Genomic DNA, 62023 nt, shown 5'->3' with positions numbered 1-62023 from the left:
GGAGTCACTTGATCTATCAAGTAGTAGATGTTCTACACCTATTCTTGATCTTGGAGGGGAATGCTGTCTGTACACTTGAAATCTGATGCATGAACTCTGAGAAGCAGATGTGTGAGTCACCATTTTCTCACAGAATGATGTAAAGGAAGAATCTTTCCTCACCCAATAACACAAAAGGAGGAGATTGTGCTATGTGAAGGTTCAAACCGGTCTTATGCCTGAGAACACCTGAACCCATGTTTCACATGTGAATGCCTGAGTATATTTTGAGCTGGGGCTCCACCAATCTTTCTTTTGGAACTTGCATTTTATCTACAAGTTAAATAATTGGATGAGAAGGAATATGAGGAAATGTCTCTAATTTCTTACTAGGTTAAAGTTATGGGCAACAGTTCCTGATGCTAAGAAACATGAATCAGCATCACAAACAGTAGAGTGAATGTACACTAGAGATGGACTTCAAGGTGCCTACCTGTTTTACAGTTTACTACAGTTCTAGGGTATGTATCAAGTTTCACAGTTAATGTTAGTTTTGAAACCTTAAGTGGCTTAATCTGAAGGTTTGTCATGAGGAAAATTTCCTCAAAGACGGAGCTTTGCTAGTAGTTTGGGCCTTCTTACAAAGCTTATTTTCAGCTGTGTTAAGAACTGTCTTTTAACATCACAGATGGGAATTTCACACAATATCCAAACACTTAGTCATGAGAAGTGTGTTCATGGTGTCACTACAGAGCTTTGTAGCCTGCATACTGAAAGGAAAAGATGATGGCACAGTTCTTCCTTTTTCTTTTTTTTTTTCCCCTCCTGCGAATTTATTGAGCTTTTAATCAAAGTTTATAAAAGGTAACTACCATAATTTTGGAAAGGTGAAAGCAATGCTTTCAGGGTTTTCTGTTATTAAACATTCAAAACTATTTAATGCAAGAGAATTTTACCTTCAAGAGCTATCTATCCCTTCTTTTCAATTTATTTGAAGTCCTCACTCTGCCTGTGGACTTGTTTCTGTCTTGTGGCCTTCCCTTTCTTCCCTCCTTCTGGGGGAAAGAAAGAAAACAGATGTGTGGCCTGTGACTATATTTCTCGGTACTAAACAACCAGGCACTGGGGAGGCTCATTTGGATAAACATGCACACACATGGTGTGGTCCAGAGTTTTGTTGTACAGTACTGAAGTCAGAACAACTCATTAAGTAGACTTATGTGCCAGAACTCTGCATGTTTTAAAAGGCAGTAATACCCTAGCCTCAAGCCAAACATTTCTGCCCTTTGAGTTTTGCTTGTTATAGAGTCTGGTGCTTCAAACCAATATTGCAGAAGTGGCTTAATCCAGTGATGCGCTGCATGTTTTTATCTCTTGTTGATGCTAGATTACATGTAGCAGATATGCAATTCATGGTAAAGCTTGACCTTTCCTCCCAGGCAATATTCCAGAAGTCAATCTGAGTCTGTGTTTGAGCTCTTGATTGTGTGCAGTTGACACATCGGTCATGACATTCAAAGTTGGATTTGAACATAGCCTGGACTTGACTCAAAGGCTGTTTTAAGCAGAACTGGAAAGAGAACCAAGGCTCTATCTTGATTGATTGTAAATGAAATTAAGGCAAATTTGCCAAATTTGTGGTTTGTGTCTCAATAATTGCTAGATTTTCACTAGGATCTTGACCCATAATCAGAACTAAAGATTTTTATGATCTGTGCTGTACCGTCATCTCACGAATAGTTGTGTAAGGTACCTGCGAAGACTGCATCACACTTCCTTTATCTACTGTCTCATATAGAAGGTATTGGTGTATTTTTCTTATGATTGCTGTTTTAGCTGATGTGGAAGTTGTCTGATGAAATATGTGCTTTTAAAGCCAGCTGAATGAATGTTTTGTTTCAGTTAATTCAAGAAGTGCACAGCTAGTAGATGTGTTTTACCCAGAACATCATGCTTATGTCTGTGATTACTGAACTTTTGACTTTACTTACTGTTTGATGTATTCATGCATGCTGGTTCTCTCAAATACATATCGATTCACAGCAATATGTATCTTAACTTTTTGAATTATGGATCTTTTGAATATTAGTTCAGTTGGATAACGGTAACCTTTATTAGAAAGTTCATAGGTAAGTCACGTACCAGTGACATCAATACTTCTCCTGCTGAAAATCATGGATCTTTTTCACTTCCCTCTCCCTCCTCCTCTCCTTCTCTCTCCTCTTCTCCTTTAGAAGTAAAAAACCTTAACCTCTGGAGATAAGATCGTAGTAGGAGAAAAACCTCACAACATATCAGAAGGACTGAGGCTCTGAGGCTCTCTTCTTGTTCAGGATGATGTTCTCAACACAACTTGGGTGGGAGATCATCCACAGTTGTGGGGATGGCTCATTTAGCCATGTGTAAAAGGTTACATGTGTAAAAGCTTATAAGTTTACATAGTTTGGGAAAGCTAATCAAGGCTAAACAATGAGACAGTGGTGTAAACATGGTAGCAAGTGAAATAGCTTGGTATTCAGTTCACTGGCAATGATGATGCTTATACAGCCTGAGTTGCTGTGTAGAGGGTATATGACTTAATAGTATGGTAAAAACTTAAACTTCATCGTCATGAGGTTCCACCCAAAGTCAAATTTCAACCTTAGTGCAGCTGGAAATCTCACTGGGTTGCATTCTGAAAGTAAACAGATCCCCAAGAGTCATGCTGAAATTTATTTTCAGGTCACATACTAAAGCTTAGTAAACCAATATTTGTGTGTTTTTCTAGGAAAAAATAAAATATTTTTACATCCTTGTGACCAGAGCAAAATAGCTGTATCAAGGAGGTCTAATACTGTTACATGATTAATGGTAATGTTTCTCAGCCTACAGTTTACAGCCTGACATGTTTCATTAAATGATATTACTTCACTCTTTACCTTGAAAGCAAACATTAGGCATAGGTTACCTAACATTTTTTTCAGAGGCACTTACACACAGTGCCTTGATAGTTTCTTGAGGTTTGCCTAAGGAATGCTCACCTTTTGGTGTTAATTCATCTCACTTAAATCATTACAAGATTAGAAAAGATAGTTTGCTTGGTTGCTGTAATTAAACTTGTCCAATGATTCAACTCAAAATCTGTAAAACTATAATGGAAGGAGTCAGAAGAAGAACTTTGTCTGCTGTTTGATAGCATATGATAAACCACCAAAATGTTTTGTGTAGATTTTCTGCGTTTTTGCCTTCAGTGCTTGTTCTCTGCTGATTCCTCTCAGATTTTACCATTTTGAAACTTTGACCAGTACAAACACTTTCTTCCTATTTGGGGAATACGATATTATTTATTTATTTATTTTTCAGTGCAATACATTTTTGTCTCACGATAAGATTCTGATTCAGGATTGACATTAACAACCTCTGCTCAATTAACAGCCTCTGCTCAATTAGGCTGGTCGCTGTGCAAGTTTTCTTTCTTGAAGTCTTTCTTTATTTCAGTCTCAGATTCTAATAGGGTAGTGGCTGTCCAGAAATACCATTGAAATTGTGTGAAGAAGAGGGAAACTTAGTTCTATATCTCATTTTCTCTATTTGGGCTGTACTGGTGTGTGAAATTGTGAAAGGGTGAGGGGATGTCTACCAGGAAACCTGAATCCAAACACCAAATCTCTTATTTTGACTTCAGCTTGTATTATTCAGTACATTGCAGGTACTTCACTCTCCTGGATCATGTCTAGCCTTCTTTTTCATTCCCCTTCACTTTTATGAAATAACTCAGTTAAACATTTATTTTCTTCGCCATTGTCATTATAGATCAAAAGAAAATACACAGAGCAATTGCCTGTTTGATCAAACATCTTCTTTTGTTTATGATGTACTGTATTAGAGAATGTCAGCCCAAATACAACATGACTAACCCTCTGCCTTGAGAGGAGGTCTGTATGACCTGTTCCCTACCTGCTTTGCTGAAGTAGCAGGTGCTAGACTCTGGCAAGCAAGCTAGCTGAACCAGTGCTGCTTTAAATTGCACAATAGTTGCTCTGCCTAAAGGAGTAATATTTAACAGAAGTTTAATACATTTTGCCTCACTTGCATTTTTCCTGTACTTTTTCTGCTAAGCCCAGTGAAGTAAGGTGATAAGTCTGGTGTTACTTTTGCATAGCTTGAGATGAGGGAAAAATCAAAATTGACACGTATTAAGGAGATTAAACCATGTAGTCACATAACTCTATATAATCACAGCTCTCCTGTTGTCCACAGGTTCTTGACAGTGTTCTTGGCTTTGTGGAGGGAAGTTGGAAAAGAGAGAATGAATAAACTTTTAGCCATTTATCTCTTTACTTTTTGCATACGTGCAGTAAAAGATGCTTTCAACACTCATTTCTTTTCTAAATGCTGTTCTTTCTTTCTTTAGATTTAAAACAAATTACATGTTTTTCAGTGAGGTTATGCATCTGATAGGCATATATATACAAGTTTATGAAGAATGCAAGATAAGGAATAGTTTCCGCAGTTTTATGAAATAACAGTGTGAATATGCTTTAAAAAGTTTGACTAAGATCTGTCATTTTCATATGTACAGGTTTTTGTTTAAAGATTTAGATGTTTTGTTATAATGCTGAATAGTAATTAATAAAGATGACTAATCTGAATGTGCTTATTACATTTACTTAATATTTAGCTCTTAATCTGATGTGCCATATGTAAAATGAAATTTGTCATAGAGTGATACTTAAATCATACATGCCCCTTTTCAGAGGGAATTTGTAGGAAAAAATGCTTTATTTTAAATTAAAATATATGTTCAATATCACTGCTGGTGGAAACTGTCTGTCCTGGACTTCCTGTGTTCAAGATATGACCATCAAAAAATAATAAAATTTGCGTTTCACAGTTGAAGAAATAGAGGCTGTATTTTAGAATAGGTCACTTGAATGTTCTCTCTGTATTATTTCCATCATTCTACAGAAACCACATTTAGAGAAGATAGTCTAGTGGTGATAATTTTACTTCCACTCTGTTTTCATGTACCATAACTTCATTACATAAATGGGTCATTTTTTTATACTCTTCTGTTGGGTTGCATAACTGTAATTTGTATGTGTTTACTTCTTTGGCCTCATGGTGATTATCTTCTTTGTAAAGTCTCACCAGCCTATTATTTTGCTGAGGTAATACAGGCAGCCTTTCATCCAGACTTATGCTACCTACCATTTGAAAATACTGATAAGATTGGTAGATGATAGCTGTGGAAAGATGGGCAACTCCTTGTGTTTGCTCTGGCATGGATCCATATTGCTTAGGTTTACTCCTCATTTATCTGCAGCCCTTCATATCACTCTTGCTCAACCTTCTTGCACACCTTTCCTCATTTGCACACTGCTCTGTGTAGTCAGATGGGTCCTCAGCTCATGAAAGCAGTTGCAGCTCTATTCTATTGTGTTTTGACTTACTGGGGTCCTGATGGCAAATTGTACTAGAAACCCAATGATCTCAAAGGTCCAAAATCAAATGCTGTTCTTAAATCAGGCCTCTCAGTTAGAAGAAATTATTTTAAAAGACTACTTAAAGTAATGACAGTGACTTATATAGGGATACTAATGTTATATTTTACCTTTTTAGCTATGGGTGTATGAGTAATGGGTTTGTGAATAACTGAAAAGAGTGACAGCACTCTGAGTCTTGGTTACACCTTATATTTCTCCCACACAGTTTTCAGGAATCACTTCTTTTACTTTCATGATTCTGGAACTGTACTTTGTGCTGTTAACCTTTAAACATTATTGCACATTTTCCAGGGCAGAAAATAGTTGGACTGATAGCAAATCTTTCAGATGTTCTGGCTGACGGTACCAGGTTAAAGGGTTGTAAGTAGAAGTCAGTGCTGAGTGTGGCTCAGCCTGAAGTATGCAATTCAGGTAATCATTGCACAAACAATGCAAAAGTCCATTCGTTATCTAATCAGAGACTTATTTATATCTTTCTTTTTACCAGGTGAGATTTTGTGTTCCCAAAGTCCCCTTTGCAAATATTAGTCTTTTATTTCAGGGTCTGAGGATATATTCACAATGACTAACTTTAGACAAAGAATACTCTCCCTTACAAATTAAAGGAAAGATATTGGCTCTTCTAGAGGATGATTCAAAGTACCTCAGTTATCCTCTTTCTATGGCTCGCCTTGTGGTTGGCAGAGCCAATATCTGTGTCCACTCAAATGATTCAATTTGCTCTTCAGGTCTCAAAAGTGCCTTAAGTTTGATGTTGACACACACAAAGGTCTATAGCTCATTTGAGTCCCTGAGTTCAGATCCTGTATTTTTGTTCCCTTATACCACATGGCTAGTGCCCAAGATCAAATGACTGGCATTCAACCTTGTGTCACACAAATTTAAAAAGTAGCCAGGATGTATTTCTGAGCAAGAGAATTGCTGAATCATGACAAGTTCACGTGGCCGTGGAAACCAAACTTGCATAAACAACTATCCAACTCTACCCTGTTCCCTGCTTTTTTTGTCCCACCTTTCTCATGTTATTTTATATGACCCAAATTCTCAGTTTCATTTCCAGAGCTTTTCTGACTCTTTGTCTGCTCCATCTTCTGACTGCTTTACATCTGTTGACAACTATTTTCTCCTAATCTGCCTATTCAAAGCAGTATTAAAAAAAAAAAAAGTCACTGTTCTGCAATCCTCCTTTCCGCAGTGAGCCAATATGGTTTCGAAGAACAGTAGCTGTTTATCATTCATTCTCATCACACTGACATGTAAGCCTCACAGAGAGACGAGGAAGTTTACTACCCTCCCAAACTTTCTAGGATGCTTGGAAATATGATGTGACTTCCTATACCTATATAGCATGTATGAGCTCCAGAAATGCAATATAAAAGAGTCCCATGCAACATGAAATAGGAAGCAATAAAAACCATTTTACTACGTTTAGTCAAAAAGTACTCAGACCTAGTTGTCTGAGTTGGCTAGGAAAATCATAGGTCTATGGTTAGAGATTTTTCTTCCTCCTCTGTAGAGACAGCACAGACTGGCCAGACTTAGTACATACATCTCGATGCCAAATTATTACCACCACTAGGAAACAGCTGTATTGTTCATAAAGACAACATATTTTTCCACTCCCTAAAGAGGGAGCCTAGAGAGACCGCCATTACTGCATAACAGTACGTAACAGTCTTTTAATCATTAATTAAGTACTTTAAAAATGGTTTGTTTTTAAAAATACTGAAAGCTCACAGATTTTGCAAGTCATTGTGAATTGGCTTATTGAACTCTCTAAAGATGGGTCAAGCAGCCTAATTTTAATCTCTCTTCTGTGAAAATTATTCCCATTTCTATATGGAAATAACAAAAGAAAGTGATAGTGCATGGGTACTGGAAAGGTTGAGAACAGAAACTCCACTTTATTTGAGAAATTTAATTTCTGCATTTAATTTGTGTTTGTTCAAGAATTAAACATTATTAAATATCAACAGTGAAACACTTCCCACAGAACTGTTTATTGAAGTGATTGCAATTAAAGGCTAAACAACAAAATATGTTCTGTTGGCAATCATAAGATTGCTAAACATCCAAAATGCCAAGGTAGCTTTAGAATTGTCATTTCTCATCAGTGGTGGTGTTATGACTGCAGAGATAGTGTGATATAAATCACCATGGACTAGAACCCATTTGTGACAGGCCTTGCAGTCTTCTCATATGCCAATACAGATAATTGTCTAAGCATCAGCTGCCTATAAATTATCTTTTCAGAACTGGTGTCATGTACTACCAGAGAGATGAGCCAATGCATGCATCCAAGATCCAAATGTAGTAATGTTTAAATATACTGCTAAGGATTATGCATGGAATGTAAATACAAATATTTCTTCCCTATATTTGTGAGTGAATTCTACTAGTTCCAGAACAGAAGCAGGCTGGAATTAGCAGATATTCTACCCCATTTTGTGCTGTTTCATAGACAGTGGCTTTTAGTTGTGTAATATAAAGGTCAAATTGGTATCAAAAAGAAGCTTTTTAGTAATAATTTTTACTAAGAGTCTCAAGTTATGTAGCTAGCATGAGGCCAACATTTACAGCATTATGTTATTCTTACAGTGAAAATCCAGTGGGTTAAGGGTATGGATCAAGAAAAGTCCGGTTCTAAAACTGGTCTGGAGATAGCTACCTTCTAGGTTCCCTCTGCATATCAGAAGGGCCCATGTTTCATATGCCTGAAAAATATGCAGACCTAAGAAATAGATACCTTAAAATTTGCATTCAAGCTGGTATACATACATACATACTACAGTAATGTGCTTAATCTGATACACTCTTACAGAGAAGAATAATCCTATCCCTCCTAGTCTAGATAATATAACATCTAAAATGTTGGTAGATGCCTTTAAAGGTATTACCTATGACAACAAACCCCTGCTGTGCTACAGTCAGCAACTTAATATCTGGTTCAGGCAAGAATTGGAAACATCTGATTAATATCATCTGTGAGAGCAAGGACCTTTTGAAATAACCTTCTGAATGTGCATTCACCACTGATACCTATAATTTAAAGTAAAATCAAATTTTATCAGTTAAGATGAGGTCTTAAAGACCTATTCTGTGTGTGTGTTCTGAGGACTATTGTGGCTGGAACAACTTTCCCATGTTCTTCTCCACTGGTTTCATCAACCCCTCAGGCCAAAGAGATCTTGTTTATAGTAACGTGAGATTAAAACATGAAAAATTGCATTTGCAAAAGCTGAGGATGCTGTGTATGGTTGTTTTTATTATGGAGTTTCTATCCTTTGTGTTCTCAACCTTCCTTGTACGTGTTGCAAAGGCAGTAGTGTGGTTTTTTATTAATATGCATTCCTGCAATATCCAAGGGCAGTTGAATCAGGCAAAATAAACTCACCCAATTATAATTTGTTTCCTCCAGCTTCTGTAAAATCATTGTGTCATGACATCCCAAGAATACCGCAGGTAACGCTGGTTCTATTTCAATGCGCTTCCAGACTATAATACACAGTTTAACTGTGAGCTTTTGATTGCTTTTTGCCATGCTTAGAGTGCAACCTTCTGTTCTTCCCAGCAGTTTAACTTCTTTCTTTGTGCTTTCCCTTGCAAAAATCTTACTTGGTAAGAACATTATATGCTAAATATCCCAACTATATGGACTGCAGTTGACTCCTAAATTTTAAAACATCAGGAGTTCTTGAAAATTGATGTATATAAAATTACTCCTCTTGTGAAATGTGTAAAAATTTCTGAATTAATTTGGTATATTATCAGTGATGATAAAAAGCATTTTCAGCTACATTTTGATTGAATATAGACCCTGGAGGGTTCTTTTTGCCAGCACCATCTCATTTTGTCTGTGAGTTTATCTAAACCCTTCCCATTTATAGAAGCTTTCAAATTGTGTGCTATGGGTGAAACAGTTTAACTGCTGGAAAACATCCAACTAGTGTTACAAGCTTTCTCCCGGTTGTTTAAGGATTGAGCTCTTATGATTTACAGCTGTTCAGAGGAACTTTGCTGGAGTAAAAGCAAAAAATGCTAAGTAACTTGTGAGACCTTATTTATAAGAAAAAGCTATTTTCAGAAATGACATGTGAAAAGGTTTCCCTACCTGTAAAATTTAACATAGATTACTTTAATCTCTTCTCCTTTTATTACATTTTAGTCACAGCGTATAAAGATCTTGCAAACTGAAAGAAGAATTAATTCTAAGCTCTATAGTAGGAGCATGTGTGAAAACTTTATGATCCTTCAAGGTTCTGGGTTTTTGGTAGAGACCCAAGCTGTGCCTAAGCACGTCTACTTTAGCTCAAGTGTAGCCTCTGCTGGAGTATTCCAGTATTGCAGATCATCAGCTTTTTTTTTTTTTGAATATTTTTGAATATTTTTTGAATATTTTTGAATAGCTGTTTAGATTATGAAAAGAGGAATTGTGCTTTTGTGGAAAAAATGATCTCACTAGAATATGAGTATAAACTGAGAATAGAATGATCAGCACAATGCAAAATAACTCCAAATATGGTTATTCTACCTATTTTCAGTTTTGTGGAAAGAAGGATTCTTCATTTCTGATGTCATGCTGGTTATCACACCACGTCTTGCTCACAGATGTAGCCTAGGAGCTGTACTTTATGGGTTGCAGAATGTAATAGAGGTAAAGCACTTTCTGATTTTTTTTTTACAGATGTGGATGGAAATAGCCTCTTCACATATCCGGAAATGTGTTGAAGTGCATGGAGACCTCCGAGGAAATCTGTAGAAGCTGCATGTTTGAAGGCATGAAGTGGATGCTGTTTTGTACTGGTAAGCCTCTCACCACTCTTCTTTTGCGTTGCTGCTTTCCCGGGGATGAGAGAACAAATGGGAATGTTGGACTTCATGCTTATAAGCATCTTCTGAAAAAGAGCCCACATGGGTGAAGAGCATGGAAGCTGTGATTACTACTGAGCTTTCAAGAGCAGCCACAGGTTGTGTGTACAGTGCAGGTGGCAAGGGGAGCTGAGTGCGTTTAGTCCTGGAAATATTCAATGGCAGCAATATGGAGCTCAGTGTAAGCAAACTTATCCTGTTGAGAAATAGTATGGGCAGGTTTTCATTTTCTCCTTCTTCCCTCATTGCAAGTGCTTGTGCAAAAGTCCATTCAATTTGCTGAAGACCAAGGTATGAAAACCAAGACTTAAAGAAAACCAAGAATTGAAACTGCCTGTGGTTTCATTATCTGATCAGCTGGACTGGCATGATGCTGGCCACCCCTCTCCTTTACTGGATCTGGCATATAGCATAGAGGGCTTGGGATGGAAGAATAGCCAAGAAGGTATCTGGAGCTGAGAAATGAAATTCCTGTCTATTCTAGTGCTTTACCACTTCAGATGAAAACTTCTGTCCTATTCACCAGACCTGTATTCAAGCTCTTTGGGATAAAAAGTGCTGTAGAGGCTGCCTAAGGGTGCCCCTAGAGGGGGCATTTTCCCACTTTCACAGGATTTTACTGGATAAAAACCCTATCTTGTTCTGAGACTTTTCCCTTTAGTGATTATGTTTTGTTTAGATAAGAAGAAATTAGTACTTAGAGAACTGACAGTGTGAGATTGTCACTCTAACTTCAGTATTCAGTCCAAATTAAATCTTGCTTAAAAAGACTTGATTTTAAGTTTAATATTCTAGAAGGTGACATGCATATTCACAAAGGCTATAATTAGGTTATAGCCTCGCTTACTAAAATTAAATCAAAAGAAAGGAAATAATGTTCCTGATAGGGTTTTACTTTGTATTTAATGAGGACTAGTGTAGTGTGGAATAAGTATTAAGAAATGTCTTTTAAAATAATCCTTCCTAATTCTTCTCCTGTAACTTAGTTTAGAGATGAATTCACTTTATTTTATGATGCAATTAGAATGTGCACATTTTGCACCTTGTGTCTGCAAGAGATCGGGCTAACCTTTCAAAGTGTACTGTTCAAGATTGGAGTGCTCAAAATTGCTGTCTTTGAGTAAATCTTCAAAGACATTACTGAATAGAGTAGAAGCCTAAACAATTTTTTTTTTTTAAGCTTTAAGCAGTAATATACAATGCCTGTACTTAAATTTGTAACAGAAAGTAGCACACTAATAACCTGGGGCAGGGCTTTATTTTGTTAAGGTTTGCCAGAGCGGGACGGCAAGCAAGTTATGAGAGCTGAGATTCTTCCCTGTCAGCACTGGCCAGTGCCGTGGCTCATTGCACAGCCACCCCATTTGGATTTGCATTGATTCTGGGGATTTAGCTAAATGTTTAATATTTAGACATCATTTAGGAACCTTGCTAAGCTGTTGCATACCATAGTCCTTGGCCTCCAAATTTCCACTGGGCTAAAAACACGTGGATCAGTCATTCCTAAATGACAAAATCACACTCCTCTAGACATAACATAAAGGCATAAATAGTCAGCTTGAAATCCTTGCTCCAATTAGTAAAGTGTATGTCTGTTTTTATTTGAAGTGCTGAAACAGACTAAGGCACTTTTCTGGCATCTGGGTTCAACTTTTGCATTAAAACTTGCAATATGAGGGCTGAACCCAGACCCTACTGGAGAGTATCATAATTCTGTGTTGTTGCACAGTATAGCCAGGATTTTTCTTTAAAAGTTGTGATTCGGCTTAGATGCTTCTTTGTGAGAGAAATCCCAAACAATGAGAATGCTTTGGTGCAGAATTACATGCTTTGTGAAAGAATCATAATCCTGTCCAGTGCTTGTGCCTCACCTATAGATCTCGGTGCTTTCTAGCAGCTTAGAATGGTAGTTTGTAGGCATCAGTATGTAAAAGGCATGATATTTCTTGTTTGAAAGCCTTAATATAATGTAATGAAGCTAAATTTAATTCTTCCTGAATAAAATATTTTTTGCAATCTGCTTTGAGATGAGAAAAATGGTCACTTGAACTGGCGCTTTTAATGTTAAGAAGTAAACAGTTTTCACAGTCGCAGACATTTAGAATTTTTATTCTGTTTTGTGTGGACTTCAGTGCATTGGAATGCAGCATATGAGCAATGAAGCTGTAAAATTTTCTGCAGTACTTTAGTCTTAGAAATAAAAGCAGTGTCTGCCTTGGGAGGATTGTATTAAATTGCTTTCCTGTTTGTACACTACATTCAAGAGCATAGGGGAATAGCTGAGCAACCTCTGTGCCTGGTTGAAATCATGTGCAGATCTGGTTGGAATAAATTATCCTAGCTCCATTAGAGTCACAACACTATAACAATTTACACTAGTTGACCCTTTTTAAAACTCTTTCAGATTTTTATCAGATACTTCTGAACTGCTCAAACAAACCACTCCCTTCCAAACTGTTCTATGGTGCCTGCTCAGTTAACAATATCTGAAATAACTTTGTGCTGGCTTAACCATGTTTGTTCACTAACTGAAGAAAGAAGCACTTATACAGTACTTTTTGTACTACTACCTTTTGTGCTACCAGCATTCAATGATGCAGTTGCTATAACCACGGAGAGACCCTGCCCTTAGTGATCCTGAGCACCTTGTCTGTCTAGATGACCACTCAGGGAGAAGATTAAGATGAAGGATCGAATTTTTTCCTGGGGAAAACTGTTTTGAATAGAATTATCTTTTATGGGAATGTCTTCTGTACTTTCACTTTTACAATAAAAACAAGAGCCAGTTATATTAAGTTTTTGAATAAGCAGCTTCTAAGATAGGTTTTGAATCACTTGCATCCTTCTTATATGTTTTACAGAACTGATAACCCAGAGATATGTGTTAACTGCAAGAGTTGTGCCCTAGTGTACTGCATAAACAGACTATTACAAACAATGCTTCATAATCTATATAAATTATTAACTATGATCTATCAGTGCAGCTTTTCTTTTTGAATCGAGTACTTGCAGAAGAAAAGCACAAAAGGAAGGTTTGTAGAAGCATTTCTGTCTTTGGCTCATAGACATTTGTTTGTAAAAGTGCAAAGTTGCTCTGGGTTCCTCTAATATGTTAGGAAAATATGAATGAACAAAAGCCACATCTTGCATATTATATATTTCATTCACATTGTGTTTACAGATTGCAATTGGCTGGAAACTATACAAATCCAAAAATAGATATCTTATTCACATTTTGAAAACACATTTACAGTAAATCTGCATATCTGTACTTTAGGGTTTCTTGGTTTGCAGATTTCTTTTTGACTTGGCACAGGTTCAGTTGAAATGAGGGTCACCTGGGTGGATTTTGTCAGCAATGATGACTGAACATTGTCAGACTAGGAAATACAAGGTGATTGCTGCTAGTTTTCAAGATTTTGGAGGCTGGACTATTTGTAGCCCAAACTGAATATTTGTACTGTATCTAAAATTTGTGCAATTTAGGTAGCAAAATACTGTATAATTTGAACGTGTTCATCTCACAGCCACATGGCTTGTTATGTGGGATTTAGTGTCCTTGTTTTGGCTGTGATGGTTTTTTTTTCTTTCAGCAAAGTCATTATCCATTAATAGGCAGCAAAGTCATTATCCATTAATAGGAAATAGGCAGCTGCAATAAACTTTAGAACATTATTTACAGTCTGCCCTTTATTCCATATTCCTATCTCTAAAGGGTTTATCCCACAGCCGGAATGTCTGTAGCTGTTAGGCAGATAAAAACAAACAAATGTTTGAAAAACAGGAGTAAGAGGAGTCTTTCCAAACAGACATGCCTAAACTTTGGAAGAAACCTGGAGGATAATCATCTCTAATCTCACTTTTGCAATTTTTGTTGGGTAGAGATATAACCGGGACATGGATTTCTAGGTTCTAAAGTCAATAGCAGCTATCCTTGTCCTGGCCATTGCTCACTGATCCTGTGTAGTATGGTACCAACCTAAAATGGGATTGCAGTAGCAGTACTTAGTTTGATAATCTCAATTTTTAAAACAAGCACTTGCTAGAAAATACAATTGCTATTGCAAACTGCCACAGTTTTTTGAGTTGAAAGATATAGACTTTTAGGGTTGGGAAAAAAAGGAGCTCAACACTGAACTGAGATTACGTGGAAGAATGTGCTGCAGAGCTGTCCATTGGAAGCAAGACCAGAGCCCCACTGAGACTCTCTGAATGCCACTTGAGGTAGACCTAAAATGGTTGATGGATTTATGATTGTTGCTTAAATTCATTATGTTTGAGAAGCAATCTTTTTAAAACTACAGAACATCTATGGTGCTTTCTAAAACAGCACTTGAATACTCATACATCACCTTTCATTCTAACCAATTTACTTACTGTAAGATTGATGTATGGAGCAGTGAGGGCACTTACCACACATTAATTTTAATGGTGTATGTACAACTGTATATCGTAGGCTGCTTTGAAGAATTCAACCAACATTTGTATATAAAAACCTCTCCACCTTTTGCTCTACAAAAACCTCTCCACAAATATTCATTTGCATTTTAAAATTAATCTGCTTCAGCAGATGCTTGTACCCTTTCCAGAACTGCTGCTTCTGAATGCAAAAGTGACTTGAATTCATCTTCATGAAGGTTAGTAGAAGGCAAATTCAAACTTCCATGAATGAGAATTTGTAGAAAATGAACTTGGATTTCACAAAAGTGAATGTTTGCCCTCAAAATTCTCTATAATAAAATTTATATTCGTTCTGCCAGATGACAAATTGATATCATGAGATCAATCACAACCCAACAATATAGCACAAAGAACAGTGATGAATAATTGCAGTTAACTCTTTTTAGGTGCCAGAGACAAATATACCTAGTATTGTGTGTATTAATATCGTTGCGTAGATGGAGTTAGTAGCTAAATGAGGTAACTGCCTGATAAATAATTCAGAACAGAGTTTTACTTCTGTAGAACTAGGTTGACTGGGTATATTAAATCCAGGCCAGTACAGAGGACCAAACTGTTCATTTTGGGCAGCACAGTGGGTTCTAGCATATCTGAGAAATGTAATGGTCTGGAATAGAAAAATGGATCAGAAAAGTGGTTTTCTAATCAAAGGAAAAATACACTTTTTTGTATTCTTCAAAAATACAAAAACCTAATTGGGAAAAAAGTCTCCACATAATCTTTTTTTGAATGACAGTGAAATGAGAAGCTCTTTCATACTGGTCATTGATCGTACTGGCAGAGAGAGGTTTTAGATATGACTGTTAGTCTTAATTTCTTGAGCAGCAGCAAAGATATTCCTAAGGGCTTACTCAGAGATAGGACTTGGCAGAAAGCACAAAGGAGGAGACAACTCCAAAATTCAAGTGCTGTTTTTTTGTTGCTCTAGCCTGTCTCTTGGAGCAGACTGCCGTGGTGTAGTCTAGACTGGCAGAGAGGCGTGAGGGAGAAGAAACTCTCTCCTAAGTGTCCATTGCAGCTGGACTACGCAGTCTGCGGCATGTTTTGTGCTGAGGCTGAAGCATGGGGCAGTTCATATCTTGTTCTCCTGCCATCCATGGGCATTCTTTCCAAACTTGTACACCAGCCTTCTGTCCACTCTTTCCAAAATTCCAGTTTTATAATAGTATCTGCATTTAAAAAGAAAAAAAGAAAGAAGAAGAATGTAGTAGTAGAACTCATGTTACAGGAATTCTTTATGTGGACTTCATGGTAGGAAAACAACACATGAGTCAATGTGTTATTTCCAGTCAGAGAGCTCCTTTTTTTCTGTTAAATTACTATTGTAGCTTTAAAAAGCTTTAAACTTTTGCCGGGGCCTTTGGAGTATGTCTTTCACTGTTTCAAAAAGACACAGGGATGTTCTCTTTGGCTGGTGTTTTTTTTCCTCAGGTTACCCCAAATCAGAAGGAACTGCTAGTGTTACTGCTAGAGGGGAGAAAAAAAAAAAAAAAAAGGAGTCATTTTGCAAGAATAGTAGTACAAATTGTCTGCTGAGGTACGCTGGGATAGCTTTGTTGCTTTCACTAGAGTTACAGCTCCGTACCACTTGGCATTGAGCTCGAAGATCCTGTATGGGAACAAAGGAGACCAGGGTTTTTCTCATGACCTGTAGAAATAACCCGGAAGAAAATACCCAAGAACTCCCAACCTGAGTTTTCAGGATAACTAAGAAATGGATGCTGAGGTACAAATCACTTGAAATGAGGGACATTTCCACCTGGTAACTCACCGGAGAGCTCTGCTCAATTTTTCATATGTCATTCTGTCATTTTTCTTCCTTTGTCCCCACATCTTTGCCAGAGCTTCTGATTTAACAACCCGAAAAATGCCTTGTCCCCTGTCCTCCCATTCGAGAATGCCACTGTTTTCTTCAGGAGAAAGGAGAAGGTCTCTTACAAATTCCCACAAATGAGAACTCTGCAGGTCTTGAACAGGAAGAAGACAGCTATTAAACAGACTTTTTCTTATTCATGCCAAAGTCCTATGGCAGAATTATAGTACATTTTGTCACCAGCTAGTCAGCCTCATTAACTGATTGCATTATCTTAATTTGACTTTCAAAATTTTAGTACATTGCTGCTATTTAAGTGGACTCAAATTGCCTGCTCCAGAAAAAAATAAATCAGGACCATGCAAACACAGCTGATGCTAGAATCTGCTTTTTGCTCCAGAAACTACTGAATTTTACAGTCTTGCAAAGTTTAGGTTATTTCATTCACAGGGTCAGTTTCACTGATCACCAAAAACTTCCACAGGCTATCTAACTTGAAGTTTTTGTAGTAATTTTCAAGTTCCTTTAAAATGTTTTGAATGAAAGATCGTAACAAACATTGGATTGACTGAAAATGAGACAATAGTATGAGGAATTTGCAGTGCCTATTTCCCAGCATTGCTAGACACTTCTCTCTATTGCTTCAGCTCAGTTCAGAGACCTGCCTGAGCATCAGATGTGCCATGAATGAGGTGCTGGGGATTCAGTGAATGTTGAATCACAACACCGACCTCGAGCATTTAAAAATCATGACCACTGATGTCCTGAGATAAATTTAAGAATAACGAAAATTGTAACAACATCTGAGGTTTCTTACTTGTTTTCTGTTGTTAGGTTATTTTCAGCTTATGTTTTCTGGAACTAAGGTGGCTAGAAGCACTTTTAAAAAGGTAATGTGGCTTTAAGGAAAACTGCAGGTACCTTAAGTCTCATGATAAAATCATAAGAGCGGACAGCACTTAAGAGCCAAACCTCAGTGAAATTTCCTTTATTTGTGGTGTCATTAAAGTTTCTTTTGATAATCCCATGGAGCTGGAAATTTAGAGCTACATGGCCTGTGTAATCTTCTTAACTCCAATTCTGAGTTTCTGATATGTACTTACTTGTTCTACCATGACTGTGACATTCCTGGCCGTTGATGCCACCTGCCTTCATGCATGCCTTATCACTGGCTGGCATTGAACTGCAGAATAACGTGAGAAGTGAAGGAGGTACTCCTGAGTCTGGTGGCAACTTGGTCAAAAGGTCACCTATTCAAATGCCATGCAACATTAAGTCAAAGTGGGTATGTGAGCCACTAACTTTATCTCTTTAATAAAGCTCTAGCACAAAGGTAAACCCAAGTAAATAATTAACACGCGATTGTATGGCTTGCAGCACAATAAAACACATGACATTTTTGTCAGTGTTCTGTTAAAAATATTTGGATTCTGTGGGCTTATGGAATTTGGAGCGTGGTGTGCATGGATGAGGTATACCCCTGTGTGATGTGCAGTCTGAAGATTTCTTGGCTTAGTGCTGCACAGTGGTTCAAAGAGGCCAAAGCACTGCCTCAGTAGATGATGGTGAGATTTGACAATGTCCTTGCAGAAATGATCAGTGCTTGTATCAACAGTTCAAAAGCGTTTTTCTCAATACTGTGGTGGTGCAAAGAGCAATTAGAAGAGGACATTGAATGACCACAACTGGAAGGATTATCAGAGTCTGCTAACAACACTAATATGAGGTCTACCCCCTACAAGAAATGTTATCTGCTTAGTACACACTTAGTGAGAAAGGTGCAATCCTGTGAGAGGATTAAGCAGTGAAGACCCGCATATTTACTTCACTGGATAAATAGCAGTGAGCTAAAAATAGCAAAGTGGCAGAACTTTTGTGAAGCTGGGCGACAGTTTTACATTGTTATATGCCATTGTGTTTGTGTTTTTAAGAGCTGACCTCCAGGAATTTGTTTTGATGCACATCAAACCATAATAAGCACTAAAAGGTGAAAGCAAGCTATTTAAGTACGTGCAAGGATATCTGATAATGAAGGGATCATGTTTTTAGTTGTGAAGGTTTCATAGCATATACAGAGTCTGCTGCTGGCCCAAAAGAGCATCAGCTAGAGTTTCAGAGAGAGGCAGTGCCACATCTCCAACCAGCAGTAAGATACTACCCTGGAATATGCTTTTTTTAACTGCTTCTTTGGGTGGAATTCTGTCATGTCAATGAATTTGTTCAGTATTCTTTTACCAGCTAAAGGATTTGACCAAGGGCATATCCCACATTGCCTAAATCCTGTTGTGGAACACTAGAAAATCTAGCCAGAAACACTAGTTCTGCAGAACTGGTTGAGAGTTATTAGATTATTAGAGCTGGTGATAGTCAGAACTGACTGATTACAGAATATTCTGACGGCACTTAGAGGTAGTCAGACACCTAATTTCTTCCTAGCTTATCCACACCCCTCCTTAGCAGATAACAGCCAGCTCAGCTGCCTTTTTGTTTAGGATGGTATAGGGTCTGTAGCTGTAATTGTGTGCTAGCCCACTAGCTGTACCACCTCCTTCAAAAATTCAAAGTATTCTCATGGGAATGAAGCCATGTTTCTACCCTCTGGGAATCTCTGCACTAAAGAACAAGCTTTGCTCTGCTCAGTGCTTTGCTCCTCAGTGAAACTGCAAGGCTCTAGGGATCCTCCTTCCCTTCAAAATACCAATTCAGAAATGTTGGGATCTCTGCTAATCTTTATGTTTCTTTATGTATCTTTATGCTAATCCCTGCATACTGCAGGGATTTTAGTAAATGCATTAAAGTGGGAGTAAATGGCCTGGATTTTTTTCATTTGTAGAAATCTCTTGAACTGCTGAATATTGCTAATCTTTGAATACGCTGTGTGTCTCTTGTTGAATGGAGTTTATTGTGTACAAACAAGTTTACTTACAGTTCTTGATAGATGGCTTTGTTTCTCCTGCACCAGTAAAAAAGGAGATGCCTATAGGGGAAAAACATAACCCAGTGTTCAGTTCTTTTCTTTGCAAGCTGCGAAATGACTTCTCAACTGAAATTTAAAGCAAAATTCTGCCCTGTTCTGTAACTGTTTGTGAATATAGCTCAAAACAAAAGTTATAGAAAATGCAGAATATAGAACCATGAAACCAGTCTTCAATTTATCTGCTGCTGAAATGATTTGTCCCTTCCACTGCTCGAACGACGTCTGTTTATTTTTATAATTTTTTTCTCAGCCCTTACATCGTTTGAGTCTGTATGTCTCCTGCTCACATCTCCCAAGCTCACTTGTTTCTTGGGTACCAAATTTCCTTTCCCTCTGGTCCTTTTGCATTTTGTTTTTGCTGTTGTCTCTATTGCATTTTCTCCACTTCCTTATACTTAGATTAGTCCTTCCTCATTCAACCCCTTATCTCCTTTAAAAATACTCTTGCAGTCTTCCCTGCCTCCTTCCCCCAAATAAAGATCATCTCTGTTGCTGGAAATCAGATGTTCACAGGGCTGAAACTTGTCTGCATCAGTAGGACAGTGTCACCTTTGTAAAGGGGTCATTACATTCACAGCATGCAATTAAATGCATTGCACAAGCAAATCTACATTCAAGGAACTTAATTCATGTTGCGGAGTCCAGTGCACAAAACTGGAAAAATGATGGAATTAAACCTGCCTGTGCAGCCATAATTTGGCCCTTTGCTTAAGTATGTTACAGTAAAGTCTTGCATTAATGGACCACATATTGCCCTTCTCACAGGACCACTGCCTTGTGCAATGCATAGGGTGGACTGGTATGGTCTATCATATTTCATTTACTACCAACTGCCCAATCTCTGCACTGAAAACAAAATGTTAATTTTCTTAATGGGCTTTCCTCCTGGCTCTGTGTTCTTTAATTCCTTTAATAATATCCTTATCTCCTGCATTTAATAATCTTCTGAATGGCTTGTCTGACATGATGCATGAATACTGGGTGGAAGATAGAGATGGCTGTCAGTCCTAAAGGACAGTGGTTGCCAATGTAAAATGTGGGGTCGTTTTGTTCTTCTGGCAGTCTCTAGTCTTGCTCACCTCTCCCAGTTTTGCCTGCCCTAGAGACAACAGTCTCATTCACTGCACAACCCTAATTCACTTTGATAAGAATCGTCTAGGATTTCCTTCTGCACTGCCCTGTCTCCAGTTTTCTCCCCCCATATCTGTTGTGCCCCATGTCACCCTCTGCTGCTGCTTTCTTGGCAAGTAGTGAATATAGGAAAAGGCTATTTGTAGCAGAAATTTCACTTCTGTTTCATTTAGACAAAACCATCAACAGCTTAGAGGTTTTTTGAACCTAAATTCATTTAAAATAGTAATAATAAATCTTCCAAAACAAGGTTGAAAATAGTAAAGTTGTTTGCATTCAAGAGTATCATTGTACTGCACTGATAATAACCCCATTGCACAAACTTCTTGCTCATTTTCTGAGATGCAGAGCAAACTTCAGGTTTTTCGAGTTAAAAAATAACTATGTATTATGTCTTTCTATATACAGTCTGGATATAAACCTCCCCTGGATTTTGCAAGTTGACAGGTTTGAGTAGAAAGGCCAAAGAAAGAGCAGTCTTGGAGTCTGCCTGTCTTTGTGTGGCTCACAGAGCTGAGCCTGGCCTGCCTGTGGCTGGGAGGCCCAAAGCCGCGTTGACCTTGTCTTTGCCTGCTGCATCCCCGCGTGCTCCTCAATGCAGTATCTAGGTGCTCTCAGTATTTTGCCTTCCTTCAGTGCTCGCAGCTGTAAATCCCACATTTTCTGCTAGCATGAAATTCACACGAAAATGCAATACTTTTTGTTTTGCATTTGATTTCTGGAACACTAACCGTGCATCCTGATATTCTGTAAGATGAAATACAAGTATTCGCCACAAGTGCCTGCAGCATCTAGGAACTCCTCTTGCGTCATGTTGCACAGCTGTAAGCCGTTGATATTAAAGTGGGAAAAGGAAATGCAGTTGGCATCTAGTTTGTACTGGTCACAGCAAAACTGTAGCCATTCACAGACATTGTGCTTACTCCAGTATTCTGGGTGAATGGATGTCCAGAAAGGATCAGAATCTGCAATATATTTGACAAGAAGAGGAACAGTGCCATGCAAAATTCATTGTACACTTTGTCTGAATAAGCATGTTTCAAGCAAAACTAATCCCTCTTCCTTATTCTGATTGCCAGCCTCCTTCCTTATTCCTTTAGAAGACATCAAGCCCTGCTTCTTGCCTTTTGCTATCTAGTATAGTCACAGCCTTTTGTATTTCAAATATTGCTAGTAATTACTGTCAGACATTGTATCAAGAAAAACTGCTTGCACATACAAGAAAAGACAACACATACCTCAAACTGGTAATTCAAGAAAAAGAAAAAAGGGCAGAGTACAGAGTTTGTGAGAACTTAGAACACTGTGATAAAAATGAGTCATGGGTTCCTAAACTGAAATAACCCCGAGAGTTATGTGTTAAAGTACTATACAGGGGTCATTCAGTGACACCTAACAACACTGTAGCACATGGGTGAATGCTATTCATTTATTTATTTATTTTTATTATAATTTCAGTGGATTCTTTCACTCCTCTCATCTAAAGTAATATTGTTAATGTTGTAATGGGGGATATTTTTTATTAGGTTAGAAACTGAAAAATATATTACTCCTAACACTTATCATTCAGGAAACATTTCTGATAGATAAGAGGAAAAGTAAAAAAGTTTCTGAGTAAAACTGTCAGGAAATTATAACCTAAAGCAGTTTCACCACTAAACACCAAATTTTTTAACAGGCTTCTCTCCTCAGCAATGCAGTTACTAGGAAAATGTGTAGAAATGTGTATATAATTGTAATACACATTTTAAAAAGTTTTCTAGAAAAATATATTTTAACTATTTCTGATGTAAAATCTATGCCTGGAATGATAAACCTATATGCTGCAGGTAATAAGCATAGTCTGTGATTCAGAGATTTTTTTCTTTAGAATCAAAAGACAAACCTGTACTATTGAAGCTGGTTGGGCATATAGTGACGGGCACTCTCTGTAAAAATCTGCTTTTTTCTCTCTGTAAACTAGACTATTACATACATGCAAAGGTCTAATCTCACAGTCATCTCCTGTCAGATGTCTTTGTGTGTGCAGCTTACGTTTTTGGGGCATTTGGAAGAATTACAGCCAATACCAAGACAATTGCCCTTTCTGTATCCATTCAGATCAAGCTTAGAGAAAACAGAATGCAATTCTGCCTCTTGTACTCATTAGTTTCATAATTCATTACACAGTTTGCTTCTTTTACTTTAAGTTCTTAAGGAAGGCTAGTAATTTCTCACAGATGAGATTCTTAAGCAGCTACAGAAATCCTAGCCTTGAACGATTATTGTTTTAATAGCTTTAAAGATTCTAGATTGATTTTGAATATTTTGCTTGTATTATTCATTATATTCCTGGAGTGGCCCCAGTTACAGAACAGTAAATAGCAATGGAAAGGCAATCAAATATCATGTGAATGCAGCTAGCATCAAGAAATCAGAAATAGTTTAGTTTATTTTTACATCTCACAGCATAATATTTGACTTATATTTCACAATTTCTTAGTCCAGTCATCCATTACTTACTATTTCATTTTCAAATGAATCTTGGACATTTGATTTTAGGCGCTGTTGATATGAAATTGTAATTCAAAATAGGTTATGATAGCACTGCAAGCAAAGCGAATTGTACCTGTCATTTGTCCAGACAGCCAGTTCAGAGTGCAAAATGATGCAAATAGGCTGGATGAGTTTCCACAGTAAAATTATTTCAAAGGGTTTCAAACTGTGGCAGAATAACTGAAATATGAATCTTGCATCCACAAGGGCTTCTCAAAATAATTAATACTTCTAACTGTAAGTTCTAGAAGTTTACAGGGGAATTTGTGGTTGCTTTCATGAATCATTCCCATGCTATAAATATCTTCATCTGTATGCACATACAGAATTAATGTGATACTGAATGCTGTGTTTTAAACCCTGAGATGCTACTGCGACATCCTAGAAAAGCAAAGAGGTGGGCAGAAGATCTGTGTCTGTCTTTTGGGCCCCATAGCTTGAAGATATTTGAATCTGAGATTTTACTCAGCTCCTTATTTAAAAGGGAAATTGGATGAGCTTGACTTTGGATAGGCTTCTGTGAGCCCTGCGAACTGCACACACCTGGCTGTGTCAGTCTGCAGGCTTCCTTGCGGGAGAACAGGAGTGCTGGAAGCACCAGGCTCAGGGCTTCTGCCAGGAAAAAAAAAGCTCTAAAATTAGGCATGAGCTCTACAGGAATACCAGCTTTAGAGGCTGCTCAAGAAAAACAGAAGGCTGAATCAATCTCTTTCTGGACCAAGCATACTTATTTTTTCAGCCTTTGCCAGCAGCCTCCAACCCCCTTAGGAAAACTGGAACATCACCTACATCCTCAGCTGGACAGATTTACGGGCAGAGGGGCCTCCCTACAGGGGCAGGCGTGAATCCAGCCCTGTGTCTCCCGTGCTGCTGCATTGAGCGAGCCCAGACCCTTTGCTGCATTTGTGTGCACTATGCCACTGAGTGACAAGGTCACAGCTTTATTTTTCTCTCTGGAAGAGTGTTTCATTGCTGTTTTTTCTATCTTAAGGCAACATGAGAGACAAGCAGAGCTATTTATTCTGTCGTTCCACAGGTACAGTCAATAACTTTGAAATACTTTGGCCATTGGTCCTGAAACTCTGACTTGACTGTGATAAATATCAGCTGGCTGGCAATATAAATGCCACAGCAAGTTTCTTTCATGGAACTGCTCTCGTCTGGACTAGTTTTCCTGTTTGCTTTGGCTTTGGAAAAGAACTTCTTCTTTTTTTTTTTTGAGTATTCCAGGGCTCCATGAAGTGCTGATGTATATATAATAAGTGTTTAAAAGGTGCAGACACCAAGGCCTGACATACACATAGGCTTTTGCCTTTCATTTCTTATACCAGAGCTTAGCTTTCAGGAGAGCTTCCCCATCTCCTAGGTGATGAATGTGACCAAAGTATTATGCCACTTTGAATACTGTGGTGGAAGAAAAGATCATCCATAAGACAGAGGCTCTGGGAAAGATTTGCAGTTTTTGTTTTAGAGAAAAAGGGCTGGGTAGAATTTTGTACCACTGTACAAAAATATAAGCGGAAAAACTACCCAGTAACGTAAGGTGGGGGCAGATAAATCCCTCAGTGGCAGGAACATGCCAGAAGTGTGCCTGAAACTACAGCTTGAGGGCAGACAAGGAGGTGACCTGGAAGGAGGATGGTGGGCAGCTGAGGGTGGAGAGGAGAGCACACAATTCAAACCATTTCCTTGCCATTTCCACTATTTTAAGGTGATTTCCACCTCCCTTTCAGTCGTATTGACTATCCCATCACACCTCTTCTTGAGCCTGAGTATTTTAACCCTTATGTGCTGGCCAGTATCCAGCCCTCAGGGAATGCCATTTGTTGACTTCATTTTCCAGGCTGTGAAGATTGTTTCAATTCACAGGCTTGATTTATGTCCCTTAGCTAAGGCTGCGCTGCTAAAATGAGACTGCTGACTTGCAGTGGATGCTGCAGTGGTGTCAAGCAAAGCTGTGTAAGTCAGTAAGTGTCAAGCAGGTTCAGGAACACAGGCCAAGTAAAAGGTAGCTGTCCAGATTTTCCTAGGATGCACTGATTTCTGCATGGCATATGCAGGCAAGCTGATGTAGTATATGTGCTGACAGACACTGCTATCAGCCAGAACAAAACTGGGTGGACACATCACAGTCTGCTTATATATAGCCCAGTTCTAGTATAGGGCAGACAGATCACTCCTACATATTTTGGCCCATGTTTTTGTCAGTTGGAAAGGATATATTTCATTTAAGCCTAATGTTTTAATTTTTGGAGCCAGGATTTCCATGTATTTTCTTTATTTTCTTAGTGTGTCTCTCTTTTTCATCCAGTGCTGGAGAATGAAGATGAGAAATGAAAATGACACAATATTTCTAGTGTAACCTTTTTTTTTTTAACTTCTTCCAGTCTGTATGAAAAAATAAAGATGCGCCAAAAATATAAATCCTGATATATTCTGATTGCCAGAAAATAAAACAGTAAAATGGCCGTAAGTCATCTTCCATTTTGGAAATGGAAAATTATGGAAATTATTCCCATTTTACATGGAAACCATAAAGGCAGACTAACCCTGTTGTTCTTCTCATAGGAACTTGAGAATGACTGTATTGTCCCAGACCAAAGATCCTTCTAAGCCAGTGTCCTGCCTCTGACTGGGTTTAAAGGAACAATTTCTCAATTTTAGAGAAAATGCTTTAGAAACTTACCTCAGGCTTTTACATAAAAATACTAGGGCCCTTCCTAGCACAGTTCTGGCAGGCAGGCAGGCAGGCAGGCAGGCAAGCAGAAGCCAAGTCCTGCAATAGCCTGTGTATCAGTGGCCTTTTTCTGTCTCTTTCTAGACAGTCTTGTTATGAAAAAGCCATGAAAAAGGATTTTCATCTGAAGAAGTAGTATGTTTATACTTGAGTTTATACTTCATTTCTAGCAAGTACAAGACAGGCTTTCGAAAAACACAGGAATCACTATCTTTAAGCTTATTATAGTGACCAGAAGAAAGTGTAGGTTGAATGTTATTTTACTGATCTACATTCTTCCCTGGCTTCAGAGTAAATTACTTACTTTTTTGTTCTAGGACTATTTAGGCAATGCTGGTGGCACTATAGTAGTAATTTTATTTATGTGTCCTAGACAAGTTAAGTGTATTCCTGGGCTGCTGTGGAAGGAAATGATAAGAATACTCATAGATTCTATGAGGTTGGTTTAAATTTGATTCAGGAGAGAAATTATTGTAACCCTGAAGGACTCCTGAAAAACCAAAGAACTTCAAAGCTGAGCACTCATAGAAAACGTGGAGGAGGAAACTTAGCTACTACCATGGTCGGAAAGGGCTATATACTTCCTCAGCTCAACTTTGCTTAGCAGGAGTGAACTCTGACATGATTGCTGCACAAAACTGTGAGTCTGAGAGCTCATGAAGCTTTGCACTTAGTTACAAGTGGAATCTGAGTTGAGATAATTGCCAGGGTATACATGCTGCACTGCTGTTCTGCTGGGTGAATTCAGAGCTGCACAACTGTTGAGTCACAGACCATGTACTGTTAACAACAGACTAAGAATGCTAGAAATTGTCAAAATGCCTGGGATGGACTGCTTTGCCTTTGGCAAATGCTGATCTGCTGATATCAGAATTCCCCCTGAGATTATTTCAGTTTCACTGAAATTTTATTTGAAAGGGTGAAAGAAGGTTGAGTAACAAAGAAACCTATAATAAAAGTCAAGGCATAATTGGAAGAATTATTCTGAATGATCCAAAATTAACTTTAAATTGAACCATATTTGATATTTTAAAATGCATTTTTAAAATTTGAAAGAGAATACTTTCTATGATTTCTGTAATTTTGAATGAAATTTAGAATTCCAGTTTAAGATGGAATGAAAACTGATACTAAAACAATAGAATTTTTTGAAATGAAAATTCAGTTCCTGCAGGGCTTTAAATACAGCCATTTAGCTGAAGCAAACAGCTTTATATTCTGCCTCCTATGTCACAGAAAACATCGAATGAACAAACTTAGCAAGACAGAAACAAAACACTAAGTCCTTGATGGTCACGGATTAGCACCAGCAGAAGCCATGTGGAGTTCTGTTCCTTATTACTCAAACTGTGTGTTGGCAGGAGAGGTGTTTTCCATAAGACCAAAAGTGTTCTCATTTGAAGGAACAAAAATAGCTTTGTAGCAGAAAAATGTTGCATGAAAACGTAAATTTTGCCCAGTTCTCACCGCAAGTCTGGCTTGGTAGTATCAGTGGATTATGCTACATTTCTTTTTAGAGCCTGCTGAATGATTCAGTCTGAGTGCAGAGAAAAAGAGTATCTGGACTGTTTAGGAATTCAAGCCAACAGTTTTGAAGGGAAAAGATTTCTAATGAGAAATGCTTACTGAAATTCCTGAACAGGGACCTGGCCTGGCAATAGGCCCTGTGAAGTGTAGGGTTTCCACATGTTCAGTTAGAGAATTACACACTTAAAGTTGGTATATTCTCAACTGAGGAACTGCTGATGTGTTATTACTGATGCACTTCTACAGCCATGGAGTTCTCTGGCGGCTTTCAGAATCCTAATTCTCTCCAGCTAAGTGTATATTTATCTGGTCATTGATATTCATTACAGAGGAGGCATTTAAGGAATTGTAAACCTACTGAATTAAATTACTTTTCCATTGTTTAGCTACAGTTCCATAAGGTGACAGTGATTTAAGTGACAAATGATGGGGTAAGCAAAAGGAGTTGAGAGCCTGAGGCCCTAGCTGTCCTGCCCCTCTTACTGAACCACACTGTCACCTGGGAGTTCCTGCTTGAATTACGTGTATCACTTTGCCAAATGAAGGGAAAACATGACCTAAATACAAACAGCTAAAGCCATTAGTTGATACTACTCTACCTGTGCACCTTTATCTTGCATGTCTGGTTATATGCTTTAAAATGTCAGTAAGACTAGAATAAAAGATGACTGTATTAGTGAGTTCAGCTGCAGGCTCCAAATCTATAGGCTCTTTGCTACATGATTAGTCTATAACTAAATTAAATTCAAATCAGCCTTGAGTTTTTGATATTGCACATTCTTTTCAATCTATCTACATACCTGTCTGATGATCAAAGCTGGAATAATCATCTTCAGTGGTCCCAAATAACTCTGTCCAAGACATCAGGGGATCACAGACCATTGTGTTTGATAGAAATGTGCTGTGGGTTGCTGAATCCAGCATCACCTTAAAATATTAACACATTATTTGAAGATGAGAGGATAATATTGAGAACCTAAGTTATAGATCTGTGATGTACTATTGCCTATAGTCACTTAAACTTCAACTGAAGTTAATGATGATCCTGAAAACTGCAGTGAAGGGACTAACAAATTCAGCAAGAATGCATCTGATCAAGATCCATGTGTAGATTTGAAGTAAAAATGGTTGGAATGACATGTTCCTAGGGATTGAAAATGCAATTTATACCTATAAAAAATAAGTGAGAATTTTGTATTGCATTCTTCAGCAACTCCGAACTGATAGAATTGCCACTGTTTTGACTTTCTAAATTGTTTGTGAATAGACATGACATTGGGCATAAACTCATTCATGAACTGCTTAGAAACATGTGGTTGGGGTTAACATTTTGGTTTAATGAGATCACTGGTAAAATTTTTTGATCAAGTCCCCAAACAAACATATGAGAAAACATCATCCTCACCATATGGGTGCTCACCATATCCATAAGACACTGGCTACAGGTGTCAGCCAGTCCAGAGTGCAGGGAGTTTAACAAAGTCTGAGTGAAAAATGCATTTGCAAAAGAGATTGGAAACTGAGAATTCATGAGAAAAATTGGGAAACCATTTCAGAGGGTCTAAACTTCAGGGAAGAAGGTTCTTGGACCAAAAGTGAGATGACTGAAGAAGAAAGTAGTTGAGAACAGATCATACTACAGTGAAGGAGAAGAGAGGTAGAGGAAAACATGATATTTGAGATAAACTAAAGTAGCTACAGAAAAAGAGAATTATCAGTTCATAGCTCTCTATGCATATATCACATACTTGCACACACACTTGCACACACATGCACTTCTCAGGTCGTTTTAGCTAAGACTGACAATGCCTTACCCTCAACCTCCCATATGCAGTTTAGTAGAAATGACAATGGTTTAGCAGACTCGAAGGAAAGAATTAAGTGGAATTTAAACCCAGAGTTCTTTGGGTTCTAGTTCACATCTTCTTTCCTGTTTGGGAGAGACAGGAATCATTTCTTGGACTAACTTCTGCAAATGCATAAATACAAACTCAATGGACCTGACTTTGGCTCTTGCCTTTCAGACTTCAGACAAAACTGCTCAAGCCAGTTTTGGCTCGTCTTCAGACCTAAGCTGCTTCTGCTTTTCATAACTAATTCCAGCTTGGGCAATTTCAGCAGAAAGAAACTTGAGCTAGTTAATAGGATAATATGGTCTTAAGATCTGTAAGATGTATATTTAGTCCAATATTAAGTATTTTAAGGTCAAAAATTGCCCAAATACCTGCATATACTAAAAAAATGTGAAGGATTCAAAAGTTTTCATGGATAAATTACAGATTTGAAAGAAAACTCTGATCTTGGTCTAGATGAGGCAATGATGACGTGGGGGATGTGGAAACATTTGGGATGTTCCTGAAATCCTGTGACATACTGGAAGTCACATGCAGGGCAAGGTAGTATTTCAAAAGCATCGAATTTCCCCTTAATCATATCATTATGAATGCAACATATGAGAATATAAACCATTAATCATTTAGCCAAGGTATTTGAAGAGTCTATTCTTTCTGCATTGCTCCCAAAGGATTTAGTGTGAAATACTTTATGCATGTATATAGGTATAATTGTGTTTTTGGGTGAACACCATACCTTTTGTGAGTGATTCAGAAGTTCACAAAATTCATATGAAGTGATCCATACTAATCTACCATATGCTGTCTCACCCTCTAAGAGGATTACCAGAATTTAATATTAGAATTTGTGTTGATCTCAATAGGATTTTTTTATTCCTTCAGCTTAGTGGGCCACACAGAAAAAGGTAGCCAATGTCATATGTATTCACAAACAATTTAGAAAGTCAAAAAACAGTGGCATTTTTATCCATTTTGAGCTGCTGAAGAATGTAATACAAATGTAAATAAGAATAAAATGCTTATTTATTTTTTTCTCTAATTGCTTTGATGCATAATTCCAATACTTGAATGAGATGCTGCTGGCTTATTATATACAAAAGTTCTGAAATTCACAGTGTCAGGTAGAAATAAGTCAAACGTTCTCTACCATAATGCAAGTATATTGTCCCAAGTCTCTCAGAGAAGGAAATTGAGACCTATTCATGCTTATCACCTATGCAAAAGAAACTAATTGTTTCCAACAAAGGAAAAACATCTGGATGCAGTTTTGGCCCTCTTGAAATCCATGGGAATTTTTTCATAAACTTCGACAGAAGAATTTCACTGCTTATTAATCACCAAGGGGTGGCAGGACAGAGACACGCAGAAGACCTGAGTAGAAACTCACAGAAGAACAGTGAAGTCAGGGGGAAACAGGAGTCTCTGAAAACCCACTTCTGTAATGACAGGACACTGCCTCTGTGGAGCAGATGATCGCAGTTTAGCACCTCTGAAAAAGGCAGAGGCCTGCAGCATGTGTGCAGTGGCAATGATCTTCCCAACCATACCCTCTGCAGCCAGCATACCCCCTGCTCCTGCAGCACTGCAATGAGCAGCCCGTTGTGCGTGCATGCTGGTACCAGCTCAGCAGACAGAAATAACCTCCAAAAGCCAATTGCGATTTGAAGAAATGAGTACAACTGCTTCCAAGATAATGGCAGTGCACTGTTTTAAGACTGATTGCTAAAAAAACCTGTTCTGAGTATCTTTCACCCTTAAAAATGAAGAAATCTGGGACCTCTCTCTATCTGCCTCCCCATATATAAAATTTCACACAGAGAAATATCTGGAAAGAGATCCCAGTCCTACTCAGGTCAGTGAGAATTTTCCCATCAGAAGAGACAGAGGAGACAGAATTTCACTGTTTATTTCTACTGTCTGGCAGCAGACAATAATTCGTATCTGACAGTTTCACAAGTTTTAAGAGCTAATTTTTGCTAGAAATTCAAACAAAAAACAGAGAGGAAGAAGAGTGCAACACATTCTCTTTACAGTACAAATCATTTCTCAGTTGACTTTTTTTAGGATAGTGAAAAAATCATTTGGAAATAGTTACTGCTTAGATAAAAGAATATGCTACCTTGAAAGATTATAATTATGTCTCCATCTGGGTAAGATTTAGCTAGAAAATCACAAAGCTGGTAGTATTTGCATCATTGCTAGTGTAATGGTAATGACAGATTGCTGGATTTAGTGCCTTGTTTGTGAATTTTCATGATGATTTTTCCAAGGCTGAAAATAGATTTGCTCAAGGTAAAATGACACCTGGGAAGATATATGAAAGATGTGTGAACTCTGTTACAAGCAATGTGGGGTCAGAAACAGAGCCAAACCCATCAGATTTGGGGAAGGTTCAGAACTAGGCACATATTTGATTTTGTAGTTTACTATGAGCAAAACTTATTTTTCTAAGCTGGGAAACTAATTTTGTGTAGTGGAAAGGCAGCCTCAGCCCCTGCTGTACCCTGTCAGGCATGGAGTAAGGCTGCCAGCCTTGCTTCCCATTAAAGGGCTCAGCCACACACTGTGGCAGGCAAGAAAAGCCATTTGGGAAGTAAAAATCCTTCTTTATCTGTATACAGTTTATATTGTTGCTCCCACACAGAGCTATGTATGTTCCAGAAAAATCATGTTAATTCTTAATATCATTAGCAGAAGTAGTCTCTTTTCAAATATTCTATGCAAACAGGATTTTGGTTTGGGTGACCTCAAATAATTTTTCACTATTAGCTAGTGCTGCTTATGTACACACATAGATATCTGCTTAAATACACTTTGGGAAGAAAGAAAGGGGAAGAGGCAGGCAGTTGTTTAAACAACAGGAGAGCTTTACAGTATTGGTTTTACTCGAGCTGCTGCCGTGCTGGAAGAAGCAATTAATTAGCTGTCACATTACAAACATTCTCTTTTAATTTAATGAGACAGGCTCATTTATTAAAACGTATTTGTTGAAGTTCGTGCACATCTCCTTGACTAATTCATTAAACCAATGTCAATTGTTTATCATCAAGAAAATTGGTGATGCACAAATGAGAATGGCAGACAGTATATCAGTTGGGTGCCTGATAAATCTTCACAGCAAAATCACTTTGGCAGCTTACAGCTCTTTTAAAAATAGTGACTTCAATAAAGAAATGGAGCTTACGTGCAGGTAGGCGCTTACTCCTGTTGCAGCAGTTAAGTCCAGAAGTATGTCGTGGGAGCAAGGGGAAGCAGGAGGCTTTAACAGCAGCACAGCCCAGCGCTTTGGAAATAAAGCCACCTGCAGGACTGTGATATAGGGAACACCTTACAGACAGGTTCGTTTGGTTTTTCAAGTTCTTATACACACCCCTTTTGATGACAGTGATAATATATAGTATAACGTAGCCCAGGGAATGGGGGAGAAACATTCTCAAGTGCAGAAAGTTTACCTTTATCCCATATTATTTTTTTCTCCTCTGCTAAAAAGTGTTGATTTACGTAAGCATGACTGTTGGGCCACGTTAAACAAACGTGGTATCTTTAAGCACTTGAACTATGGAGACTCTTTTTCTTTCATGACCTTGGCATGTAAGAAGGGCTATCGTGTTTCGTTCAGGGCTCTCAAGCCCAGGAAAGTGGCATTCTCACCATTTACATCTGGCAAAGACCAGGATGCAGAAAGGTGACTTGCTTAGAGTCACCCAGCAAACCACAGACGGTGTTAGAGAAAGGACAGTGCTCATCGGGTGTCAGGCTACATCTCTGTCCAGCAGAACGTGGTGCCTCTGAGATCCACAAAAATACCTGCTGGGTTCTAGCCCAGATGTTGCTGCCTTTAGGACTTGAATGACTGTAAAGTGATTTCAGTTTTCATGAGGAGGATGCTTGGTATTATTAGAAGCAACAGATCAGAGACACTGACAGTGGAGAGACTGAACTGGAGAAAGCAAGGACAGTTGTTCTTAATATAAATCAGGAAGAACTTTGACCAACCTGTATCAAAACATTTTTGTGCCGCAGAGCTCCACTTTAATTAGTACCCTCTTGACGATGTCTGCACAAATAGCAAGAGTTAAAGATTTAGGCACATAAGGTACTTCAATTCTCCTGGGAGATACTATTTCTAATACTGAAAATACCATAGCTTTTATAAGTTTTAGATGTGCTTTGTATTAAGATTTTCCTGTCTTCAGAAGTCCCCCAATTGGAATTGTCATTCAGAGAGGGGGGGGGGAAAGCCATTAAATGAAACAAATACAGGGACAAAAGCTTGCAGGGTCCCTTTGGTTTAGTCTTTTCCTTTTCTTTTAATGCTTTTCCTCTCCCTGCTCCAAGTGAAGGCATTTCTTCGGCCCATTACCATGGTGTCAGAATGTCTCATGAGCTTCGTTGTGCTTCTCTTCAGTGTGTGTCTTACTGTGAGGTCAAGGAATGCTGTTGCATGGTGTGAATACATGGAGAAGTGACTCAGAGGGATTATCACATTTTATCTCCCAGCCCAGTGCAGGCTATGCGAAGACACACTGCTAACGAGGCAGTGGGCGACCTGGGTGCAGTGTCCTGGCTAGCCATTTCAGAGCAGCGCCTTGCACTGGGAGACTTGCCTTCGCTTACACAAGATGTCTGACAGACGGGGCTGAGGCTTGGTCTGAGGGCTCCCATGTGGCAGAGCCTTAGCCCTAGCTCACCCCTCCCTCCTCCCGGTCAGCTTCTCTTTCCCAGCTTTCCCTTCTCTATTCTTTCCCCCTTTCTGCTTTCTTTGTTATTTTCTCTTCCCACCTTTTTTCTACGGACTATCTTCTCTCTCTTTCCCCCTTACTTCTTTTTCATTTCCTTCTCTGCTTATCTTCCGTCTGTCTCTTTCTCTCCCCTCTCTCTTCTGAACTCAAAACGGCAGCATGCAAGAGTGCACTTCTTCCAACAGGGAGAACACGTACAAGCTGTGACAGCGCTATTGCAAGGAAACCTTTTGGGAAAGCCAGTCAACCATGTGTGTCAGGCCAAACGCTTATAGCAAAGAGCCAAACAAGCAGCCTACAAATAGGTTTGTGCAATAGCTAGTCACTTTGTCCAGAGCAACAGTCTGGTTTCCTGTAACGTGAATTTTGCGTTGATAAGGCAGAATAGAGACTTAGAGAGAGAGCTCATCCTGACAGGAAGTTCTCAGTACCCTTGTAAAAGTCAATAACTCTGTAAACAAGGAATGAAAGTTACTGTAGCAAATAACAGAATGGATCTGAAAGGCTGTGTAAACACAGTGTGATTGGTACAGCCCTAAGAAATGAGTCACAGAAGAGGTTGTTTTATTTCCCTCCCCTTTCTCTCCTACTGAACTAAATATTTAAAAAATTCTCAATTCTCAAAGATACAGAAAGAGACTCTCTTTTGACAGAGCGTTTTAGACCCGTTCCTGCGGCTCAGAATTCACAAGGCAGCGGCGGTGCACGCCGTGTACCTTGTCTTTGCACTGAGCTGCCTGAGCCTTGGTGCTCCGTGCGTGAACAAGGACTTTGGAGGTTTAGGTAAGACTCACTGCTCTCTTGAGAGAAACAGGAAGAAGCTGTTATTGGATTAGCCCATGACACTGTCTTCCTTTCACAGTTTTTAATGTGTGCCACTCACAGAGCTTTGCAGACTGATCAGAGAAGTGTTGCTGATGAGCACAAATGGACACTGAAGATTTCCACTGCGAGATGTTTCTGATTCAAATGCAGCTCATATTTTGACTAGTTAAAATGAACTTTGTTCACAGTCTATTAAACTGTGTTCATCTGATATTCCCTCAGTTTATGGACCATTATTATTTTTTATCTCTGGCAATCATCTGAGTGACTCCAAAGAGACTTTGACTTACATTAAATGGGCTGGAAAGTGTGATGGTGAAACAAGGGTGATAATATATACTGCGAATAGGTCCAGTTTTTTTCTTTCAGCCATGGCAGCAGAAAACCTGATTAACTCCATTTCCTCCACTCTGAACTGACCAAAATTGAGCAACTCAGGGTCAGCCGCCCTGGAGGATGTGATGCATGCACTGTTATCACATCTTCATCTCTGCACATGTAGATCCTTCAAACAAGAATCATGCCACTTTTCCCAGAATATGTGGAAGTTTCTGGGAAGTCTATTTGGAATATATTTAATGGAAAAGGACATCCTAGTCAAATGCCGGACTGTATTAATTAAACCTTTTTCTTTTTCACAGAAATCCGCCCCTAATCCTGACATGCCTATGAAGAATTGTATGAAAAAGAGAAATCTGGAAGTTTAATGACATGCATGAAATACATTAAATAAATATTCCATTGCTGCATTTTTGAGTTTGCATCCACCCTCGTGGGCCTCCATCAGGAATTTCAGCCTGCAGTTTGTAGTAAGGGTAAATAACAATTCTCCAAAAATCAAGGTGTTTAAGTAGACTGAGATATTACTGTGATGTGATTCTGTTTTGAATTTCTTGGGCACCTGGGCTGGCACAGATCTAGTATTCAGACACTTGAGAAGACTCTCTGTGAATTTGATCCACGGCAGCTGGTGCAGAGGAAAATTCAGAGCGACAGTCAGGGCCTCCCCGAGACTCTTCTGCAGTGAGTGGGAGCTGGTGCTGGGATGGCACGAACCCTGTGGCCACCGATGAAGCTGTCCTGTACAAAATAGAGCAACTTACACAGGTTCTCCTCAGGAGCTAGTTCTCAGTTCTCAGGAGCCAGACCCTGAGACCAATGGAGAAACCAGAATTTAAAAGCTGTTTCTCACGTTCCTGCATTTCTAAACCCACTCCAAGCCTCAATATCTTCCTGCAGTGATCTGCTGGTTAGTGATCCTGACAGTAATTCAGCATGTCTACCTTCTGCAGCACTGCAGACAAAATGTGATCAGAGCATATGCAGACATGCTCAAGCGGACTCTCTCACTTCTGATAGCAAGCATGGTGCTCAGCATTGACCAACAACATAAATAGTTATCCAGGCTTCTTGGTGGGCTTTCTGGCATGTGCTGAGCTCCTAAAAGTTTTCAGATTTCCTGAAAAGCTACGGATTTGCATATTCTTTTCTGTTTAATCCCAAATAGAGACAGTACTACTGACTAAACACAGATGAGCCCTTTAGTGATAATACAATTAATAACATGTTTAAACAAGGCTGCAGCATACCACAGGTTCCCAGCATCTCTTCTGACATGTCATTGCCTTGTATCCTAGAGATCCTCTCTACCAAACAGGGTGGGGTCGGAGAATGACAAGCATAAACGATCTCCCTGGCATTATCTGAGATGATGATCATATATTAAAGATTCCCGTGCTGCACATTTTTGCTCTGAAAGATTTTCATGAGAAGCCATTGCAAAATGTTTTCAACATTAGAATCAAAACAGATGGCAGAAAAAAATATTGAGAAAAACAAAGCCTGACTAAAGCCTTAATGAAGATGAGGCAGTGCTTGGATCTGGCAATAACTGCTTGCATTTATAGCTGGAGCCAGATCAGAACTGAAACATCAGTTCTCAAGCCAGTCCAGCTACTTGGCTTAGACTTACCTACAGTAAGGGCTGCTTTGTTGGATTCACTTTGGTGCAAAAAAAGCTTTGTGCGCTTTTTAACTCAATCAATGGGGTTTGTCATGCTAAGGGCGAACCTTTTGCTTTCTCTCTTGCCTGTTGGCCTCTCTTGCTTGGGAGAATGGAGGCAGGCCAGGGACTTCCCATGGGTCTTTCAGGCTGCAATCCAGGATGGTCAGACGGTTCTACTTTTAGCCCCTATTCTTATTCTAACTACATTAACCACCTCCCACTTTTAGATGCTTTGAGTGAGCAGCTGCTCCAACGAACAATGAAATGTAGCCATATCCCTGCAAAGTCATGTCAGAGAGAGTGAGAGCCATTTTTTTCAGGTCCACAGAAATGAGGGACAAAATGCTTACACAGTCTTTTTTTTTTTCTGAAGGGAAGAAAAATCAAGGGTGTGTCTTTGACCTTCAAAATATGACAGGAATTCCCCTACAGACTTCAGGTCAGAGGGATTGGGAAACAATTGTGTAGATCAATCTGAAACAGTTTAGGGGTTAGGACACAGTAGCAGAGATCAATTAGGTGCTATAAAAATGACTGCCCTTTTAAAATACCATTCCTCTGATAATTAGCAAGGCCCATATAAAACCTCTGTGAGGCAAAATGAAAGTGCCTGTTTCTCTCAGAAGTCTAGATGGTCGACTTAACATGCAGAAGTCTACACAGTAGACTAAACTGGGATCTTAGCTCATCTGAAAGTAATACCACCTGAGGACCTCAAATTTATTCTGACTTGGGAGCTATCACCTGTATGCATTTGGTGCTCTTTCTCAATTGGTCCCCCTTGACAAATTTTTCACCTCCCAGTCTGAAAACTGTGGGAATAAAAGGAAAGTTGTTTTGAGGACATGCACAGTCCTCAGCTGCTAGGTTTCTCCATTTAGCAAATTTGTCTGTGTCCTTGGACAACACATTTAAACATTTTTAAGGTGGAGCCAATTTTATCTTCCTACCCCTAGGAGCCTAGAAGGGCTTAATTCATGAAAATGATGCCTTAGATAAATCTGAATAAAGTTATAACTATCCTAATGCCTTGTAGAATCTGTAGCTTGTAAGCTTCAGGTCTCCCCTTTATTTAAGGTTAGTGCCTAATTGTAGGACTCTAAAACAATCTTCCCTCACCCTCTGGCTGAGAGAATTGTTACAGCTTAATGAATTAGTCCATGCAGAGTGAAATCCCCTCAATTAGACTGATTAAAAGAACAGGGCTGTAGGATGCTACAGCATGGCTGTCTCTCAAGCAATAACAGATGTGGGGTACTTAGGCAGAGGAAGCATTTGAATGTCAAATCCTGCATCCTGGATGAGCGCTCTAGTCCCAGCACTACAGGACTGAAGGGGAGTTTGTCCTCTGGCAGGCTTGGCTGCCACCCAATTTGGTAGACAAGTTCTGAAGGCATCGATGGGTTTGGGTGCCTCCGGCACTGTGGGTGAGGAAGGGTGACTCTGTGGGTCCTGGTGAGGCTAAGGAGTGTGCTTGGAACCTTTAGGTTGTCGGAAAATAAAACCAGCAAAAATGAAGATTTTGGACATCTTTTGAGAAAAATTTGTGAGTCTGAGTTCTCTTATTTTTGGCATAGGCTGCTGGTATGGCAGCATGACTACTATGTGTTTTTATGGCAGTCACTCTGTGAAATTTCTGGGTGCAAAGTGCTATATGATGACAATTTTTTTTTTTTTAAGTCTTTACAGGCAAGTACAGGCTGTACATGATCTACCTTGGTACCAAGCACGGCCCAGTGCAGATCGGCGTCTCTTATCCCGAATCTAGCAAGCCAGAGCAGAGCAGAAGGAAGGTCAGTAACTATATCCTGGGAAGGGGAAACCCTGCAGAAAGCACCCAGCCAATTCTGAGAGTTGGGGAAAAAAATCCCTCTCTTGACTCTCCCAAGTCATAGCTTTGGAGTCAGTCACAGCTGATGCCAGGAGGTTCAAATATCCTTACTGCTGTCTTTCTTTGCAGTGTGGTGGTTACTCATGCAGCTGTGGTTGCTGAAGTCCGGCTGCCCCATTTGCCTCAGTGATACCCTCCTATAACAGCAAATCCCACAGCCAGCGCTGCTGCAAAGAAATGTTTTCTTTTAGGGATGACCGTTGGTCATCCTTATTCCGAATATACCTCTTAAAACACTCAATGTCCTACAAACATAGCATCAAGGAAGCCGAACCTTTCTCTCCCCTATATGTTTTCAGTCTTGTTTTGCATGACTCTTCACTGAAGAAACAGGGCCTGCTCGCAGGGCTCACACCCTAACGTGCTATTATTGCCCCCAAGCGCAGCAGTCCAGCCAGTGGGGAGGGCACCAGCCTTTCTGTCAAACCGAGCAAATGCATGACGGGATGCGTAGCCAGCCACCAACTCCCCTGTGCAGCTTGGGGGGGGCTAAGAGAGGGCTGGGGACACAGCTGCTTGTTGTTCACTGGTGTGGTTTGAGCTCTGCCTCCTCCTCACACCACTGTGCTGTTTGAGGAAGTCAGCTTTCTGTCTCGTGCCTGCAGTGAAGCAAAAAGCCAAGCTTTTGGTGAAACAGGTGAAACATGAGATCTGGCCCTTAGCTAGCACTCTAAAAATGTTTGCTTACATTAACAGTCTTAACTAGCATCTATTCAAAATGTCCCTAATCCAAAGGGGTTGATGACATTTGCTCAGGCATTTGCACCAGAGTCGGATCACTCACCGTCTGTGACTGCTTCGTCTCTTAGCTCACGAGCGTTCAGACCCATGTTGCAACCTGCAAGAGCTAAATCAGGCGGCATGGATGTGACTGACTGCACACAGTCCTCATAAACATCCTCCCTGCTCTCCCCCAAACCGTGAGAAGCAGCTGGAAAAGCTGTAACAAAACTCCCAGCTGCACCATCACTCACTCAGCCTTGGATTTAAACAGAAGGTCAATACAGTTCTCAAGTGAGAAACTTTAGATTAATATATAAACAAATGGGTGAGAAATGGTGCCAAACTTGGAGGGATTAAGGGATTCAGTGAAAGATGAAACTTCAAAAAGTGTTTGAGCCTGTTTCTTAATCCTTGAAACTCAGAGGCACAGAAAAGTAACCTCTTTATTGCAACACACCTGTGCATGCCTTTGCCACTGCCTGCAAAGGCAGTACACATATATTTTAGTTACTGGAAAGGTGGGCATCTCTCGACCACAGAGCTGTACACAATTCCAGCTAGCTAAATATCCTTCTTTCCTCTGTGTTGGTGTGTAAGAAGCACAAATTGTCCTGTCTCTGTTATGTTTTTCTCTGGATACTAATCTAACTCTTGAGAAGCTTGTGACCTGAGGCACAAGAATCAGAGAAAGGAAATACACGTGACATGCTTAGTTGGAAAACCTGATTAAGAGAATGATTATATCATGCAAGACCCTGTGCTGTCTTGCAGTCATAGATATGAATGGAACTAATCAAGTAACCAGAGGAATATCTACAAAATTATTGTCACCTTCAGTGGTGCAAAATAGAAAAGCAAATTGTTCCTGACTGAAAATTTTCCAGAGCATATGGGCAGGAAAAGAGTAATGGAATTCAGTACCCTGAGTTCCTTTGGGCCACAGAAAGAACAGCTCAGAGTACAGCCAGGGACCAAAGAAAGTGCCTAGGAACAAGACCATCCGTGCTTGACTTTTTGCCTTGCCCCATATTTTGTTAGAGAAATTAAGCCATTTAACCTTTTTGCTTCTGTTTAGTCGCCTGAAAATAGGAGTAGCGGTATGTCCCACTATACAGAAGTGCAGTGTGGGTCCATCAGTATTTGGAAGGATCACTTACATCTGTTTTAGTGTTTTAGTATGTTGAATTTCTCCTTTAAATGACCTTGCAAGCTGTCAGCCCAGTGGCCAAATGAAACCAACCCTTAACTAGGTGGCTCCCAGAAAGAAATTAAAACTTCTGTGTCTGCTTTTTCTCAGGCACTTTGGGCAGAAAAGAAAACTTAATGCTGCCAGTACTGTTGGCTCAAACAATGCTTTTGGCAGTTCAGGAATTAAGCATGAAGGATTAGCAAATAAATGGCACATTGTTGTGCATGAAGAACAATCTTTAACCCTTCACACATCCCCAAAAAATAAATGCATAAGTGCATGACCTGGACAATGAGGTGACACTGGTGGGTGGGGGGGTGGAGGAGGTCACGTGAGTTTTCCTTTCTTCACTACAGGTCCATATTTACTTTCGAATTTAGGATCCCAGGGATATTCGTGGAAAAAATGTAAATGTTAGGGCAGATGAGTGACGGAGGAAGGACTGCAGGAGTGGGCATGTTGCAAAGTTTTGTGTGTGTGACAGGAAATGGATCAGAGGAAGTGTTAACATGTGCTGCATTTGCATGCTCTGATTTAAAATAGGGAGGTGGGAAAGTGGCTTTATGGCCAGACCACTGCAACAGGGAAACCTTCTTGAAAAATTATCACTGTGGTGCTGCGCAGGATTTTTCAAAAGCAGCAATGGAGCCAGTTCTTGCCTTAACTCAGGAGTTAGGCAGTGCGTTTTGACTTCAAGCAAATATGTTTTTTAAAAAATGACCTTTCTATTTCATTAAGATCTTTCTGTTGTTCTTTGAGAAAACCATTAGATTATTTTTTTCATAAGGTGTCCTGTACTCACTGGAGTGCTCGTTCATTTGTTCTTTATCCTACAGCAACACAACAGGAACATATTTTATCAAATTTTCCTCCTAAAACTGTTTCAAAGAAGTTTTTATTGTTTAATATTTGATCAACATCTTTTTTTTTCTTTCTGTAGTTTCTTCCCTGCCAAAATACCTTACAGCTTTAAAGCGATGTATTTAAGGCATTACTTTCCTTAGACATATTTAGGTGCTCTGTGAAATATAGCAAATGTTTTCTAGCACACGTAACTCTACACAGGATTAGGATGAGAAGTGAAGGTTGATGATCACAGTGTTTTAGTACAGAGGAGGATCTCGGCAAATTCATTTAGCCCAGTATTTCTCATCCGGTGGAGCATTCCTCACTAAAAAGGCATTTGAGCATTGAGATGGAGCCTGAGGACATTGTTTCTGGTCAAGGGGGAGAGGAGGAGAGGCAAGGGAGTAGGGTCTGTGGAGAAGAACAGCTGTAGAAGCATAAGAGCTTAGAAATGAGGAGACAGAGGAAGAAGTGATAGGAGACATAGCAAGACTCGCCTAAAAATACTGGGAATCACTGATCCAATCCATTCTGCTCTGAGGCAGAATCAACTTCTGTTTAATGCCTGACAATTTTTTGTCCAAGCTGTTCTTAAAAACTACCAGTGGAGAAGGTCCCTCAGCTTCCTTATGTAGTGCATAACCATACTATTTCAGACAGCATGGATTTAGACTGGAAAGTGGCCAGAATACCAGTGTGACCTCAAGGTGGGCAAGAGAGGGTCAGATACCAGTGAAGAGAGACACTCAAGGTTCATGAGGGGTTAAATGGGATAGATTTAGTAAAGGACTTACACTACAGACTGCATGGGGAGCCCCGGGAACCGTTAGGAGGGGTCGCCAATGGGAGGCTGCTGGAGGCACACGTCGGATGCACAGGCTGGACATACAGACAGGACTCAACTCATTGCATCCTAAGGGCCCCTTAAATCTACGAGAACTATTTCCTTCTCTCAGCTGGGCTAACCTTGAGTAGCTACTGCCCAGGAAGCAGCTAGATGTTGACAAAAAGGAATACACATGCCTGGCCCTGATGGGAGTTTGGTTAGTGTGTAGTTTCACATACTGGGCCTGCTACCATGTACTCTGCCAGTCACTGACTCCTGGCCGGGTCTTCCGCAAGTGTTCTCACTACAACCAGGAACACCATCACTCTTGTAAAAAGTGTCACTCAAACTTTGACTATTACAAATAATACACATTTTTCATTCACATAAAAAATGAGAGCAGCACAACATCCTCTGCTGTCAGGTCCTGGCACTGGGACAGGGCTGTTCCACTGGCTGGGTCAATGCCTGCCAACAGCAATCACACTTTTGGCGGTCTCATATCCAATTAGTCATCAAATTTGACCTGGCCTCACTTAAGAGATCTGAACGGATCACAGTGCAAGACTGTGTGACTACAGCTCTGCAAAAATATAATGGAAGACAAATTAAAAGCTAGGATAGGATAGATTGTCCTTGATAAGAGGAAAGTTAAATACCATCATCTTAATCACTCTCAAGGATTAAGCTACAGCAATTTAAGACTACATTTCTCCTGCATGAGAGCACTGAGTTGGAGGTTTAACATGCTTTAGCATATGCACACTAACTTCACACACTTAACTGATTCACCTCAACTTTTCTGGATAGATAAATGGCAGTCAAAGATCAGCCAGGAAGCCAGGGAGCTGAACTGGGAGCTAACAAATCATATGTGAGCTTCTGTAACCATTGCTTTGTTATTCTTCTTAGGTGGACCTCAGCTGGGAATATGACATGGTATACACCTCCTATTACCACTCTTACTGTTTTTCCTTTATGCCTGTTCAAAGAGGTCTCCCAGGCCAACTTTTAGTGCAGAAGCTTAGAAGGCATGTCATTACTTCACATCGAAGTCCCATTTACAACACTGAAATACTGTTGGGTCTTAACATGCTCAGGTTGTACCAAGGCCAAGTCAGATAGCAATCAGTTGTCACGCGTTGAGAACACTTGCTTGTAATCTGTCTCTGTACATTTCTGTGAGGGAGGAGCTGCAGGTGAGGTTCTTTGGGAGGACAGGCGCAGGGAGGAACAGGGAACTACTCTTCTTCAAGTGTGCTAAATACTTAGTCTGTGTTCACCTTTCCTGCTGGGTTTACAATGTCCTTTTCAAAGCTTCAATTTTTCTTTTGGGACATCTCAGAGACTGCATTAGAACAACATTAACCTTTCCATAGGTTAAACACAGCTTGTGGGATGACGATACAGTAGTTATCAGGCAGTGCTTTTGCAACAACTGAGAATGTAAGCTTTACAGCCACAAGGACCACTCATCCATAGTAGGTCCATCCGTAATAGTTCATATTATTTTTTGTGCTATTTCTTTTTTCATGTAAACCTGTGAACTTTATCTTTTGGGGTGAATCTCCAGCACATTATGGATTTTTAGTAGGCCATTTGGTTTTCAGACAGGAACAGTCTATTTATTTGTATACATGCTTCTTTTCTGGAAGAACTCTTCTGTGCTTGAGCTGACTGTAGTCCTTGTTCACCTAGGCACCTGATGAGGTAAATTTTAGAGTGTGATTTCCTTTACGATAAATCAAATCCCTTAAGATACATGCATGATAAAGTACAGAGGGTAGGTAGCATATAAATGATTCATCTATCATTGCAATACTGTTCCTGAAGTGAATACAATAGCCATCCATATGCTACAATTTTTAGAGGAGAATATGTTGAAAAGCCTCAGCAGAAATCAAGTTTGGAGAATGCAGTTTGTTCATGTGGCTTAAATAAATCCAGTTTAGGGTCACCTATAGGACAAGGATGAAAGATGGAGGAGACTTACCAATGACAAAACTTTCTGCTCATTCAGGCTGTTGCTATGTGTTATAGAGCTCTAGCAGCTGCTGGATGTTTTTCAAAGTTTGAATATGCTTCATTAAATCTCTATCTGCAAAGTATATATTGGCTTGTAAGTATACATCAGTATCAATCAGTTACAACTGGCATCAATCCGCTGCATGCAATAGCCTTGCATAAGATACATAGGTTGGTTTTGCAGCTACCACTCTTATTAGCTCTCTGGGGAAAAAAACAAAGCAGAACAAAACAGAAGAATAACAGCATGATCAAGGAAGGAATTATATGTCTCAGACAGGCAGAGGATAAAGCATGCAACTAGAAAGTAGTCAGCACTCCTCTAGACCATAAGATGGTTACATATAAATCTCACAGTTTTTGCAGTTTTAAACTGAAACCTAGTTGATCTCTAACTTCTGAAGCCTTTTCATCTGACTGTAGGGTGAAAAAAGTTGGTTGCTTGTTTAAATTCTATTTCCATGAAAACAACCAACTGGATTACAAGAAAAAAAGAGAAAGACTCTGGAAGAACAAGTGAATGTCTGGAATCCACAGTGATGTGTCAAAGAGCGAGATGAGTACATAAATGTACCTCTCAGTCGTTTTAACATTGAGTAACAGTTGCTGCTTCTCTTGTGGAATAGATGCCAGAGCATCTTTCACCAGCTGAGCTCACCTCCTGCATGCAGGAAGCAGCAGCCTTGCAAAGACAGTCTCTGAGCCCCTCAGATGCCTGAACTGTTTTCTTTGTCACTGCCCTGGTCCCTGGGCAAATGGTATGGGCTGCTTTGTGTCCATAATGTTGATGAGGTATGGATTTTACAGTGAAATATCTTCTCTCTTACACTCGGGTTTTCTTGCCAAGGGAGCTAATTGGTCCACTTGCAGCTGGTGCTTAGATAGGATAGATTCATCCAGAGTCAGTTGAATTCTTATTGCTGTTAGTGGTGGGTCCAGGCCTGAGATCAGTAGTCCTCCTGGAAATGCATGTGGAATAAGCAGTTACTGCTTATTGGACATAGCGGAGGCTATGCAGCAGTTTTAGGGGCCTTGTATGCTGCCTTCCCAAGCAGGCAGGAGCTGTTAGTGTGGAATGTAGCTCATGGGCTAAATCACCTCTTTATAGCTCCCTGTTGAGAGGCAAGATTCAAGTCCCTAGGCAGAGGTTAGAAGATGTTTTTTTAGATACTAGTCATTGCTTTTTCTGATAAGAACTCACATGCAAGGCTGGTGAGGAATCTGCCAGTGCAGCATTTTTTCCACCGGAAAATTCCCTCTTGTCAAAAATTGAAATATTTTGTGGGAATATATTGACTTTGACAAAATATTACTGGAAATGGCATTCTTAGTCAAATCAGACAGTGAGGAACTCTACTTGACTTGTGTGGGCAAAACTCAAAGCTACTTGACAATAGCAGGATGGATACACAGTTTCTCACAGCAAAGGAAGTCCTGACCTGGACTGACACCTGATTTAAGAGACTACTCAATCCATTGGACTATGATTTGTATGTTCAACCACTTAAAAACAGGCAGAGGTCTTGAATTTATAATGAAGGTATATACAAGTATAAAAGAAGCATTCCTAGAATGAATCAGAGGGCAGATTTTAGAAGAATGCAGATGTCTGTTTTCAGAACTGTGAACACTCACAGACATACTCATGCACACAGCAAAACTGATGCTTGTTTCCTTGTGCAATTGCTAGTATTGTGTAAGTGGTTCCCAGCATGGTAAACAGCGAAGGCGAGACAGTGAGATAGATAGCTTGGCCAAACAGGTATTTATTTATCTCATGGTTGTTGATGTACTTTTGCTGATTGTACTTACAAATAGATGTGATCTTTTATATCCAGTGTTGGATATCCTTAATATTTAACAGCAAATCCAATAGTGAGTAGCAGCAGTAGTCATTCTATCAAAGACAAGCATCATAAACTCTGTATTTGACTATATATCTTATACGTGACATTCCATTATTCCTGAAAGAGCATTAATCCTCTCCCTGCAACTGCTATGCAAGGGCTATATGATCCATTGCTATTATCTGTTTTCTCCCTGATAGCTTGCACTTATTTCTTTAGTAAGGTGAAGAAAAATAAAATAACTTGGAAGAAACTGCTTTACACAAACCTGACAGTCATCTCCCACTAAAGTACCTAACATTGTACTTAACTTCTTAGATGCTCCATTAGTGCAAGACAACTGAATGCTATTAAAATCAGTGTGAGGAAAAAAACCTGTGACCCCATTTGAGGAAACAAATCAAAGATTCAGCACAGTCTGCCTCTAATATAATTCCCAAAGCTGCTGATTTTGAAGTCTCTTTGTGTTCAGGTGTCCCCTGGACCTTCCCTACTGTAGAAGCATGAAATGCTATTTGCTGACCCAGTACCAAACCAGTATATTGCTAGATGTTTTCTCATTTCTGAATGGTAGAATCACTGAGATTGACCTTGGACCTGAATTGCAGCTCATCAGCTGGTGTACTTAATTCTGCTGAATGTTGCACTTAATTCTTCCTAATTCTGAAGAGTTAATTGTATACCAAGTAAGCTCAGATGCTTGGCATTTTTCTGTTGTTCTGTTGTTGTTGGTGCAGAAATACTGTACAAATGCTAGACTGAGATCCATTTGTTGCAAAACAATCAGATGAGCTAACACACATTTGACTTCTTATCTTTTCAGCCTGGTTTCCTAAGAAAGTCTGTGCATGTGTAAGTGCATGTGTGTCTGTCCTGTCTGCCTCCTTATATCTTTTGAACCTATTGGACAATTTTAACTAAATTTGACAGAAGAGTGTCAAGTGAATGCTCAATCAGCAAGCAACTGAAATTCAGTGCTTTATCAAATGAAGACAGGGGACTCCTCCTCTGACTGGGAAGAGGGAGAATACCAAAAACCATATGAAGATAGATTCTCAAGGTTATGTTTCTGAGAGGAAACACTGCATGTGTACAAGCTGATATAGAATTGCAACAATCTGGCCAGTTGTTGCCAGTTGCATGAGTCCAGATCATTTGGGTTTTGGGAATTAAAATAAAACCCTGGCTTTTTTTAAGGCATACCCAGGTCTGATTATGCCTGGGTATTTAAATCAAAATCATCCTTAAACTCCAAGTTTTCCCAGAGCCATGGACCATTTTCATTTGTGAGATACAGATTAAGCATGCCACGGTAGCCAGAACTGTTCTTCTGTGAAGAGTATGCAGATATCAGGTGTCCACCGAGTGTGCAGTGGGAGTGAGAGACTTCAGTGACTCCGTTCATTCTCTGTAAGACAGTGACTGGAAAAAAGGAGAATCATTGCTTTAAATTTTGGCTTGTCTTCCACCAGATGGTGCTCTTTCCTCTATCCTGAAGTCGTTGTTTAATTCCAGTCCATTAACACCTAGCCATATCTATTGTTCCTCTGTGTCTCTTTATTTATTTCTTCCCACACCGCAGTCAGTGGGGATGCATTGCACTCGGTGACTGCTCTTGGCTAGCCTTGCTTTCCCAGGTCCGACCTGCAATTGTGCATAACTGGCCTACAGGATGTTTGGAAGTTCTTCAAAACCTTATGCTTCATTGTGAAACTGCCATATTGCAACTGAATCTGATTGTGTTGTGTCAATACATTCCAGTGCTTTGTTACTACCATACGTATTCGCCATTACGGCACCATCTGAGACAAGTGAACCAAGAAACAAGGTATCCTCCGTGCATTTCCACACACCAAACTGAACACGACTGTTAGAGGTCATAATGTATTAATCATGGGATTATGACCTGTGATGGAATGCGTTAACTCTTTGGAAATCGCATATTGATTTCTCCAGACTGAGTCTGTATCACTGTAAACAAGCGCATGATGTGCCAAATTAAAAGCAACGGCCGAGTCAAACAGGAAACACGTCTGATTTTACACCACCTGCTTCCTGTGATTTCTGGCACGCCTCTTGTGTTCTCCTTGCCACTGGGCTACCCGCACTGACTGCTCCTGCCAAGGGCAGGCTTTGACCTCACCATGGCCAGAGTCAGGGAGCTTTGGCTCATCCAGAGCAGCTCACCACTGCTGCTGTAGTAACTCCCACTGCTATCTAGTGCCAAAAAGACAGATGGGGAAGGAAGCGAGAAATTTAACACATTGTCCCATGACCTCTGTGACATGGTCTCTGTCAGTCATTTTAGGTGTATGGAGTGACACTGCTAATGCTGGTAAAGGTGCTGATCTGCAAGGGACATTCCAGGGAGCCGGCGAGGTCCTGGTGCACCAGAGACACTGCTGACTCGGTACAGCCGGGGAGTGGGCTGCAGCCACCTCCTTCAGCTGGCCACGGGGCTGTGAGCACCCACAGCCTGCTCTCACCTCGCCAGAGCCCTCACCCGGTGCTCTTCCAGAGATCTGGCTTTTAAGAAAATTCATGAAATAACTAAACATATATTTTGCTATAAGGCTCTTCCTCTTTCATCCTTCCCCGTATTTAGCCTGGCCCTGCCTCCCACCCCCTGTAGCGTTATGTTACTGGTGGTGTTAAGGAGATGCACCTGCCAAATGGCTCTGTGATTATCCCAGTGGGTGGGTTCAAACATCTGATAAAAGGAGATGGTGGGGGAAGGGAGACTGCTTTTTTACAGGGCTTAAGGGCTTTGTTTTGCTGGTATGGCAAGGCTGGCAGGGAGGTGAGTGGTTGTAGTTACAGAGCTAGGTGTTTTCATTGTGTTTTATGAGACTGAGAATTATCACTCCCCCTTTCACTGTTTCATAAAATAAGGTAGACACTTGCCCAAGGCGCACAGTGAGTCAGTGGCAACGTTGAATAGGTATGCCTGGGCTTTAGCTTGTACTTGTGCAGTGTGTTTTGGGGGCTCTGTAACAAAAGCAGATTTTAAAAGGGGGAAAAAAGGCTTAATGAAAATCTCTGCAAGACCAAATAACTATAATGATTTTAAGACTCCTAACTATTGAGTCCTATCCCCTCCTTCTTAGGGACTGCCAATTCATGTAATTCCTTTCATCCACTTTTCAAGCACCATCTGAAAACAGTTAGGGCTTTTGCTGTAAGGCTAAGCTAGAACTTTGTTTTACTTCCTCCTTTTCTTTCTACCTTTTTTGAATTTTCAGATTTTAACTTTAAGTAGTTTTAATTTTAATTTCAATCTTTAATTTTTCAGATTTATATTTTTCATGGCCAGTTTATATTCACTTATGTGCCATTATGGATATTTAATTTAGTTATAGCTCTTTTTGCTGTTGACTTTTCTCACTGACAAGCAGTTGAGTCCCATAAATAGCTCTTTCACAGATTGTCTGTGTGCAGGAATGGTGACCAATTGCATGGATCTCAAGAGTTGTCCTGAGTTTAAGATCCTCTGAAGTTTTACTTAGTGATGCATCAGATCACATTATCAGTTTTGAAGTCTGGGCTTCTTGATTGTTCAAATGCCTAAACACTATAGTCTTTAAGGAGAGATAACTGAAGAAAAAAGGAGCAAAAATATACTCCCACTGCCATATTTGTAGTGCTAAAGCCATTGGACATGTTTGTGCCAAATACTTCAAGAGTTAATGACAGATGGGTAAGATCTGCTTGTTAGTATGGATTAGAAGGACAACTTGAGCCATCAAAACCTAAAAATAATTGTAGTGAATGATGATTACATAACCATACATACATATATAGCTATATGTACCTATAGCCAAGTTTGTCACTTGTCTGGAGACTAGGCACAGACACAGAGCAAAGAAAGGTCAAGTTCAGTTTGGTCTTTTCCTACCTTTTGACATTGTTTTAGAACCAAGCTGTAGGAGTGGACTCTCCACCTCTCTTCAATTTAGGATGTGTGTCTAGGAGAAGGAAAATTATTGGAAGTATTTAAGCTCTCATCTGATCCACTAGCTAGGAGAAAAGCCTTCAGAATACTTGTGGCTAAATGAATACCTCCTTTCCCATTCAGAGCTGCTTAGTTCACTCCTCACTGGAAACGATTTTTAGGAGGTGACCCAACGCTACCCTAGAATGTGAAAAATGATTTGGAAACAATCATAATTCTGATGAGGATGGGAAGTCAGGGCTACAGGAATTGCTTGCTCATGATGCAAAAAATGTAAACCTCTTGTACAGTATAAGCTCAGGAGAATTAATCCTGCAAAGAGTGCTTTTATCTCATCAAGAGAGACAAACAGTTTGGTAGTGTGCTGCCTGCCCTTAGACATTTCAATTACAGGTGGATGCAGATAAGCTTGCACTCAACATCATAGCAAGCTGTTATAATCCTTTGTATTGAGACCAAAGGAATGAATAGCTTTCTTGTTACTGATGTCAGCCATTGGCAGGCAAAAGCAAAAATAATGATCAGGTCTGGTATCCTGCTAGAGATCCTGCTTCTTCCTGCACTGGCTGGTCAGAGGGAGAGGAAGGGCAGCTCCTTTGCTGTGCCTGGTGCAGTCTGTTTGGACCTTTGAGTTTTAGCAATAGCACTAGTGATAGTTAATGGGCCAGAAGTTACCAAGAGAAACTGCTTTTGCCAATTCTTAGACTTGCATAATATAATGAAGATAGTCTTGGACTGACAGAGAATGGTAGGTTGATCTAATACCTTATTTTGATCTCACCCCTGAAAGCTACAGGCTACAAAAGCTGCTGCTCAGGTGGAGTGGGACCCTCAGAGGAAGGAGAGGACTCTGCCTGCCGAGAGGGCTTCGGCTTTGCCAGTGTCTCCAAGGGACTGCTGTGACTCGGATCTTATCGGGACTGAAGTGACAAAACAAGAATGTGGTTTGCAGATAGCCTCCAGCTATGGCAGCTCAGATGGGCACTGCCCCTGGCATGAAGCTATTCAGAATGGTATTGATTGCTGAGCTAATGCTATCTGGCGTCCTTGGAGTTGATGGCACATGTCTTCCGACTTTGCCCTCTGCATTTAGATCACTAGGGCTGGGTGTCAGCAGGCTCTTTTCTTACGGTAGACATTATGGTAAATGCTCTGTTTAATTACAAAAAAGGACATTACATCTAGGCCAAGTTCTCAGCCATCACTGAAGTCCTCAGGAAAGATTTTCAAGGGTGGAGCGGGGAGTCAGAGGCGCTTTGCAGCACCAGGGCTGGCAACGACACTGCCCCTCAGCACCCACTGAGCCCTTGTAGCTGCTGTGGCTGATGCACCATTTCCAGAGGCCTGTGAGCGTTTCCTGGGGAAACGCATCTAGTTGAAGTTCTCTGCCTCATCCTTTTTTTCTCTCTAGGGCATAAGAAGAGCCAACAAAACTGTACCGTATAGGTACTGAATATTAGCAAAGCAATGATGAGTTTCTCTCTGTGTCTTTCTCAAGGGAACCTGGAAGAGTGATTCAAAGAGCTTTGGGAATGTATGTTTTAATAAGACCCCTGGACTGCACTTGCTGGTCTTTGCATTTGGCTTGACATTTTGTTTGCTATAATGTTTGTGAAGTAGGGATGAGCCATAAACATCCATCCAGCTGCATTTCTGCAGTGACATGCTCTGACATGCAGGAGTACTTTCAGTGGAATTGTTCCTGCAGCCCTCCTGGGAGATCTGTGTGGGTTCTCAAGTCATCCAGTTAGGGAGAAAAACAACAATAACATGTTACTGAGGTCACAGGATGAATAAGACATTATGAATAGCCATGTTGGAAACAAAAGCTTTGGTGAATTCTTGGTGAGAAATGTGGGGGTTGACAAAAGCTTACGGAGTAGTTCCAAATAATGAAACAACTGGAAAAATGTTAGTTTGTGGATAATTTCCAAGCAAAAAGAGGTAAGCCTCCTTGAATAAACTGTTCGATGTGGGGAGTCCACTCACCTATACTTTCATCTGAGCTATGAATCATAGGGTCATCCTCTTGAAGGTAAATCATTAAGCAAAAAATTTAGCAGGGGGAAAAAAATCAATGTGTCAGGCTTACCCTGTGTCCCAGAGTGGTGAATAATTGCTTTGTGTTGCTGTGGCAACTGATGGCTCAATCCCCTAAGCTTAGACTTCTCACTAGCAATGTTAGATCTTCAGAGCAGGTCATAAATAAATTTGATTTTATCTCCTTTGCATCAGAAATCTTGCTGGCAGATAAAATGCCTTTATTTTTTATGTCATTTAAAAGAGGGCATATACTAACATGCCCACAAAATAACATGCCCATTTGTGACAGAGCTTTCCTCCATATCAAGTCTTGCTGTTGATTCATAACTTCCTTCATGAACTGCCTGGATTTTATCTGAAAGTTTCAATCAGATGTATATTTATAAGATTTCTCAAATACAGGTTACAAATACTTATAGACTTATTCTCCCAGTGTTTGTATGAATTGATATTATGCTGTTTTACAGGTCTGGACCAGAAACATAGATATCATACAACTTGCCTACAGTCTTGCAAAAAATCTATGTCAGAAACAGAAATATAGTCCAGATTTCCTAAGACCAATCCCACAGCCTTAAATACATGACCATCCAAGCTAAACATCAACTCTGCAGTCATGGTTTCAGGCATATTTTTCCCTAATATGATAAAAGACAAATATACTGGCACAAAATGATAGCATGAAGTTAAGTATCAGAATATTTACTTTCCTGGGTTTGAAATACTAGCATGTTGATCTGTTTTTCTTCACTCTGAGGTAGTTTTTCAGATTTTTCTTAACTGATGCCTCTCACTTGCATTTCACATTGGTCTTTTGGTCACTCCTTTCCCCTTTCTTCCACAAATTATAAGAAGGTTTGTCACCTGTCAGGAAATTTCCAAGGGAAGAGCAGAGTTAGTAGCAGCAATCAGCTGAAGGGATGAACCCTCTCATTACACAAAAGTGCATGCTTAGCAATTAAAATATTCTAAAATAGCACTGTAGTTGCTTTTATGCTTTATGTACAGTATTAAAAATAAAATCATCTACCACAGGTAATTTATGAAAGCAGCTAATAATGAGTTCATTATTTCATAGCAAGCCAATGTTGCAGTCGTGGTTGTAGGCCTAGCCAAGGTCTTTGATCTTCTGGTTCATTAATGTATAAATGAAAAGACTATGGCTTTCATCTCACATCCATCGGCTAATTATCTCAGTAACTGGTCTCACTCAGATCTCAGTCAGTTCTTATTCAAGGACTAACCCTTTCATTTTCTGTCCTCTATACAGTGAGTGAGTCACCACAGTCATGATTTATTGTCCTTTCTTATAAGAGATTTGTTACTTGCACAGTTCTGTCCAAGGGGCTCATCTGTCTAAGATTTTCAGTTGAAACAATCTGAAAAATACTAGGTGATGTAGCTATTTGCAATGACACCTTTTGATATTAATTAGGAGGAGCTGGTTTGAAAGAGCAAAATGCAGCACTTAGAGTTCAGCCAACCACAGGGCTGAACTGAATATCATCATGGTATTACTGTACTCTTCCAACTTCTTCCTCAGGTCCTAATCTCTATCAGGATATGAAATCCATGACTGTGAATATGAGTATTTAAAAAAAAAAAAAAGCAATGAAGTTGAATTTTCAGATCTACTAGTCTCAGTATTAGAATGCGCCTTGTCAGAATTGCAGAGCAAATATCTTCCTCTTGGAAAACTTTATATCAGGTCAAAGCTTCCTATCAGCTCTGGGATCTCTACACAAGAGCATAGTGTGGTTTCAAGCTTTAATTCCCTTCCAAATGTTGCAAATGGCCATTACTGTTCAGATAAATTTCAATCAATGCGATATATATAATATGCATATTCATATTATGTGTGTGTGTATATATATGCACATACTCATAGAATCTTGCAGTTCTAAATGACTAAAATCTGATCTGGACGGTGTTTTAAAAATTTGTGTTCTTATTTGTTCTATACATAGATCATGGTTTTCGCCTTGCATTTCAAAAAAGATTCATAATTATAGAATGGTGCATAATAGATGATTGCCACTATCTGTCTACATCATTTTCATTGTTTTCATAATAATAAAAATAATTTAATGTGAGCTAGGTAATTGTAAATAGGAAAACTAAGCTCCTAAATAAGAACTTGCAAACCAAATATCCTGTACTACTTATTTCTGTAAACAAAACACATTTCTTGAAGAATTTCATTCAAAATAGTCTGAAAAATTCACAGTTGTTAGAAACCCCTATTAAGCTCATATGTTATTGTGGTAAGACGATAAATACTTGGAATGGTAAGACTGCTGACATACCTGCAAGTTCTAGTATCATTTGTTTTTCCTTGTTTCTTTCAGTGACCATTGAATCTGTGTATGAAAATGTCGCGACTTACCTGCCCTGGCTCCAATTTTACTTTCAGGAGTGAGAACTGGTGTTGAGAATGGAGCTGGTTCTACGAGACTATATTGTATGGAGAAAAATGCTAAAGGTGATATTTAATAATGATTCTACTTGCATGTCATTAACCATATTTTCAGAGGAATTTGTCTGTTATTTTTTCACTATACACAAATGTACAGAAACAGGTGGCTGTGCTCTTCGACTTTTACCCTAGTGGGCAGTGAATTTCAAGGTGCCTCAGTGTCTCTACATCTAGCATTACTGGAGATGCGAATGGGGGACATGATGTTGTATGGTTTAGAAGATGAAAGTAGCCCTAAGGAGCATGGCAAGAGGAATATAACAGTGGGTTAAAACTGGAGCATATGACTGAAGAGGAGGGCAAAACTGAACCTGATGGCTTGCCAGATTGTGATACACAGTTTGAACTGTCTTCCAAAGGAAGCAGTGCAAGTGGGAACACTTAAAACTTGTCTAGATCAGGTAGTTACAATTCATGGAATAGATGCACCAAATTGGTCAAGCAACTGATTTAGATGGACAAATAAAGCCCTAAAGCCTGTAGCAAACTGGTCTGATCTCTTAGCTGGCCTTGGTTTGAGCAGGAGGTTGGACTGGAGACCTCCTGAGGTCACTTCCAACCTGAATTATCCTATGATCCTATGAAACAGATGCACCCAAACTTATGGTGATAAAAAAGAAATATGGAAAGGGACTGTACCCATTCCTATACAGTCCGTATGTAGAAACTCACTGTTTTGTTTTATTTTTTTAATGTAGAGAAAAAATAATTTTTTTTTAAGTCCTGGGAATATTAACATGTTTTCTTGTGCTAGCTGTTTTGTGTTCCAAGAATGTGCTTGTTGTGCACTTTCTGTCCATACTCAGAGTGTCAGAGTCCTTGGAGGTGAGCGTGTGTGCCAGTCACCATTTCGATTAGATCATCATGACCAATAACAAAATGATGTAATTGGTAGTTATAACAGAATAGCCAATTCATTTTAGTAGCAACAGTGCAATGTCCTAATACAGAAATTGCCATAAAGACTGGGTCTATCCTTTCCTTGAGATGTGGCTGCTTCTTAGGTGCTTCTTTCAGGTGTGCTCTGGAGAGGCATTTCTGCAATGTGTGTGGGTGCATGGTGAGGCCACCTGCCTGCTTAATCAGCAGACTTGCCTTACTCTTCCGATGGGATCGACTCCCGCTAACTGAGTGACTCCAGCAGGCATTGCTGCCTATTAATATGGCCTGGCACTTAAACAGAATTATTTCCAGACAAAATAAGCTTGTAGTGTTCTCCTGTGGAAACTGCATGCAAGTAGAAGGATTGGCCACAGGGCATGAGACCAGCGATGGTGTTTCCTGAAGATCACAACTGCAGCTATGAGGCTTTTGCTGGCTCACGAGAAGAAAAGGGAGCAGCTGGAGGAGAGTCTCACTCCTTTGAAATTCAGGGCTGTGTTGCTGTGGGTCACTGAGTCTAGTTTGCAAGCCACAGAATGAGTCCTACTAAAGTCACTCCAATTTTTCTCATTCTTTCCTCCCACAGATTCACCATGCCAGCTGCTAAGAGCCATTTCAGAAAGGGCATGGGAGAAACCTGGGAGAAGGTTTTTCTTTTTAAATAAATCAAGTAATTAATTCTGAGTAATGTGATGTTACATAGTAACCCTGTACAGAGATGAAGTGCCAGCTTCACGCCAGTGCCTCACCGCAGTAGCTGGGATTCTGTTCACATGGTTGCTTTCCAGGATTTAACAACTTAGCTGGTGAAAGGCAAATGCAGGTCTTCAGTGCTCACTGATCAAAAAGCTGTATCCCTGAATAGAACCGGCCCCTTCTGCTGCTTGTGTCATAATGACCTGTGAAATGTAAGGATTGGCAAAATGAAATCTTTGCAGAGAAAAAAGCTTTTGACTAATATTATAGCTATGAGACATGGGCAGCCCATCTCAAAGATGAATGCAACAGAACTGTAAGGACAAAGCCTAAACTTTTTGGTCCCTCAAGTTGAATCAGCACAATTAACACTAGTATATTAGCCTGGTATATGCAAGACCTTCATTTACTGGGGCCATACTGATTTAGTGTCTTCATTGCAAGACGTGTCCTTTGAAAACTGTGATGTCTTGCATGGAGAAATGCATTTATCTTTGTAGCATTCCATCATTTCAAGAAGAGTTATCTCATTAGCAGCACAGACTAGATGCTATGACTGGGTGAAAACTGAGGCTGAGAGACCCAAATTGCCCAAAGGCTGTGGCAGAGCCCAGAAGAATAACCCATGCCTCTCCAGTCTCAAATGTGTCTTGCTCAGAAACCCACAGTTTAGAATAGGCAAGTTTTGCAATGGTAACTAGCAGAGTTTCTCTGAGGTCAGTGTAAAACATTTGCTTAGTCTATCCTCCATCTCCAATAGAACAACATTTGCCCTGGTCATGCATGCATTGAGCACGCACAATCCCTGGCAGATAATGTAATGGTATGTCCCACTAATGGAGGTGAGAAAAATTCTTGGGGCATATAAGGATATGGCACATATTTCTACTGAAAGTTTAGCATTTCCTTTTAACTTCTAGTAAAGTTGAAGTATTGTAAGGAAAGGGTGCATTGTTTCAATTTCATTATATAAACAAATAAAAGTGCTTGCAGTTCCATGGAATTTTAACACAGTTAATCATAAACCTGATATTTGCATCTCACGGGCCCTGAGCATTGTGTAGATATTAGAGTTGGGATAAACTGGTTTGGAAAGGTTTGCCTGCTATAGCTGTGTTCAAGGGTTAACCCTCACTCCCCCACTCAGATGCTGGCAAAGGAAATCATCTCATACTGACAAAGATGGAGGATAAGTCTATGAACTGTTCATACTTCATGCTGTCTTGCTGGTAGCTGCTTGCTTTGGGATGTGCCCAAAAGATCTGTTCTGGCAGGATTCCTAAGGCTAACTTGAACATGAAGGGTTGGGTTTTTAATGTCCTTTGTACCCATGCACTTCTTAGACCCCTTCATTCACTTCTGTGAAACTATTCCAGCTTTGTCTTGCGGCAGATGCGTCCACTCCCTGGCTCTAAATGCTAAAATCTTGGAGGACTCTTTAATGGCCCTTCCCAAATACGTGAATGTACCCATTTGAATGCACTCAGCTCACATTTATGCATGAAGACAGACAAATGCATAATGAGTTTCTTACTTTATCCCCTCCACAGTCATTCTGTCATGAAATGCTCACCCACATGCACGCAGATGTCCATGAAAATGCTCATACAGAACCTTATTACTTTTCAATGTCAGGAAGAGTGAGAAGTTCACACTGAAGAACTTGGTTACCCACATTTTCAGGCTTCCATGGGTCTCTGTTGGGTGTATTACTAGTCAAACAATTCAGGAGAACAGTGCTGGTGCCATAAATTCCTCATAACAAGTCCATAACTCATGATTAGACCCTGCACCTCCAGCTGAGTGTCTACATAGACTCGGTGAGAACATGTGCTGGGCTATTCTGTCCTTGAACTGCTTTTGCTCTAAATCTGGACATGGGTGTTTGTGTCCAGGGATGTCCTTGACTCCTCATCTCTCTTTTATTTTGTCAGCTCACAAGGATTACAAGAGTAATTGCATTGAAAAGTAGCTGATTGCAGTGTGAAAATTCATGTTTTCACATAACTGCCCCTTTATCCTTTTTCATTCCCATTTTATAGGTCCCTTGAGCTGTTCTTTTAACACATAACTGATCTTTGGGTAGACTGTTGTCTTTACTTTTTAATTTCTTGCTTTTCCAGAGTATAAAAGAAACTACATATGCTTCTTGTGTGTCTTTGTCAGAGATTATCTCAAATCATATCATCTCCTCTGGATATCCTTTAACTTTGAGAATGTTCAAACCATTTAGATTCCCTGAGATCTACAAAGAGCCCAGCAAGCTTCTAGGGAATCCAACACCCTTAAATTAGGAAAAGTTTCATTTGTTAAGAATCAGGGTTAGAATCTGAATTCTGCAGCTGGGATGTTCTTACCATTACTAGGTTTCCTAAAAGACATTGCTTGCCGTATGTAAGATCCCATTCTGAAATACTGTGATCCAGAGTCATTGGTGAGGACCTAGGTGCAGTAGTTAACTTGAACACTTGTCCATCCACCTGGACAAACCAACCAACAGTGCATATCCCCACCTTTTCACATCTTTGTAGCTCAATAACAACATGTCCTGATGTTGCAACACCTGGAGTTGTGCTCTGAATGCTATCTCTATGATATCAGTGGCACCTGAGGACTAAACAGGGATTTGTACCTTCTCATGGTCCTAGCACAGACATCCTTCTATATTCACCAGATCTGGGGAGAGAGAGGTGCAACACTCATAGCAATGGATGTGCCTCTTCTGGCCTCTGTGTTTTTACCATCTCCTGGATTATGAATGCGGCAAGAAAAGTATTTGAGCCCTGATAAAACTTTATCTTGCCTTACTTGTGCTCTTCTGTTTGTCTTTGTGCATTACTTTGTGCTTGCATTCAGTGATAGCTTTTTTTCTTGAAATCAAAGTTTTTGATCTGCAAAAAAAATTTTCCTGGCAGAATGACAGTGTTTTCTAAGAGATTCAAACCACAACAGATAGAAGAGATCCAGTAGGTCGTTTTGCCCTGCTCATTCAAACCAAGATTGTTTCTTACCATCTAGTACTGCATTTAGCTTACAACCATTATAGCCCATATTAAAAACTATTTGGGCTTTAATGATGGAACAGTCATTCAGCACTTCCTCATCCCCTTTGATGGATACAGCCTTCCAAACCTATTTCCAATATTTCTTAGAAAAGTAAACACCACTGAAAAGAAGGAAACTTTATATGAATAAGTAGAGAAAGACTTGACTTTTTTGACTCCTGAACAGGCAATATATGCAGCTTTATACACAAATGCTGTTGGGTTGTCAAAACCCCACAGAAGTCCATGGAACTGCCTCAGTTCATATGGGTGGGAAACTTGGCCCTTAGATCTTACAAATAGTTTTTTACAAATTGGTCCTGTTTTTTCTATCAAATGAGAAGCAAAGCAAAATTGATGTGGCAGTGTACTTGATGGTCTGCTTAGTGCTACATACTTTTTTCTTTGCCGCAGACATTATTTAGTAATTTTAATGTCTCTCTACCCATTTCTCATAGCAGTTCACTCCCATCAGGGTGAGCAATAATGGGAGCTCTCGCACAGAGTGGCTGGATGCCGCTGTGCTGTTACACTGAGTTGGTTTGACCTGCACACTGAGAAAACTGAAACAAACAGGTAATTAATAATAAGCCTATATTCTCTCTAGGATTTGCATTTTTCCTTCAATGCTTATGTAAGCTATTCATATTTGCTCTGCTTGTTCATTTTAGCTCTTTGTTACCCTTATCTTTTCCATGGAAAACTTAGCTTGTTATTTATAATTTTGTTTGGTTTCTACCCTATCCCCACTCTGTTTCTAGTTACAAGTTTTTGTGGTTTTTACTCTGTAATCTTTTGCTCAGAGCATGGACAGTTTTTGCAGTGACCCTTGCAAAGCTTTTTGCATATTTCTCCTGCAAGTGCTTAAAATAACACATGCACACCGGGTTTTGCCTTGTCTTTACCTTTGGACTGCAAATGATAAGAGAAACAGCTGTGCAGTTTCCGAGCAAATGTCCATTTCTCGAGCTGCAGTGTGTGGAGAGGACACAAAAGGGTTGCGACTGGGGCTCCTCTGCACTGATGGACAGGAAAAGCGGTGCCTTGGTGGTACTTCTGGACAGCTGTTGGCTTTGCTGGTGGAGGAATTTGAGTGGGCTCATTTTTATCCCTTTGTTCATCAGGATGTTCAGTGCTCCCATCCAGGCATACCTGGATTTGATAGGAGGAAATAGTTTGCAAGACTTCTGCTCCTACTCATCAGACAGCATATAAAACGGGACAAAAGGCCGGACTCTCAGGAGCTGTAAATCAGAACAACTCTCCTAGTTCCAGTTTACTGGTTCCAGCTTACAGCAGGTTAAGGTCTGGCTGACAACTGGGGGGGCACATGAGGGACCTGAAGAAATATTAACATACCTAGTTATATAGATTTCTAAATCAAACCTATACAAAAATGTAGAATCAGATGCAAAGCTGATACTCTGTTGTAAGCATTGCCCAGCTCCTTGTTGTTACTAACTTTACTTATAATTTTGCCACATGGTAACCATCAGAGCTGTGCTGGGTTTCTGCTTCAGATTATATAGGTTTGGAAAAACCCAAACAAAATGCTTGAGCTGTCTTCTAGACTGAGGTCACTGTTTGTTCATACTAAAAAAAATCTAATTTTCCCTCCTTTTCTGGGAGAAAGGGAGTCTGATTTACAGAACTGCCAAGCGCTAAGACCTGAAATGGAAGTGAATGGGAGCTGTGCTTTGAGTACTTTACATAACTGTTGAATACTAAGTGCTGTAAATACATGGTTCTTAGGCATCTCAGAATGGATACCTAGGATTATTAAACACCTTTACCTTGATCTTTTTAGGATTCCCCATGTAAAATAGGGATAATAAATTATTACCTTCTCACTTCACTAGGACAGCATAAAGATAAGTAAATGCTTTTGTGCTAATACTGTAATATTAGTGTTAATGCATTAATACAATGTAATACCCTAATATACATATATTAAATGTTTATTTTCATTATAAATAAATGTGTTACTATAATACCTCAAATACCATGAGGATGAACACTATAAGAAAACTCATGAGGAAATGGATACAAGTTTTCAGAGCAAGTTTGATTCATGTGCAGCAAATACAGCTCAGGGCCACTCCCTGAATGCATAATATTAGCTGGCTTTTCTTCAAATGAGTACTGTCTTGTCTGCGTCTTAAATATGGTACTTCCTATCTTGACGCAATGTTAATAATGTTCTTCTAATTCTGTTTCTTGTGTATGGTTTCTAGGTTTTGAAAAAGTGAAGTGCAAAGTCAGATGTTTCAGCCTGGGCATCCTATGGGTTAAGCCCAAGAATGAAACCTTTAGATACCCAATACAGAGCTCTGCCAGTTGAACTGAGAGTAACAACTGGACCTAGTGGGGGTATCAGTGGAGATTTAGCCCTTTCAGGAGGCTGGACCCAGGCAGGATTAGCCTTCCTTAGCTGCTAGGAAAGCCCCGTGAAGCTGGGAAGCGGAGAATGCCCAGTGCACAAGGAAATGTCAGGGAATGCAGCTCTTCATCACGGAGCCCGTGATGTAGACTCTGATTTGTCAAAGAGATTTAACTTGCCTAAATCTGGATGGATTTTACAGGAATGGTAAACAGCACATTCTTAATTCAATGGCCAGTTGTTGTAAGTCCTGGCTTCAAACA

At 39.7% G+C, this 62023-nt stretch overlaps 1 protein-coding gene across 2 annotated transcripts; it reads right to left on the bottom strand.

The window, feature by feature from the left end:
- Positions 1 to 15867: 15867 nt before the first annotated feature.
- Positions 15868 to 28439, bottom strand: ELF5 (E74 like ETS transcription factor 5). 2 transcript variants are annotated; one of them, XM_026089374.1, is made up of 6 exons: positions 28316 to 28439; positions 21448 to 21681; positions 19535 to 19585; positions 17712 to 17780; positions 16567 to 16762; positions 15868 to 15964 (listed from the first exon to the last, which is right to left on the bottom strand). In XM_026089374.1, the coding sequence occupies exons 1-6, from the start codon at positions 28437 to 28439 to the stop codon at positions 15868 to 15870; spliced, it is 771 nt and encodes a 256-aa protein (XP_025945159.1). The 2 variants fall into 2 exon arrangements, with proteins under 2 accessions (XP_025945159.1, XP_025945160.1); XM_026089375.1 differs by lacking the exons at positions 19535 to 19585; positions 21448 to 21681.
- Between the last annotated feature and the right edge of the window lie 33584 nt (positions 28440 to 62023).

This window comes from Apteryx rowi, unplaced genomic scaffold, assembly GCF_003343035.1.
Source record: "Apteryx rowi isolate R43461 unplaced genomic scaffold, aptRow1 scaffold_81, whole genome shotgun sequence".
NCBI lineage: Eukaryota > Metazoa > Chordata > Aves > Apterygiformes > Apterygidae > Apteryx > Apteryx rowi.
This window is presented reverse-complemented; position numbering and strand designations above follow the sequence as displayed.

Coding starts and splice junctions, on each gene's coding strand:
- ELF5 (XM_026089374.1), bottom strand. CDS start 28,439: ATGCTGGATTCAGCAACCCACAGCACATTTCTATCAAACACAATGGTC. Junction 19,586..21,447: donor ACAGAATATCAGGATGCACG/GTTAGTGTTCCA, acceptor TTTCCCCTATAG/GCATCTCCTTTTTTACTGGT. Junction 16,763..17,711: donor TCACAGTCATGGTAGAACAA/GTAAGTACATAT, acceptor TTCCTGTTCAAG/ACCTGCAGAGTTCTCATTTG.